The sequence below is a fragment of the Medicago truncatula genome, chromosome 3 (genome assembly GCF_003473485.1).
Source record: "Medicago truncatula cultivar Jemalong A17 chromosome 3, MtrunA17r5.0-ANR, whole genome shotgun sequence".
NCBI classification, from domain to species: domain Eukaryota; kingdom Viridiplantae; phylum Streptophyta; class Magnoliopsida; order Fabales; family Fabaceae; genus Medicago; species Medicago truncatula.
Window position 1 is genome coordinate 19,200,540 of NC_053044.1, and position 72,089 is coordinate 19,272,628.

The 72,089-nt window shown below is 33.6% G+C and overlaps 3 protein-coding genes across 3 annotated transcripts in view; 1 reads left to right on the plus strand and 2 right to left on the minus strand.

The window, feature by feature from the left end:
- LOC25490585 (2-hydroxyisoflavanone dehydratase) overlaps positions 1-1,017 on the plus strand; it is a 1,264-nt gene extending 247 nt beyond the window's left edge. The window contains exon 1 of the mRNA XM_013604191.3: positions 1-1,017. This exon is cut by the window's left edge and continues 247 nt beyond it. Within this exon, the coding sequence (XP_013459645.1) occupies positions 1-804 (804 nt within the window). The 3' untranslated portion in view covers positions 805-1,017.
- Positions 1,018-1,670: 653 nt separating this feature from the next.
- LOC25490586 (coniferyl alcohol acyltransferase) lies at positions 1,671-12,128 on the minus strand. Its single transcript, XM_013604192.3, has 2 exons — positions 11,691-12,128; positions 1,671-2,695 (listed from the first exon to the last, which is right to left on the minus strand). Exons 1-2 carry the CDS (start codon positions 12,126-12,128, stop codon positions 1,709-1,711), a joined length of 1,425 nt encoding a protein of 474 aa, XP_013459646.1. The 3' UTR covers positions 1,671-1,708.
- A 17,526-nt stretch (positions 12,129-29,654) lies between these two features.
- On the minus strand, positions 29,655-34,456 carry LOC25490587 (coniferyl alcohol acyltransferase). The gene is made up of 2 exons (XM_013604193.3): positions 33,964-34,456; positions 29,655-30,817 (listed from the first exon to the last, which is right to left on the minus strand). The coding sequence occupies exons 1-2, from the start codon at positions 34,378-34,380 to the stop codon at positions 29,822-29,824; spliced, it is 1,413 nt and encodes a 470-aa protein (XP_013459647.1). The 5' UTR covers positions 34,381-34,456; the 3' UTR covers positions 29,655-29,821.
- Positions 34,457-72,089: the final 37,633 nt, after the last annotated feature.

A 72,089-nucleotide genomic window follows, 5' to 3' on the forward strand; every position in this document is an offset into this window, starting at 1 on the left:
TCTCGCATATACCTTCTAAAAATCACAAACCCACCTTCAAAATTTCCAATCCTGGTTTATTTTCATGGCGGCGCTTTCATCTTCGAATCCGCATTCTCAAAGTTGTACCATGACCATTTGAAAATCTTTGCATCACAAGCAAATGTGATTGTTGTTTCAATTGAATATAGACTTGCTCCTGAGTATCCTCTCCCTACATGTTACCATGATTGTTGGGCTGCACTCAAATGGGTATCTTCTCATTCCAATCATACCAATGATACCATCAACAATGCAGAACCATGGTTGATTGAACATGGTGATTTTGATAAGGTTTTCATTGGTGGTGATAGTGCTGGTGCTAATATTGCACATAACATTGCAATTCAAGCTGGAATTGAAAAATTACCTTATGATGTTAAAATATTAGGAGCTATTTTAATTCATCCTTATTTTCACAGTTCTAACCCTATTGGGTCAGAACCTATTATTGAGCCTGAAAATAATCTTTTCCATAAGGTTTGGCATTTGGTGTACCCAAATGCACCTTTTGGAATTGATAACCCTAGGGTTAATCCTTTAGGTGAAGGTGCACCTAGCTTGGAAAAACTTGGTTGTTCTAGAATTATTGTTTGTGTTGCTGGACAAGATAGGTTAAGGGATAGAGGAGTTTGGTATTGGGAATGTGTGAAGAATAGTGGGTGGAATGGGAAATTGGAATTCTTTGAAGAGAAAGATGAGAACCATGTTTATCATTTGTTTAAACCAGAATCTGAGTGTGCCAAGATATTGATCCAACGATTGGATAATTTTGTCCAAGAGTGAAGAAGGGTCATGATCAATTTGCTTGATTTGGTATTTTGTACTAGTAGTGTTTGTTTTTAATCAATAATGGTGATTTTCTAAATGCAACAAGACAATAATAATAAATGACCTTTTAGGGGTTTATGTTTGGATGGAAATAATGAAGAGATATTTCTTTAGACCAAAATGAATGGATGTAAAAATTTAGTTTATTACATTTAATTTTCTCTTTCATGATTTGGTATTTAATTCTTATGTTTGCATTCAACAAGGTTTGGCATATTAAAGAACTTCTTTTGCTATGTAAGAATGAATGGTTTAGTTCCATGATTAATTAATGGTATAGAATTCATATAGAGTGTGTTTGGATTGAGGGTTTAGGAGGGAAAGTAATGGAAAAGTTTACTTTTCTTTTTTAAATTACGGACATTATAAAATAATTTTTTAAAAATTGAATTAACAATATGATAAATAATCAAATAATACTTCAAAAACACTTAATTTATTTTTAAAAAATATTTTACATTATTCGTAATTTAAAAAATAAAAGTTAACTCTCCCCTCCCTTCCCCTCCTCAACCCTCAATCCAAACACATCCTTAAAAAAAAACGTACGGCGATCGGATTTCAATTCGAGATGGACAGGGAAGAAGATGAGTATGGGCGTAGGGCCCCCTTGAAGGAATATTACATCAAACTTTCAAACTTGATTTCTATACTTAAAACATATGATTAAAGTAAAACGTAGAATAACCAAACCCACAACCATTATAATTGAACAATGTTGCACACATTACAAACTTAGCAACCACATGTGATGCCACATTGTGATGCAATGACTTAAAATCATGCTTAAAATATGATGTACAAACTTTTAACCACTAGAATGCCATGTCAACATACATGATTAGTAATAGCATATCCATCATTGATTGAGATAATCCCAAGTCAAAGGCTTAAAGACATGATCTGCCTCGGACTCTATGATCTCCAATTGCTCTTTTGAAAGATGCATATAAACAATCCAATCACCATTCCTTAAAGGGCTTGGCATTGGCATCACATAACCAGTTTCACCACCCCATGGAAAATGGTAGGATGCAAACACAACTTTTCCCCATCCAAAATCCACCTTGTCTTCTGGAAATCTTTGCCCGGAAGATACCACAAAAGCCGGCCCTTCATTGGGGTCGCCACAATAAATCTTCGTCAATCCAGGTACAGGTCGGTGTGCTTCCACCCAGTCAATGAGCCCTAAGAAGTGCTCCTCCGTTGTTGCTACCGATACAAACTCACGAACCTTATCAACCACCCACCCTAATGGCTTATCGATCAACTCCTCCACTGATTTCCCGCCAAATGGGATAGAAAGAACATTACCAAAATAGTGGGTCATCATTGCTTCTCTCCCATCCCCATCACTACTATCGTTGCCAAGTCTCCTTCTTCCATCAACCACTATACCCATTTTGGCAATGCCCATTTTACTACCACCCCTTGTAGCTGAATTAGCAACTAACTTCCACAAGTAAGCAGAAAACGATTCAAGCTTCGTGGGCTTAGTGGTACCATTGTTGGTCCAATCCGCGAGTGATTGCAAGCGATAGAGCTCCTCTGAGGTGACGAAGTATATGCGGCTAAGTAACGACTTTGCAGTGGTGGCCGAAGGAGGAGAGAGTTCGGAAATGGGAATGTACATGTCATCAAGGGAAGGATGGATGGAACCTGGATGACGAGGGTTGAGGAGGGAGCGACGAAAACATGGTTCATTAGTCATTGTTATTGATTTGGACTTTGTTGGATGAGCCATCTCGGCCCATGATACTAAGAACATGTTTGTTGAGTAGGCATCTGCTATGCGATGATCAAATGTGCATGCCACTACAATCCCACCACAATTTAATGAAGTTGCCTGCGTAAAAAATAGTCAATTGAAACACGAGCATCGCTATTTATCTAGAGCATTGCTATTATCAATAGTATATATATTAAGATTTTTTATGTCACGTATCACTTTCACGTTTATTCGCAATATTTTTTTATTTTTCTATTTTTTTAAAAACTAATATTTGAATTGACATAAATATCTCAACAAACTTTTGATCTTATATATTAAATATTTTACTTACCTTTTTCATTGAATTCCTAATATTTTATGTAACAGAAATAACACAAATTCCTAAAAGTTAATTTTATTCTATATGTGTTAATATTTTTACTAAATCTAATTAATTTTATCTGTATGTGCATTTATAAATTTTCGAGTATTTATAATATGGTATATTTTATTATATTTGTGTGTATTTATTAAGATATTCATCATATACCAATCCGTGATAAATTTTATTTGCGAATATCATACATATAATTTTTTTTATCTTCTTGAATATGTCTAACCCGGGCAACGCGAGGTAAATACGCTAGTATTTAACTAGAAAGTAGATGTTTGTCACTCTCAGCCGTGTAACAAACTAGATAAGTATATTTATACTTACTTTTTTGTTATCCCAATTATACGCTTAAACAACTTTTTATATAATAAAGATTGTTGTTGATGTGATTAAAAAAAAGGATTTAGATTTTTTTTTTTTTGTTATATTGTTGGTGTCATTGAAATAGATATTCATGTTTAGTTTGGTTTGTTATAATTTGAAAGCAACAAACATTTATATTTTTAGTTTTAATCAACATCAAAATTTTATAAAAAAACACCGTTGATAATTTTCAAACGTCAATGCAATAAAAAGAGCGGAAAGACGTGAACAGGAGTGCCCATCTTTTCAATAATAATAATAAAAAAAATGGACCGAATTCAATTCATCCATTTAATACTAAGGATTATTCGTAGTCCATCCTTTTATTTTATGAAATCAATTGAATCATATTTTTTTTTTCGAGGTTTGAACCCTAGACCTTGCATATATTATATATTGTCCATACCAATCGAGTTAAGCTCACGAGGACAATCAATTCAACCATCTTAAGTAAGAGTCAAGATCCCTTATATTTTTACCCCCCGTTTTTTTTCATTACAAAGTTATGATAATATAAATACAATAAAGTAACATATTTCTTGAAAGGAAGATAACGAAACATTTGGTGTGTCTAATTATTAAACATACACTTCAAAACTATAGAAATGAAGAGGTAAAATAGAGACCGGAAATGGAGAAGATTCTAACTAATCAAATTTTAGTGACATGGGTTGAGTAAAAAAAAACTTATATTTTACACCAAGCTCGAAACAACTAGAGAAATGAATGAATCTCATACGTTCTTTAGATTGAAAGTCAACAGTACAAAGGTTATTTATACAAGTGGTAAACTCTATGCAAAGTCTTGTGAACTAACAGGTAGAGAATCACTACACTAATGGATAACTTGTTGCGCAAGTTATCTTTATACAAGGATGGATATCTATACATGTAATAGTCCCCCTCAAGTTGGAGGTTTGTATGTATCAACGAAATCCAACTTGAACAATAGAGAGTTGAAAGGTTGAGGAAGAAGAGATTTTGTAAAAAAATCTGCAAGTTGATTTTGTGAGGAAATAGGGAGAAGCTTCATGATGTCTGCTGCAAGTTTCTCTCTAACAATGTGGCAATCAATTTTCAGATGCTTGGTTCTTTCATGGAAAACTGGATTGGCTGAGATGTAAACGGAATTTTGATTATCACAGTACAAAACAGGAACTTTATTGCAAGTAATTTGCACTAAAGTTCCTGTTTATAGCAATCATTGAAGTTCACAGGTGGCTTATCCTAGTGCTCTATATTCATCCTCAGAAGAGGATCTAGAAACAGTGAGTTTTTTCTTAGTCCTCCATGATATCAAGGAATTTCGAAGGAAAAAACATTGTCCAGATATGGATCTTTTGGTATCTCTACATCTTGCCCAATCAGCATCTGAGAAGCCTTGAATAGAAGGAAGTGAAGATCTAGGAAAGTAAAGACCTTCGCCATGACAAGTTTTGAGGTATTTGAGCACTCTCAAAGCTGCATTGTAGTGTGTTTGAGTTGGATTAGACAAGAACTAGCTTAATTGGTGAGTGATGAAGGTAATGTCTGGTCTGGTTGCATTCAGGTACAATAATCTTCCAAAAAGTCTTCTGTAAGCAGGAATGTCTTTGTATGGAGGAGAGTCATCATGACATAGTTTGATGGAAGGATATGAAGGGGTGGCCATAGGTTTTGAATCCAAAAAACCTGAGTCAGATAACAAATCCAAACAGTATTTCCTCTGACATAGAGAAATATCCAGTTTTGAATGTGCAACCTCCAAACCCAAAAATATTTGAGTTGTCCCAAGTCTTTAATTTTGAATGAATGATGAAGAATGTTCTTAATAAAAGTGAATTCATCCAAAGAATTACCAGTCAAGATTATGTCATCAATATAAACTAAGAGAGTAGTGAATTGAGCGGCACTGTGTTTGATAAACAAAGAATGATCTTCTGAAGCTTGTTGATAACCATTTGCAATTAACAGAGCAGTTCCTCATACCATTTCCTACTGCTTTTTTCAGGACATATAATGGTTTGAGAAGCTTGCAACATTGATTAGGCTTAGTGGTGGAAACTCCTGGTGGGATTTCCATGTACATATCTTCTTTAAGATCCCCATGCAAGAAAGCATTATTGACATCAAGTTGATGAAGATGCCAGTTATGTAATGAAGCAAGTGCTAACACTAATCTGATGGTGGTATGGTTGGCTACAGGTGAGTAAGTATCAAAGTAATCCAAACCTTCTACCTGATTATAGCCCTTAGCAACAAGTCTAGCCTTGTATCTCTCAATACTGCCATCTGCATGATGCTTAATTTTGTAAATCCACCTAAAACCTATAGGTTTAACATTAGAAGGTAAATCAATTATTTTCCAAGTTCCAATATTCTCAAGAGCAATGAGCTCTATAGTACATATTATTAACAGATGCAGAAGATTTATTGTGACAAATATAATCTTTCAAGTAAGAAGGAGAGAGGTTTTATTTCTAGAAGAATGTCTAAGGACAGGAGGTGATGTAGGAGGGATAGGAAGAGTAGTAGTGGTAGGGTGATCATGAGAAACAATATCAGTAATAGGTGAAGAAGAAGGAGGAGTGTCAAAAATAGAAGGAATGATAGAAGAATTTGAAAGAGATGAGAAATACTCTCAATCATGACTCTGGGAGGATGGATTAGATTTATAGGGTAAAACACATTCATGAAAAACAACATGTCTGAAAATATAGATTTTTCTGGTATGTAAATCATACAAAACATAGCCTTTGAAACCTAACTTGTACCCTAAGAAAACAGACTTTTTGGCTCTTGATTCAAATTTAATTCTGTGACTTTGAATGGATGAAGCATAGCAAAGACAACCAAAAACCTGGAAATTAGTGACATCTGGTGGATTTTCATATAGTAAATGATAAGGAGATTGATTTTGAAGGACATGTGTAGGTACTCTATTAATGAGAAAGACAACATGTAAAAAGGCATATGACCAGCAGGATAAAGGTAATTTGGATTGGTAAAGTAAAGCTCTTCCTATGTTTAATATGTGTTGATGCTTTCTTTCTACTCTCCCATTTTGTTGGGGGGTTTCAACATAAGACCTTTGATGCAAAAAACCTTTAGAGGTATAAAAATCATGAAGGAGAAATTCAGGACCATTATTAGTTCTTATGATTTTGGGTGTGGTACGAAACTGGTTTTCTATCATAATAATGAAATTTTTAATATGAACGGGTACTTCTGCTTTAGATTTAAGCAAAATGATCAACAAAAATCTGGTATGATCATCAATTATGGTGAGAAAGTATTTGTGTCCATGAATGAATTAATAGCAAGTGGTCCCCAAATATCAAAATGAAGTAATTGAAATTTACTATTAGCATGAGAAGAACTACGAGGAAAAGGAAATTTCTTATGGCTAGCAAGTGACAAACATCACATGCTGGTTTATTATCAACAATAATAGATGGATACAAATGACACATAGAAGATAGTCTTTGATTGGACAAATGACCAAGCCTGAAATGCCACAAGGTCGATTCAGGTATCCTAGAACTGTTAAAAACAACTTGAGACTTGGTAAAACTAAAATCAAAAATATTACAAGCACTGTGTGCTACTTTATTAGGTAAAGACTGAAAACTATTGAATTTGCAACTTCTGATTGTGGGACTGTGATGAGTCAATAATTGGTCGTTTTAGTATAATATTTAGTTTCTTCTTAATTAGATTTAAGTTTATTTTATTTTAATATTATTTCCTTTTAGAGCTATTTTACTTCAATTGCATATTATTATATTTCAGGAATGAATATTTGATGGATTGAGTCTTGGAGCAAAGGAAAGGGGTTTTGGAGCTTATTCGGAGCAAAAATACTAAGATTCGGAGACAAAAATATGTCTCCTCCAAGTCAGAAGCTTGGCACAGCCCGTGCTAACATTGGCACAGCCGTGCCACCTCCCAGGACAGCCTTTTGCTGCTTTTGCTTAGATTTTAAGCTACTCTATTTTAGTTTTACCAAAAATCCCGTGGTTGCTTGTGCAACATTCTAGTGATGTAATTGCTTAGATTCTAAGTCGAATGTAAACTATAAATAGAGTAGCTAGCCATCACAAACATTCATCTTTTATTCTTGGAATTCAATAAGTGACAATTGTCTTTCTTAATAAAAGTTCTTTTCTTTTCCTTTACTTTCTTATTATTTACTTTTATGCTTTTCCTCTTCTTCTCCATGTCTACGATGAACATGAGTGAGTAGACTTCTCTTGTCTTAGGATTGTTGGATAAGTCCAATGACATAATCCTAATCAAACCAAGCTTTAAACCCTAATCTTATGTAACCCTAATTTCTAATCTAAATTCACCGTTTTAACATGAATTAACCATTATCAAACTGTGGAAACGAAAGTGGAGGGTTTAAAAATTGTTAATCAATCATCTCAAATATCAATTCATAAAACGAAAGTGGAGCTTTGATATTCGAACAAGTGAATTTAGACAAAGATTGTAAAGGCAGTGAAATAGTCTTTACAATCTTTGAGACATATAAGTTTCGAACTTTAAGGATTCTAATAGTGATCAAGTTAGCGAAATATGCTTGGTTGCTAAAGGGACCAAAATCTAATAGTGATCAAGTCAGCGAAATAGGCTTGATTGCTAGAGGAACAAAAGAGAAACTGTCTTTAGAAGTTAGGTCTAACATAAAGTTCTAGGTTTAATAGTTCAGTTTGTGAAGGATTTGTCGTTAAGATGAACTAATGATCCCAAGGCTCTTTTTATTATATTATCTTCTAACCGTTTGAAAACCCCAACTTTGCATCTTGATTCTCTTCTAATCATCAATTAAAGTTAATTGAATCAAACAACACCCTGTCGGAACATTACTCTTATTTTACTACTTCGATAGAACCGTACACTTGCGGTTTTATTCAATCAGACTGCATAAACATTTTGTAGATACCATCTGACTGATCACCCAAACCAATCATCCTCCGTGATGTCACATCCTGTATAATGCACTTCTTAGAGATAAAATTAAACTACAGGATAATGACTCACACATTTTGGAGACATATATCAAATTGAATTTGAATTCAGGAGACTAACAAATTTGGAGCGAAATATACATTGCCAACATAATGCACATGTATAAAATTACCATTAGGAAGACTAACAAGAACATGTTTGATTTTATGAAATGAAGTGAAATGAGATTTAGAGAAACAAACATGATCATTAGCTCTTGAATCTATGATCCAAATTGGTAAAGAACTAACATGAAAGGAAGAAGAGAAAACACTTTGTATACCTGACTGATTTGTAGCATGAGGAATGGATTGAGATGCAGTGAGTTGATTTGAGGTAGAAACAGAAGGAGACACTGTTGAGGGTAAAAAGGTTTCTTGTTGAACCAAGTTCACAAGGTGCTGATATGTGTCCTGAGAAATACTGAAACCTGATTCACCATTCCAATGCTCAGTGTTACCTCCATTACCAAATTCGACTGTAACACTATTAGTGGATTCATGAGTGAAAGCATTGGAATTTCATGATTTGTTAGAGTTAGGGAGTCCATGCTTCTGATAACAAGTGTCAATAATGTGGTTTGTACGATTGCAGAAATTTCAATATTTGGATGAATTCTTCTGATTTCCATAATATCCTATACCAAGACCATAAGACTTCTTTGAATCAGTGGCATTAGCCAAAATGTTGGACTCATCAGTAGCAAGAGAGAGTATAGGTGCATGATTACTCTCCTCTTGAATCACTAAGGAATACATTTTATTCAAAGAAGGAAGAGGATCCATAAGCAAAATTTGAGTCTTGACCACTGAAAATTGGTCTTTCAGGCCTATGAGAAATTGCATGATTTGATCTTCAACATGATACACATGAGCAAGAGTTGAAGCTTCACAACGACATTGATGAATACATGAACAATTAGGAAGAGGCCTGTGTGAATTTAATTCTTCCCAAAGAGAGCACATTTCAGTGAAATACTCTGAAACCGTTTTTCCTCCTTGCTTGAGGTTGTTGATAGAAGAACGAAGAGTAAAAATTCAAATTTTGTTAGCTTTAGAAAACCTCTCTTTCAGATCTTCCCAAACATCTGAAGCATAATCATGAAAGACAATGGTTTGAGCTATAGATTCCGAAACCGAATTGATAATCCAAGAGTGTATCAAGTGGTTTGCACCGTTCCCACGCTGCTCTGTTCAAATCCAAAATGTAAGGTTGTTGAACCGCGCCATTGATGAACGCAAGTTTGTTCTTTGCTCTCAAAGAACGCTTCCTAGAACAACTCCAAGCTAAGTAATTGGAGCCATTGAGCTTGGGAATGATAGAAACTGAGTTCGGACCTTCGCTTGGATGAACGTAGAAAACCGATTTAACATCTGGTTGTGGTGGAGCTTGAATGATGATAGGTGCTTGACGAGGAGGCATGATGCAAAGGAAGAAGAACCAATGATGAACAACGTGTAAAAACGCAGAAATTGAAGAAGAACAAAGGAAAGAAAAAGAGGAAAAATCACCGATTGAAACAAAAGGAGAAAGCACAGAATCACAAAGAAAAGCTTCTACAAGTATCAATGGTGAAAAAGGAGAAGAAAATCAGAGGTTGAAAATGAAGATTGGAGCGGAAGCAACCGTAATAGAAAACAGTTAGGATCAAAACTTCTCTCACGGGAGAGAGAAATCTAATACCATATTATCACTAGAGAGATTCCCATACGTTCATTAGATTGAAAGTTAACAGTACAAAGGTTATTTATACAAGTGGTGAACTCTACGCTAAGTCCTCTGAACTAACAAATAGAGAATCATTACACTAATGGATAACTTGCTGCGCAAGTTATCTCTATACAAGGATGATATACATGTAATAACAACCGAATCCGGTGATGAAAATGTTGGTTTGGGTCAGGTTATTAGATCCATGAGAAATAACTTTTTAAAAAAATCCCCAATATAATTAAATGCCATTATTTTTCATTTGAACTAAATTATTTCGTTTAAAATTTTAACATTTGTATTAAATTAAAACGCTTTTAAATCAACATATAATGGTAACAATATTAAAATAAATACTTTTTTTAAGGGCTTGAGTTACCGAGTTACATATTTAAACTTATAAGATATTACATGAACTAAACCATTTCAACTTTTAATAAATTGGTTTAGATTGAACCCAAATTTAAATAATTTGGCTTAATTGCACTTTTGGACCCCTATCTTTTCAAAAGTTGTGGTTATGGACCCCTAACTAATTTAAATACAAAACAGCCCCCTATGTTTTGATTCTTAAGCAGTTTTGGACCCCCAAGGCAAAAAAAAAAAAAATTGACACGTGGCACCTCACTTAGGGTGCCACGTCAGTGTTGACCGAGTCAATAATGAACTGGGGGTCCAAAACTGCCAAAGAATCAAAACATAGGGGGCTGTTTTGTATTTAAATTAGTTAGGGATCCATAACCGCAACTTTTGAAAAGATAGGGGTCCAAAAGTGCAATTAAGCCAAATAATTTAGTTAATTTGGGTCATCAGATTGAATGTGTCACCCAACTTGTGAACACCACCCGGCCCTTAGACCCAAATAAAATTCTATATTCATTAAAAAAAATATTAACCAATAAAATACATTAAATAATAGTATTTACTCAACATATTAGATAAAGGATTTTTTTTATAAGAAGATAAAGGATTTAAATAAATCATACTTGTATAATGTTTTATTATTAATTTTTTATTTTTATGAATCAATAGAGCGATGAAGGTATAGAAAACAACTAGACATCCCAACTAAGTTTGCACCCCATAATTATTGCTCCCATCCTTTACCACATGCTCTAAAATTTTATTAAAAAAGAAAAACTATACAAGAGAGGGGACTGTATCAAAATCCTCCAAAATTAAAATAAAACAAAGGACATACTAAGGAAAACGAATATTCGGAAGACCATGTTTATCTGTGAAAAAATCCTACCTAAGGAAACTAGGTAAGGTATCCCACCAAACATGCATGGTTCTTATTACCATGCCTCCTGGCTTATCTGCACAAGCATTCCTTTTTCTATAGATTTGAATACTATGCCAATACCATCCAGGACCAATTGAAAAAATGTTTTATTATTAGTTAATATTAATGTAACTTTTTTTTAGAGGTCACTCTGTAACTTATTTATTAATAAATATTTCGAATTTATATAATAATTAACATGATTTTTTAACTTATAAAGATTCCGATCAATCCATTGAAAATTGTTATTGGATAATCAATGAATTTAATTTTATATTTGAGCTTTCAAAAATTAAAAATGAATTAATGAATTATTTTGATTAATCTATTACTGTCCGAAAAAAATATATTCAACCCATCCATTTTGTCACCCCTTAGTTTTATACCTGGATTGCGAGCACGCCATGCTTCTTCTTAGGAACAAACTTTCCTTCAACAGATTCATCAGGGTTATAAAAATTGAGGCATTGAAGCTCAACATCAGCAACAGCTTCAACAAAATCAACACCACGGTTATTACAAAGAATCTCAGGTTCACCCACAGAATTGGACACAACTTCACCTGCAAATGCATAGTATGAGACCAAAACCTTAGCTAATGCCTTCTTGAGAGACACAACCATAGAATCAAAGGTTAATAACGTTGTTGAAGTGGACAATAACATTGGATTCTTGTAACAAAAGAACACACCAACATCCAATGCAGGTAGAAGTAAGTCAAGATTAGAGAGTGGGAGGCAATGTTCTTTTATTGGTAACACTGCTGTCACTACCTCTTCATTTGTTACACTCACAATGAAATTATCTCCATTTCCAATACCCATTGCTGTTAGATATAACTAAGGATATTGAAGGGTTTTGTTTAATTGATTGTAGTTTGGCGAAGTAGTTGTGCTGTGTGTGTGTGTGTATATAGTAGAAATGGAGCGTGATGAAGAGGTTTGATTTTGGTCAATGTTGATAATAGTACTGGTAGTTACAAAAATCACATCATACAAATGCCAGCAAATTATCCAAACTTGTTATGCACCGGTTAGAAGAACAATCACACGACAACACGTGGCATAACTTACGTCATCTTAAGACTCCGCATCTGAAGGAGCACGCCAGCTTAAATGTATCGTGCCACACAGAAGCGCGCCCCAGCACGAGGATCGCCCTACACGTGTCATCTTTCGTCACTAATCACACGCAGCATAACCCGGAGACGATTATGACCAACGCGCGCCTATACACGTGATTTTGCTTCACCCTCAAGGTACTATTCATTTTACACAACATTCTCTACACACTCCTTCTCAATTCCATTACTGACTTGAGCGTTGGGGTGCTAATGTGCCCACAGACACCTTTCGTTCCACCGCGAAGACTCAACAGCTCCGTATCATAAGCTGTTACCGTCACACTGGAGCATTATCCGCCGCCGTTGCCACTCATCCGTTCTCACCGGACAGATCAAAACTTATTTCTAATAGATGTCAGAATAAAGTTTTTTAAATTGTCCCTATTTTAATAACTAAAAATCTAATATATATCTAACTCTTTTTTTGAAAATGTTCACACTATTTAAAGCAATTTTATTGATATGTCGAACATTAAATATGAATACTTCTTTCAATTGAAAATTAAATATTGAATCATCATACTGTGAAAGTCCAAACTTTTCGATGAGATTAAAAACTCGTTGGTTAATATCAACGATATTATTTAAGAAAATACTAACATTCAACGTAAATTATCAAACTAGCCAAACTTAATTAACTACACATAAGCAACATTAGAGATAATTCTGTCAAAATAATTTAATTATAGCTAAACGTCTTGTTTTTGTTCCATAAAATCTTATTCTTATTTGAATTCTTGAAGCTTCTTGCAACAAACATCTTTTATTTTTTTCTCCTCTAAGATCTGTTGGACCATATCCTATTATTTTTGTCTATCGAATCACTCATCATTTATATTCAAGCATCAAACTTAATAGTGTTTGGCATTAGGGAGTAGGTTAAAAATTCTAGCATTAGATGATAGATGGTCTGAAAAAGTGTTTATAAGTAAAGTCAATCCTCACATCATAAGTTGATTTTATGTGATTGTGTTAGACCTAACAATAATTTCTAATAGAAAGTGAATCACAAAAACATATTTTCTGATTTTACTTCTTTATGAATAAGGTTTAAATATGTTTATGTAGTTTTGTGAGTTATGCTTTTGATTTATTCAAATAAATTATTGGCATTCTGAAAGCTAGATAATTCATAGATAAAGGGTTGTTACCTTTGGCATTGTTAAAACTATATATAAAATTACAAAGGCAATATGAAAGGTAAATATTTTCAGACAATATAATGCTTCAAAGTGGAAAATTGTTTGAATATCGTTATGACACTACCAAATAATACGAACTTCATAGTTTATCTTCTTTTTTTGGACAAGAATCATATAGTTTACCTTTTAACGCTTAAGTTACAAATGTATATAATGAGTTATGACTGAGTTTTCAAGTTGGCACCTAACTTTAATGGGTGGCAGAAAAGAATGTGACACGCAGCAGGAACTTCAAGCTTTTTATTTGCCAACAATAGAACTTTCTTATAAACATGGTTTCTTTCTTTTGTTTTCTCTTAATAGGGTATGCATTGTACATAAAACTAGATATAAACCCGTGCTTCGTGTAACACCCCGTTTTCCCAACTTATAAATTTTATAAACATTTATCAGAGTAAACCACATATAACGGGATATCACACTTCATAAAACTTCATAAAAATCATAAAACAGATAATTAACTAATTATCCTTCAACATAAATCATTAACGTAATAGCAGCGGAATTATTTCAACATCATAAAAGTCTTGGCACGCAGGCCTCATAAAAGTCATCTCATAAATTCAGTTAAACAACATAATCATAGCATATACGCAAAGGAAAGAGAAATATCCACTAAAGATCCCCTCCCGTTACGTATCAGAGCAACCTAAGACTCAGTGAGGGATAACCACTCACGACAGCAACTCCAGCTACTTAAACTTGATCACCTGCAAGTTACTCATACGAAGAGCAACATTTTCAAGCAGAAGGAGTGAGATTTCACAAAACAATAATATTAAGCATATAATTCAACAATTATAATTAACAACGTAAAAACATGTTATTACTCATCATTGATAATAATATATCATAAATCACTTCGTTCATAATAATCACAACTTCACAACTTATCATTTTCGACTCAACAAATGCAACTATGCAACTTATACCTCTTATATGCATGTGGTACCAATACAGGGCATCAAGCCCCCATCGCTATTTGAGTATTAATATACTTCCAGGGCATCAAGCCCCCATCGCTAATTGAGCTAAAGCTCCAACGTGTTGAGTACAAAGCTCCAGGGCATCAAGCCCCCAACAATGAAATGTTAATGCATGGACTCGACCTCTTAAACATCTTAATTCGACAACCTCTTATATAATCCAATAATTTGGAACATCATCATCTTCATCAACTTAGACCGACTCATGCAGCTTAGTTAAATAACAACAGCAAAATAGACAGTATACAAAAACAGCATGACATAATAATATCAATTGCAATTCATCAACATCTTAAATATTCAAATATTCTTCAAGTAATGCATATAACATTATATCACATCAAAATCAACATCAACACATCTTAAACAGATTCACAGATTATAATTAACATCATCATTAAGTCTTAATGCTATCCCAAGGTTCAACTCTCGACAACTCGTGCAACAAAGGTCGCAAAATCTAACAAGGCACTCTGTTTTCTAGGTCACTCGCGAGGCGAGAGCCTCTGCTCGCCGTGGCGATTTCAGGTCAGAATCCTACAAGTTTCATTCTACAATCTTTCCAGGTTCAATCTCATCCTACATTCTTTCCTAATCATTATTAGACATGTTCAGGCACTCAAAGGCATCTAAGGATCATCTCAAAAGTCAAATTCACGAAATCTTGCATGCTCTCTAGTCAAGCTTGCTAGGCGAGTTCATCTTCTCGCTATGGCGAGCTGCGACGTGCAACTCGCGAGGCGGGGAAAGGTTGCGCGCGAGGCGAGCGATGAAGTTCATCACTCGCCGTGGCGAGGATCATGGCTCGGGAGGCGAGTGATGAATGTCGCTACGGGCAGAGGTGCAGTTTTTATGAAAAATCATCAACTCTCATGGTTTTAAGCCCAATCTCGGTTCCAGAATTCATCGTAATCATTATCTAAGGTCTAGGGACAGTTTCTACATCAATCTAACAACTTTTCACCGTTTAATCATCAAATCTACCAATTTGACCTAGTTTCCGATTCCTCTTAAACTCATCCTAATTAATGTTAAACCTAACCATTGAATCACAGACTTAATAGAATTGCAAAGTTAGTCTCACCCTTACCTTATAGATGAAAATCGCAGCCTCTAGGTCTTCTCCCTCTCCTCTTGGCTTTTTCTCCCTTTTCTCCAAAATTGATCGTACGTACGTTATGTTTTTCTATTCTAAACTAGGTTTCCCTATTTATATCTCCTCCAACTATCTTATCTTATTTCTCTTTTTCCCCCAAAACTCTCTAAAATCTAAAAACAACCCCTAAACTCAATATTTATTTTATTTTCAAATCTTATTTTATTAAACAATGAAATAAGTCACAACTCCTCATAAAATCATATAAAACCACCTCAATCATATAAACCTCTTAAATCACACATATATCATATAAATATAATATAAACTGATCTAAATAACTTCTAGACTCAATTAAATAATTAAATAATTAAATAATTCGAAACGGGCTTTACAACTCTCCCCAACTTATAAGATTGTCGTCGTCGAAAATTTACCTCAAGCAAACAACTCTGGATAAGATTCCAACATCTTACTCTCTAGCTCCCACGTTAAGCTTTCACCAGTCGCTCTGTCCCAAACGACTCTCACAAGAGGTATCTCCTTGCCTCTCAACGTCTTCACTTTTCGATCATCAATCCTTACCGGTAAAGTCTCAACCGTAAGGTTATCTCTAACTTGCACATCATCACTTTGGATCACATGGGATGGATCCGGTACATACTTCCGAAGTTGCGACACATGAAACACATCGTGCAAATTCGAAAGGTGCGGTGGTAATCCCACTCGATACGCCACCGTTCCAACTCTTTCCGATATCTGATACGGACCAATAAATCTCAGAGTCAACTTCTTTGACTTCAAGGCTCGTCCAACACCAGTCACAGGAGTGACTCTCAAAAACACGTGGTCTCCTTCTTGAAACTCAAGATCTTTCCTACGCTTATCATGGTAACTCTTTTGTCGACTCTGCGACACTTTCATCTTCTCTTGAATCATCTTAACCTTCTCAGTAGTTTGCTGAACAATCTCTGGTCCTAAGACCACTCTTTCCCCTGACTCAAACCAACACAACGGAGTTCTGCATCTCCGACCATACAAAGCCTCATAAGGTGCCATTCCAATACTAGAATGATAACTATTATTATACGTGAACTCTATCAATGGAAGATGACTATCCCAAGTTCCTCCTTGCTCAAGTACACAAACTCTCAACAGATCTTCTAACGACTGAATCATCCTCTCCGACTGACCATCTGTCTGCGGATGATACGCCGAACTCAACCTCAACTTAGAACCTAAAGCCTCTTGCAAACTTTTCCAAAATCTAGAAGTAAATCTTGGGTCTCTATCGGACACAATGCTCGAAGGAACACCATGCAACTTCACAATATCTCGAATATAGATCTCCGCCAACTGAGAAACAGGAAAACTAATATTAATCGGAAGAAAATGAGCCGACTTCGTCAATCTATCAATAATCACCCAAATTGCGTCATTCCCTTTAAGAGTATTCGGCAAACTCGACACAAAATCCATGGATATGCTATCTCATTTCCACTCTGGCACATCTAAAGACACCATCATACCAGCAGGTTTCTGATGCTCAACCTTCGATTTCTGACAAATCAAACAAGAATACACAAACTAAGCAACGTCGCGTTTCAATCCGGACCACCAAAACAACTTCTTTAGATCATGATACATCTTCGTAGCTCCCGGATGAATACTCAAGTTACTTCTATGACTCTCTTCAAGAATCATTTTCTTCATCTCATCATCGTCTGGAATACAAATCCTACCTCGAAACCTCAACACACCTTGATCAACGATTTTAAAATCATTGTCTTCAGTCTGATCACTAGCAACCAACAAGTCCACAAACTTAACATCAACTTTTTGCGCTTCTTTAATACTCTTCAGAAATTCATTATCAATCTTCAACATTCTTAGCTTCACACATTCATATGACATTTCACAAACTAAGCTCAAATCTCTGAACTGTTCAAGCAACTCGAACTTCTTTACCATCATAGCAGACATATGCAAGGTCTTCCTACTCAAAGCATCTGCAACAACATTAGCTTTACCCGGATGATAGCTCAACTCAAAATCATAATCTTTTAGCAATTCAAGCCATCTACGCTGCCTCATATTCAATTCCTTCTGATCGAACAGATACTTCAAACTCTTATGATCACTAAACACCTCAAATCTCGAACCATACAAATAATGTCTCCATATTTTCAATACAAAGACTACAGCAGCCAACTCTAAATCGTGCGTAGGGTAATTCTTCTCATGAATTCTCAACTGTCTCGAAGCATAAGCTACTACTTTTCCATCTTGCATAAGTACACCACCTAAACCCAGCTTGGACGCATCACAATATACCACAAAAGGTTCATCTGACTTTGGCAAAATCAAAACCGGAGCTGTCGTCAACCGCTTCTTCAATTCACTGAAACTGTTCTCACATTGAACATCCCACACAAAGGCTTTACCTTTACAAGTCAACTGCGTTAGCGGAAGTGCTAACTTGGAAAATCCTTCTATAAATCTCCTGTAATAACCATCCAATCCCAAAAAGCTTCTAATCTCAGTAACCGACTTAGGAGTCTCCCATTGCGATACTACATCAACTTTAGACGGATCTACTGCAATACCACTACCTGAAATAACATGTCCAAGAAAGCTCACTTCTTTCAACCAGAATTCACACTTAGACAATTTCGCATAAAGCTTCTTCTCTTTCAACACTTGCAAAACCAGCTTCAAATGCTCAGCATGTTCTTCTTCAGACTTGGAGTAAATTAAAATATCATCAATAAAAACAACCACGAACCGATCCAAAAATGAATGAAAGATGCGATTCATGTACTTCATAAATACTCCAGGTGCATTTGTAACACTGAAAGGCATAACTTTGTACTCATAATGTCCATAACGCGTTCTGAAAGCTGTTTTCTGCATATCTTCATCTTTCACTTTAATCTGGTGATAACCCGATCTCAAATCTATCTTGCTGAAAACACTTGCACCCACTAACTGATCCATCAAATAATCAATTCTCGGAAGTGGATACCTATTCTTTATTGTCACCTTGTTCAACTGTCGATAGTCAATACACAATCTCATGCTACCATCTTTCTTCTTCACTAGCAAAACCGGCGCTCCCCAAGGCGAAAAACTTGGTCTAACAAACTTTTTCTCAAGTAAATCTTCTAATTGTTTCTTCAACTCGGCCAACTCAGAAGCTGACATACGATAAGGTGTCATAGACACAGGCTTCGTTCCAGGAACAAGATCAATCGAAAAATTCAACTTCCCTCTTTGGAGGCACATCAGGAATTTCATCAGGAAATACTTCTGGAAAATCGCATACCACTTGTAGTTTATCAATCACTGCTTGATTCTCAATAGATAAGGAAGCCATCAAAGAAAACATCAAAATACCATCACGTTCTAACTGCTTCAGCTGCTTAGTAGACAAAAACTCCGCGCCACTTTCCTCTTCAGCAGAAGAGAAATACACAGATTTACTAAAACAATTAATGTGAACATGGTTGTACTCTAACCAGTTCATACCAAGAATTACATCCATACCACTCAAAGGTAGACAAACCAAATCAATCTCAAAATCACGATCAAACATAAACAAGGGACATCTTAAACACACAAGAGAAGTAGTCACCGAACTCTTCGCTGGAGTTTCGACAACCATCTCTCCATTCATATCAGACATAACAAGACCCAACTTAGTAGCACAATCATCTTTTCCCTTATCATCTTTACCTTCTCCGTAGTCTGATGAACCAAATCCGGTCCCAACACAACACTCTCTCCTGACTCAAACCAGCTTAAAGGAGTCCTGCACCTCCGACCATACAAAGCTTCGATCGGTGCCATACCAATATTCGAATGATAACTATTGTTGTATGTGAACTCTATCAACGGTAGGTGACTATCCCAAGATCCACCTTGCTCAAGTACACACACTCTCAGCAAATCCTCTAATGATTGGATCGTCCTCTCCGACTGACCATCTGTCTGTGGATGATAAGCCGAACTCAACCTCAAGTTCGACCCCAAGGCATCTTGCAAACTCTTCCAAAATCTAGAAGTGAACCTCGGATCTCTATCCGAAACAACACACAACGGAACACCATGCAACTTCACAATGTTATGAATGTAGATCTCCGCCAACTGAGCTACCGGATAATTGATATTAATTGGAATAAAATGCGCCGACTTCGTCAATCTATCGACAATAACCCATATGGCATCATGCCCTCTTGGAGTGTTCGGTAAACTCGTCACAAAATCCATAGAAATGCTATCCCACTTCGACTCTGGTACATCCAACGGTGTCAACAACCCTGCAGGCTTCTGATGTTCAACCTTAGATTTCTGACAAGTCAAACATGCATACAAAAATTGAGCGACGTCACGCTTCAAACCGGACCACCAAAACAGCTTCTTCAAATCATGATACATTTTCGTAGCTCCTGAATGAATACTTAAGCTACTCTTGTGACTTTCCTCTAAAATCAACTTTTTCAACTCGTCATTATCAGGAATACAAATTCTTCCTCTAAACCTCAACACACCCTGATCATCAACCTTTAAGTCACTATCTTCAGTGTCACTACCAGCAACCATCAAATCAACAAACTTGACATCCACTTGCTGTGCTTCTCGGATACTATTCAAGAAATCACTATTAATCTTCAGCATCCCCAAATGTACACTCTGAGGTGTCAATTCACAGACACGACTCAAGTCTCTAAACTGTTCTAGCAAATCAAATTCTCTCACCATCATAGCAGACATATGCAACGTCTTCCTCCTCAAGGCATCTGCAACCACGTTGGCTTTACCCGGATGGTAACTCAAACCAAAATCATAATCCTTCAACAGCTTTAACCATCTTCTCTGCCTCATAGTACCATCCTTCTTCTTAACCAACAATATCGGCGCTCCCCAAGGTGAAACACTTGGTCTTACAAACTTCTTATCAAGCAAGTCCTCCAACTGTTTCTTCAATTCAGCTAACTCGGAAGCTGACATACGGTAAGGTGCCATCGACACCGGCTTCGTTCCTGGAACAAGGTCAATTGAAAATTCAACCTCCCTCTCTTGTGGCACATCTGGAATCTCATCAGGAAAAACCTCAGGAAACTCATTCACAACTGGCAACCTGTCAATCACAGCTTGATTCTCTAGCGACAAATATGCCATCAAAGAAAACATTAAAATGCCATCACACTCCAACTGCTTCAACTGTTTCGTAGTTAGGAATTCTGCCCCACTCTCTTCTTCAGCAGAAGAAAAATCCACCGTCTTGCTAAAGCAATTGATATGAACTCGGTTATACTCTAACCAGTTCATCCCAAAAATAACATGCATACCCGTCAACGGTAAACAAACTAAGTCGACTTCAAAGTCTCTACCAAACATAGACAACGGACATCTTAGACAAACAAGAGAATTAGTTACTGAACCCTTAGCTGGAGTTTTCAACAACCATTTCTCCTTTCATATCAGATACAACCAGACCCAATTTATAAGCACATTCAATAGCAATGAAACAATGAGTAGCACCAGTGTCTATAATAGCAATTAAAGGAGTACTATTAAAGAAACAAGTACCTCTGATAAGCATGTCCTCACTAATGGTTTGCGTACCAGTCAGAGCAAACACTTTACCACCGGTCCTAACCTTCTTCGGTTGAGTACACTGCGAACTAATATGACCTTCCTCGTTGCAGTTATAGCAAACAATGTCTCCACACTTACAGTCAGCTAGTGTGTGTCCTTTCTGACCACACCTGAGCACTTCTTCTCATCTCTATCACAAACATTACTCTTGTGGCCTTTTTCACCACATTTGAAGCAAACAATCTCAGTATGAGCATCTCTCCTCTTGGGCCTCCTCTCATCATTTAACCTCTGCTTACCCTTCTCAGCCAGCAGGAGCACTATATGGCTTCGAACGACTTTGTTGTCCCTTGGCTCTGCGCTCACTCATCACCTTGTAATGAGCTTTGGTATCCTCCTCATAGATTCTACAGCTGCTTACCAACTCAGAAAAGTTTCTTATCTTCTGATAACCAATGGCTCTCTTGATATCAGCTCTCAAACCATTCTCAAACTTAATACATTTGGAGAACTCAGCTGTCTCCGCAGTATAGTGGGGGTAGAACTTAGCAAGTTCCACAAACTTTGCAGCATACTCTGTAACAGACATATCCCCCTATTTCAGCTCTAGAAACTCAATTTCTTTCTTTCCTCGGACATCCTCCGGAAAGTACCTATTCAGGAATTCTCTCCTGAACACAGCCCAAGTCACCACAGCTTCGTCCTGTTCCAGCACAGGTAACAAACTTACCCACCAGTCATCAGCTTCCTTAGCTAACATGTGCGTCCCAAACCGTACCTTTTGCACCTCTGAACACTGCATGACCCTGAAAATCCTTTCAACTTCCTTAAGCCACTTCTGGGCGCCATCAGGATCATACCTTCCTTTGAAAGTTGGTGGATGATTCCTCAAAAAGGTCTCCAACAACCTCACTCCATCGTTACCAGCACCAGCATTTTGTTGCTGTCCTATAGCTTGAGCAACAGTCTCAAGTGCAGCAGCAATAGCAGCGTCATTTCTACCAGCCATCTCAAAGTTCTACATAAGAAACAACAATTCAGAACAACAACAAAGACAACATTAGAGTTGACACTCTATCCTAGATGGCTCAACACGACTCTACTACTCGGCCGGACAGACCAACCTGCTCTTATACCAATTGTAACACCCCGTTATCCCAAAACAATTAATTAATAAATAATCATATCAGAGTATATCCCAAACGGGCATGTCACACTACATTTTCAAAATTTCTTAAATAGATTATAAAAACTATTTAATTAAACATCTTTCATAAACTTCAATAGTTTGCAGCGGAAATAATTCTCAACATTAACTTCAACATCAACATCAAATCCTGGCACAAAGGCCTCAACATAAATTCATCAACATTGTTCACTTAATAATAAAAGGCTACATCAGCAAGTTCCAAAAATTGATACATAGGAATGAAAATAAGCAATTAAATCCCATCCCGTACGTATCAGAGCCCTAGACATTGAGCCACCACCAACTACTCAGGATCACCTGCAAGTTACCCATAGGAAGGGCAACATTTTCAAGCAGAAGGGGTGAGATTCACAACAATAAATACAGATACAAAATTCATCAATTGAATCTAACACCCTAACACAATGATAATTCATCAATATTCAAATATATCATCATTAACAACATCAACAATAAATGGTAATTATAACTAACAACATCGACTCATGCAACTACTCAACGACTCCACTAAGACTCCTCAACAATGCACATGCATGTGGTACCATATTCAGGGCCGAAGCCCTCACCGCTAATTGAATGGTTAAAGCATTCATCAGAATATAAGTCCTCACCACTTTGAACAACAAGGTGTTCCAAGACATGAATCCTCCCGCTTTGAACGACGAGGCGTTCCAGGGCCAGAGCCCTCCCGCTTTTATGCTTATGCAACTGACTCCACTTGTGTATATCTACATACAACTCGACAATGCATATATGTATATATGACTTTCAACTCCAACTTAACAACATGTATGATTTAATTAAATAAAAGCATACATCACAGTCAACAACAGATCAGTATAATTCAATCCAACAATTCCAGAAAAATGCACAATTAATCGTAATCATGCTTAAACATCAAGATCATTCATTCAACATCATTCAATTAAATAACAAGCAGTTCAGATACTGGGCAACTCGCCTCGCGAGTGCATCTGCTCACTATGGCGAGCTCAGGAAAAAGGCTGCTCGCCGTGGTGAACTCAAGGCGAATGAGAAAAAGGGTGCTCTCGGGAGTTTTGACATTTTTCTCACTAAATCTTCATTTTTAAGCTCCCTATTCATCTTTTTAATCTGAAAATTGTCCCAGTCCTCTCTATTACAGCTTATAATAACAATCCATATTTTTCAACAATCCATCTTTCCCTATTCATTTTTTGACTTAAAACTATCCATATTACAGCTTATAATAACAATTCAAAAATCATGTTTTTCTCACAGGTACTCACCATGGCGAGTTGGCTTGCTCGCGGGGAGAGCTATGAACATTGCTCCCTCGCAAGGCGGGAAAGTCCACTCGCCTAGGCGAGCGATGAATGTCAGCACGACCAAAATGCAGGTTTTTTTTCCAAAAATCCAATTTTCTCACTTTCACTCCCCAAATTGGTTTACAGATGTGAAATAACTTACTGTATGCACTCAGAACCTATTTCTGTCATCAGAACAACAATCTCTACACTCAAATCACCCAAAAACCTAGAATTCGACATAAACCCCAAAATTCCCAATTCTAACATAAACCTGTTAAAATCAAAATCAAAATTCAACAACTATATTACTGAAGCAAACCTCACCCTTACCTTAATTCAGAAAGACAAATGCACAGCAATTCGGATTCCTTGGCTCTACTTGCTCTTCTCTCCCTTTTCTCCCAAAACTGACTGCTTTCACGTAAAAACGTTTCTGACTTCTCTTTCTCTTAACTCCCAAAATAATAACTCCCCTTTATTTCATTTACTCCTCCCTTAATTCTATTAATTCTAATTAACTCCCCAACCTCCAAAATAATATTAATTTCCCACTTATTCTAATTATTAATAAAATAAACTATATAATAAAATAATACACACCACATAAATCACAAATATTATTTAAAATCATATAAAAGACTCTAAATAAATCAAAAATAAATAAAATAACGACTAGGGCGTTACACATGACCCTTCTTTCCACAGTGAAAACATCTCTTGGTATCCCCAGGACAAGCATTACTCTTGTGGCCTTTCTCACCACAAGTAAAACAGACAATCTCTGCAGGAGCATCCTTCTTCTTAGGCTATCTATCTTCGACCATCTTCTGTTTGCCCTTATCAGCAAGGGTACTGTAAGGCTTAGGGCGACTCTGCTGACCCTTAGTCTTCCGCTCATTCACAATCTTGTAATGAGCCTTGGTATCCTCCTCCTAGATCCTGCAACTGCTCACCAGCTTAGAGAAAACTCGAATCTTCTAGTAACCAATTGCTCTCTTTATCTCAGCACGCAAACCGTTCTCAAATTTGATACACTTTAAAAACTCGGCAGTCTCTGGAGTGTAGTGTGGATAAAACTTTGCCAATTCCACAAACTTGGCAGCATACTTAGTCACGAACATGTTTCCTTGCTTCAGCTCAAGGAACTCGATCTCTTTCTTCCCGCGAACATCTTCCGGAAAGTATCTGTTTAGGAACTCTCTCCTAAACACAGCCCAGGTAACCACAGCACCGTCTTGCTCTAAGGTAGGTAGCAGACTCACCCACCGATCATCAGCTTCCTCGGCTAGCATATGCGTTCCAAAACGCACCTTCTGGACCTCTGAACACTGCATCACGCAGAAAACCTTCTAAATCTCCTTGAGCCACGTCTGGGCTCCATCAGGGTCATATCTTCCCTTGAAAGTAGGAGGATGATCCCTCAGAAAGGTCTCTAGCATCCTCCCTTCAACACTTCCACCAGCATTCGCATTAGGCTGTCGTCCCACAACTTGAGCTACGGCTTGTAGTGCAGCAGCTAACGCAGTGTCGTTTCTTCCAGCCATTCTTAATCTCTACAACAAGCAACAATAACATAAGATAGTAATATAACTATTACTAAAACTCGACACGACTCTTCTAATTGGCCGGACGGACCGACCTGCTCTGATACCAATTGTAACACCCCGTTTTCCCAACTTATAAATTTCATAAACATCTATCAGAGTAAACCACATATAACGGGATATCACACTTCATAAAAATCATAAAACAGATAATTAACTAATTATCCTTCAACATAAATCATTAACGTAATAGTAGCGGAATTATTTCAACATCATAAAAGTCTTGGCACGCAGACCTCATAAAAGTCATCTCATAAATTCAGTTAAACAACATAATCATAGCATATATGCAAAGGAAAGAGAAATAGCCACTAAAGATCCCCTCCCATTACGTATGAGAGCAACCTAAGACTCAGTGAGGGATAACCACTCATGACAGCAACTCCAGCTACTTAAACTTGATCACCTGCAAGTTACTCATACGAAGAGCAACATTTCCAAGCAGAAGGAGTGAGATTTCACAAAACAATAATATTAAGCATATAATTCAACAATTATAATTAACAACGTAAAAACATGTTATTACTCATCATTGATAATAATATATCATAAATCACTTCGTTCATAATAATCACAACTTCACAACTTATCATTTTCGACTCAACAAATGCAACTATGCAACTTATACCTCTTATATGCATGTGGTACCAATACAGGGCATCAAGCCCCCATCGCTATTTGAGTATTAATATACTTCCAGGGCATCAAGCCCCCATCGCTAATTGAGCTAAAGCTCCAACGTGTTGAGTACAAAGCTCCAGGGCATCAAGCCCCCAACAATGAAATGTTAATGCATGGACTCGACCTCTTAAACATCTTAATTCGACAACCTCTTATATAATCCAATAATTTGGAACATCATCATCTTCATCAACTTAGACCGACTCATGCAGCTTAGTTAAATAACAACAGCAAAATAGGCAGTATACAAAAACAGCATGACATAATAATATCAATTGCAATTCATCAACATCTTAAATATTCAAATATTCTTCAAGTAATGCATATAACATTATATCACATCAAAATCAACATCAACACATCTTAAACAGATTCACAGATTATAATTAACATCATCATTAAGTCTTAATGCTATCCCAAGGTTCAACTCTCGACAACTCGTGCAACAAAGGTCGCAAAATCTAACAAGGCACTCTGTTTTCTGGGTCACTTGTGAGGCGAGAGCCTCTGCTCCCCGTGGCGAGTTCAGGTCAGAATCCCACAAGTTTCATTCTACAATCTTTCCAGGTTCAATCTCATCCTACATTCTTTCCTAATCATTATTAGACATGTTCAGGCACTCAAAGGCATCTAAGGATCATCTCAAAAGTCAAAATCATGAAATCTTGCATTCTCTCTAGTCAAGCTCGCTAGGCGAGTTCATCTGCTCGCTATGGCGAGCTGCGACGTGCAACTCGTGAGGCGGGGAAAGGTTGCGCGCGAGGCGAGCGATGAAGTTCATCACTCGCCGTGGCGAGGATCATGGCTCGGGAGGCGAGCGATGAATGTGCTACGGGCAGAGGTGCAGTTTTTATGAAAAATCATCAACTCTCATGGTTTTAAGCTCAATCTCGATTCCAGAATTCATCGTAATCATTATCTAAGGTCTAGGGACAGTTTCTACATCAATCTAACAACTTTTCACCGTTTAATCATCAAATCTACCAATTTGACCTAGTTTCCGATTCCTCTTAAACTCATCCTAATTCATGTTAAACCTAACCATTGAATCACAGACTTAATAGAATTGCAAAGTTAGTCTCACCCTTACCTTATAGATGAAAATCGCAGCCTCTAGGTCTTCTCCCTCTCCTCTTGGTTTTTTCTCCCTTTTCTCCAAAATTGATCGTACATACGTTATGTTTTTCTAAACTAGGTTTCCATATTTATATCTCCTCCAACTATCTTATCTTATTTCTCTTTCTCCCCCAAAACTCTCTAAAATCTCAAAACAACCCCTAAACTCAATATTTATTTTATTTTCAAATCTTATTTTATTAAACAATGAAATAAGTCACAACTCCTCATAAAATCATATAAAACCACCTCAATCATATAAACCTCTTAAATCACACATATATCATATAAATATAATATAAACTCATCTAAATAACTTCTAGACTCAATTAAATAATTAAATAATTCGAAACGGACGTTACACTTCGCACGGGTTGAATTATGTGTTCTTCAAAAAAAAAATATCTAAAGAATAATTGTCGAAAACATGGAACATTGTTGTTCTTCGCACATTTCAATACATGTTAATTTGTAAATTACCAAACTAAGGTAATTTGTAATTTGTAGACTAAGGTAATACATGGTAAGTAACATAGCAACTATTGTCATTGTAGACTAAGGTAATACACATTTCAAATAAATGATTGCTATGAACTTAAAGGTATTAGATTCATCAAGACTAAGGTATTAAAATACCATTGATTCATCCAGAAGTCCTAACTCAACTGGAAAAATGCCGAAATTGTTAGGCCGGATGCCATGACCGGGGTTCGAACCCCGATACCTCCACTTGTGTGTGTGAGTTTATAATGGCTTTGCCATTTCGTCTATCTATAAAAATAAAAAAAAATGCCATTTGAACACATTATGCGAATATGATGATCAATTTTCTTTTTACATATCCAAGAAAAAAAATTCGCAACCTTTAATAACATTCCGAATCACGCGTTTTGCATTAATAGAAAAGGTCATTAGTTTTAACCTAATATCTAGGGAGTTCAATGTTAGATGTAGTTGGCCGATTATAAGAATAACGAAATGCAAAAAGACATCTAGATAATTACATGCAACTTATTTAACCATTGAAGTTCGTTGTAGCAAGTTGTCATGTTAAACTTAATATATTACAAATAACCAAAAGAAGCCTTCTCTGTTGCAATAAAGAGAGGACAAAATAATGTACTCCCTCCGTATTAAAATATAAGTAAAATTGATTTTTTAGCTTCATTTAATTAATGAAGTATGTGGTTCATATTATAGACCACATACATCATTAATTGAATGAATCAAAAAAGTCAATTTTGCTTATATTTAAAAACGAAAGGGAGGGAGTATAAGCAAGTAGATTTGCAATCCTGACACCAAAGAAACACACTCCTTTCAAGACCTAATGATGACACCCAAGAAATATGTTTCTCACAGAACCTAATGCCATTAAGTATAAAGCTATCGCAACATACATTATATTAAAGAAATTGAACCTAATCCAACTTTGATAACACTGCATCACCACCACGCATCACCACCACCACTGTATCACTACGCTGCCAAACATCCTCACCAAAAAATAGGAAGCAACACAAATATAGATCTAGAGGAAGACGAAATCTAACAACAAAACACGGACAATGACGTCAGTTTGAAGCGGAAACACAACCTAGATCGTAAAAACCAGCGCAGTTGTTCTAATATTGTTTTTTATTGTGGAGACGATGTAGTTGTTCTTGTTGTTATGGATGTATACAGGAATCAAACGATGAATGAAAGCTCATAGGGTGTACTAAACATGATGAACGTTTCATAGGCTAAAACCAGCGCTAACAATACAAGAAAACAGTTACAAAATCTAACATCAAATTTACAAAATTAACCTTTAATTAATATTAGTTAAAAATAATATAAAATTGTTTTGTGGTAAAAAGCAAATGGATGTAGATTTTGCTAACTTAATCTTTCATGTTTTTAGGTGGAGGTCTAAAACTATTCTGTAGTGTTTATTCTGTTCACATAATTATGTATCTCCCTTAGAGGTACACCCTTCACTATATAAACATTATTTATGTGTGTGATCTATTTAATGTGGGACATTGTGATTAGTCTTTTAACTTTCAATTTTCATACATGTTCCAACAATATATACATGATCGAGGTCTTAAAAAAGTTGAATTTTTAGACACTAACCTACTTGATAAAAATAAAAAGTTGGATTCTTTTAAACATATATAATAAGAAAATTGAAGTTAAATTCATTAGTTTTGTTTGCATTCAACAAGGTTTGGCATAATAAGAACTTCTTTTGCTTATGTAAAAATGAATGGTTCAGTTCCATTATTAATTAATGGTTTAGAATTTCAATTCATTTAAGGAAAACGTCCCCTTGAAGGAATATTACATCAAACTTTCAAGTCAACAACTCCTTAATAATTTGTTTTCAGCAACATTCATATGAATAGGGACTTTGATTTCTTTACTTAAACCGTATGATTAAAGTAAAACGTAGAATAACCAAATCCACAACCATTATAAATTAACAATGTTGCATAGATTACAAGCTTGCTACCATATGTGATGTCACACTTTTGTTGCAATACTCATGTATAAATACGATGTCCAAACTTTTAACCACTAAAACGCCAAGTCAACATGCATGATTAGTAATAACATATCCATCATTGATTGAGATAATCCCAAGTCAAAGGCATAAAGACATGATCTGCCTCAGACTCTATGATGTCCAATTGCTCTTTCAAAAGATGCATGTAAACAACCCAATCACCATTCCTTAGAGGGCTTGGCATTGGCATCACATAACCAGCTTCACCTCCCCAAGGAAAATGGTAGGATGCAAACACAACTTTTCCCCATCCAAAATCCACCTTGTCTTCCGGAAATCTTTGCCCGGAAGATACCACAAAAGCCGGCCCTTCATTGGTGCCACCACTATAAATCTTCGCCAATCCAGGAACAGGTCGATGTGCTTCCACCCAATCAATGAGCCCTAGGAAATGTTCCTCAGTTGTTGCTACTGACACAAACTCGCGAACCTCGTCAACCACCCACCCTAATGGCTTATCGACCAACTCCTCCACTGATTTCCCGCCAAATGGGATAGAAAGAACATTACCAAAATAGTGTGTCATCAATGCTTCTCCCCGGTCCTCATCGCTACTATTGTTGGCAATTCTCCTTCTTCCATCAACCACTATGCCCATTTTGGCAATGACCATTTTACTACCGTCCCTTGTGACTGCTTTAGCAACCAACTTCCACAAGTAGGCGGAAAAAGACTCAAGCTTCGAAGGCTTAGTGGTGCCATTTTTAGCCGAAGCACCGAGTGATTGCAAGCGGTGGAGCTCCTCTGCGGTGACGTAGTATATTCGGCTAAGTAACGGCTTTGTAGCAGTGGCCGAAGGAGGAGGGAGTTTGGAAATGGGAATGTACATATCGTCAAGGGAAGGGTGGATGAAACTTGGATGACGAGGGCTGAGGAGGGAGCGACGAAAACATGGTTTATTAGTGATTGTTATTGTTGTGGGCTTGATGGGCTTTACTGGGTGGGCCATCTCGGCCCATGATACTAGGAACATGTTTGTTGAATATGCATCTGCTATGCGATGATCAAATGTGCATGCCACTACTATCCCACCACACTTTAATGAAGTTGCCTGCATAGAAAATAAAGTCAATTAAAACATTAAATTTCAGTTACTATACTTCCAATAATACACAAAATGGTTTTACTTTGCAAGATTTTAAAACAAAATTTTGAAAATAATCAGACATAATATAAAAAATTGACTACCATAAAATAATAAATATTTGAATAGTTCTGCTTCATTTGGCTTTCTTGGGTGGCAAAATTGATCATTATTCCGTATCCAATCCATTCTTATTTAGAGAAAAAAGAAATAATGGATCGAATTCAGTTCATCCATTCATTTTATAATCGATTGGATCATCTTAAATATGAGTTTAGATCCTTTTATTTTTTATCCTCTTCATTTTTTTCATTACCGTATGAGAATACAAATGCAATAATGTGACATTTGACATGTCCAATTATTAAATATACACTTTAAAACTCTTTTAAACTTTTCACGTATTTAAGAGAATGTAATTGTTATTCCAAAAGAATTGCTCAAGAAATTTATTGAAGAAAATTATAACTTATAGTTTTAGTTTTTGATTCTGTGTTGTGGTTGTGTCGTGTCATCTGTGGCTGACTGTAATTCCACTCGAGCGTCGTCGTGTAGTCAATGACCAATTGTAATTCCACCCACCTATATGTGGCCGATTTAATTCTACATGTTTGTCATCGCGTAATCTGTGATTGATTGTAATTCCACCCACATGTTTGTAACCAACGTTAATTCTACCCGTGCATCGCACAGGCAACACACTAGTTAAATATACACTTTAAAACTCTTTAAAACTTAAGAAAGAGGTGGCATTTAAATGTAACTCGGATGGTAAGCTCTATGAACATTAATGATATGCATGGATCGAGATTCGAACCTCGAATTCTCCACACTTAAAATGTGTGAGTCTAACTATTAGACTTCTTAACTAAAAAAATGAAGAGATAAAGTAAAGAGAGAAAATGACAGGCATCATAACTCCTCAAATAGGGGTTCAGGTTGGATCAATTTTGGCTAACTCCATTATCCAACCCAATCAAATTTCAATGACGTCGAGTAAAAAATAATCGTATCTTTAAAAAAAATTGCTCTTTACACATTGGTTTTTGCTTATTGAAACCTCAAAATACACAAATACCCCCAACGACAGTTAACTGTCGCTATGTTGCAAAAATTAAATGAAAATAAAAAAACCAACGGCACTTGAGAACCGTTGTAGCCTATCTCACAAAACCAACATGATAAATGTGCACTTAAGTGCTTATCAATGGCCTATATCACAGTTATATCCCTTTCAAATGTCCAATACCATTCCTTTTTTGCCTTTTGCATCTACCATCCCCTTGTCGGTTAACAAGGTGCATTGTAGACCACTATTCAAGTAGTGACTATTCCATCATTCTTATATGAGCTTAAGGTGGGTCATTTAAATGGATTTACGTGCCTTGTATCCAATACACGGTGGAATAATCTCAAGAAAATTGCTCTTCTTACAACATTTTTTGTTCATTCCAAACAACAAATACTTCTGCGTGAGTTAACTTACGCTGAGAATACTCATGTATAAGTTAATTCTCGCTAAGCTATTTTGTTGGGAATGAGTAAAAAATATTGTGAGAATAGTAGGGGTACCCTAATCTCAATTTCACTACATAGTACACTTGATTGTTGGATTTTACATGTCTTTTACCCATGGTTGTAACCTGTATGATGGATGTCACAACACGCTTGCATGTTGGTTTTAAGAGATAGGCTACAATGGCACTTAAGTGTTGTTGGGTGTTTTTTTTCCAATTTTTGAAAGGTAATGCCAGTTAACTATTATTGGTAGCAGCAGTTAACTACAGTATAGGATATTAGTATATTTTTAAGGTGCAAATGAGCAAAAATTAAAGTGAAAAGAGCAATTTCTATCTTTTAAACCATAAAGAATCAACCCAATTTGACGATTAAAGTGTTGTTTTGGGTTAGATCATTGGTAGTAAATTGAAATCCCGAATATAATTAAATCCCACTATTTTTTTTTTTTGAACTAAATTCTGTCATTTAAAATTTTAACTTTTGTCGTAAATTGAAACATTTTTGTATCAACGTATAAGAGTTTTAAATTATATTAAAACAATTTAAATTTTTTGAACGGCTTTTGAGTTAGAGAGTTCACATATTTGAAATTATAACTTTTACCCGTATCAAACCATTTCAACTTTGAATGAATTGGATCTAATCTTAAAATAGTTTGGATAAAGTATGGGTTGCCCTAATTTAGGTCATCGGTTGAATGTTTCACCTAACTCCTGAACATCACTCCTAACCTCAAGTAAACTTATAACATTTGTTAAAAAAAATTAATCAATAAAATAAATTAAATAATAGTTTTTTATTCATAATATTAGATAAAGGATTTTTTTTATATGCAGATAAGGGATTTAAAAATAATATATGTAATGTTTTATTATTAGTTGATATTAATCATATTTTACTAAAGTAATTATAACCTAATTTGGATCATCCTTCAAAAAAAAAAAAAAAAACTAATTTGGATCATCAGGTTGAATGTGTCACCCAACTCCTGATCACCACTCCTCACCTCAAATAAAATTATAACATTCGTTAAAAAATATTAATCAATAAAATACACTAAATAATAGATTTTTATTTAGAACGTGAGATAAAGGATTTTGCATAAGCAAATAAAGGATTTAAAAAATAATACATGTAATGTTTTTTTATTAGTTGATATTAATCATATTTTACTGAAATAATTATAAATTTGATTCCTAATAGAATAATATTTGATCAAGTTTTGCTTACCTTTCAATAGAACTCTCGATGACAAAAGTTTTGTTCCTCTAGGAATCAGAGGTTAACACACAACAAAAAAGTAAATCAATGTACTAGGGTGGAAGTTGTGGTGCTGGTTGACGACAGAGCTTGTAAAATTTTACAAGGGTATTTGTTGACGGCGGTCAAGGGACTTGGATAATGAATGAATTTGATTTTATTTTTGAGCTTTTGAAAATTTAAAATGAATTAATGAATTGTTTAAATCCATCTATTACAGATAAAAAAAAAATTATTTATATATTTCACTTTTACTTCTTAAAAAAAGAAACTATTACTGTCCGAATAAAACATATTCAATCCATCCATTTTGTCACCCCATAGTTTTATACCTGGATTGCGAGCACGCCATGCTTCTTCTTAGGAACAAACTTTCCTTCAACAGATTCATCAGGGTTATAAAAATTGAGGCATTGAAGTTCAACATCAGCAACAGCTTCAACAAAATCAACACCACGATTATTACAAAGAAGCTCAGGTTCACCCACAGAATTGGACACAACTTCACCTGCAAAGGCATAGTATGAGACCAAAACCTTAGCCAATGCCTTCTTGAGAGACACAACCATAGATTCAAAGGTTAATATCATGGGATTCTTGTAACAAAAGAACACACCAACATCCACTGCAGGTAGAAGTAAATCAAGGTTAGAGAGTGGTAGCCAATGTTCTTGTATTGGTAACACTGCTGCCACTACCTCTTCATTTGTCACACTCACAATGAAATTATCTCCATTTCCAATACCCATATTCTTAGATATAATTAAGTAAGGATATTGATGGGTGTTGTTAAATTGATTGTAGTTTGGCAAAGTGGTTGTGTTGTGTATATATATATATATAGAAAGGGAGAGTGATGAAGTGGTTAGATTTTGGTCAATGTTGGTTCATCTAGTGTTGGTAGTTTCAAAACAACATCGTACATATGACAGCAAATCATCCAAACTTATTTCCAATAATTTTTTTTTAGAATGTCCATATTTTTTGGGTGGTGGCCCGGGTTCGAATCCCGAACCTTGCATATATTATGCATTGTCAATATCAACTGAGCTAATTTCACGAGGACTTTAAGATGTCCATATTTTAGTTGGTATAAGGCCCCTTAATTGAAAAAAAAAAAATAGAATATACCTATTTTAATAACAAAAGATATAAAATATTTTACTTTTTTCTATAGATTTCATCCGTAATTTTATTCGATGTGTGTCAGACATTAAAAATAAATATTTTTTTCCAGCCGAAAATTGAATATTGACTACTTATAATTGTACTTTTTTTAAGTATTCTAATTGCTAGAAATTCACTCTTTAAAGTGAATAAGTAGATATCAGAAATTTGAATGTGCGTAATATCTCTACCAATTAAATTAGGTTCGGAAAGATGATTTTTAATTGTGGTTAATATTCAACAAAAAAACATCTTGATTAAAATTATTTTAAAAAAATAAGGAAATGTTAACCAATACTCAGGAAACACTTCGTAAGACCTTTAAATAAAGAAATATTATTTTAGAATCCTTGTAGAGAAGTGTTCTAATGACACTCGTTAACAACATCAAAAAATATATTATAACCATATGTCACTCTGATTAAAATCGTGGTTCAACTCCCGGGAAAACAAAATCAATACAAATGAGAAGTAGCACTAAGGGAGTATGACTTTCCCACCGAATTTCATTTTTATAATAATTTAGTAAGAAAAAAATATTATAATCAATTAATTTGATTAAAAAATTGTGAATACTCTTCCTCTTTTTTATAAAAAAATGTGAATACTCTTATACCCTTTAAATACGTCGGTTATATAAGTGTGTTAAATAATTATTCTAATGAGAGAATGTTTGGTGATAATCATATGATCACTTAACTTTCCGAATATATTAAAACTTTAGAAAGGAAAAATAAGTATCTGCGTAATTCAGATAGGTCTTGATTTTTGTAGTTTAAAAAATCATGTCTACATTATTTGTGAGAGTGCTTGTTTGGAAGCAGTTGACTTGATTATTGATGGTCGTGATCATACGTTGCATACTTATGCTACTGACATCCTTCATATTAGAGATGTTTTACATGAAAACGGTAATACAACATTGGTGCATGTTCTTAGGGAACAAAATATGTTTGCATATTTTATAGTTTAGGAAGGATCACATGCAAGGTGCTCTGCTTACTGGAACTGTCCTCCATCTAGCATGGACTCTCTCATTCTGATAGATAAGCTTGGATCTTGGTTATTCTTCTCCCTCTTTTTTTTTTTTTTGCCTCATTACTTTGTAACACTACCAAAAAAAAATACTCAAAAAGTCAATATGAAGTATTGTTGAGTTCATTCCATCTAGATCTAGCAAAAATCCTACTCACTAATAAGTTGTTTGCTCAATAAACTCAATACTGAATGGTCCAATTCCTTAAGTCAATTTATTTGGACCAAGTTTATTGGGAAGGAGGCAATATATGCCGGCAAAAAGGTCTTGACATTTTACAATGTTATTTTTTTAGGCTTTATAGAACCTTTGGCTCTTGACCAAAGAAGGTTATTTGGTTCATCTGAAATGGTAAACAATTTTTTAGAAAAATGTCAATGTTCTTGTTTCTCTGTCGACCTTTTACCTCCCTCCCGTAAAAAAGACCTTTTTTGTTTGGACCGTAAAAAGATTCTTAATAAAGATGTATTTTTTATTCGTTCAATACTTCAAAAAAATGGATTAAATTTTAAGTATGATTTAAATATAGTACCCTTTTGAGTTTTTTATTTATCTCTTTGGCTTAATTGTTCTTTTCGTCCCTTAAGTTATTATTTGGTATCGCTTTGGTCCCTTCAGTAAAAACAAAATTGTTTGGGTACTTTATCTTTATCTCCGTTACATGTTTTAGTCTCTTCCGTTAATTTTAATATAAAAAAACGTTAACTGCTATCCACGTGTCATTTTGACATCGGCTGAAAAACTTAATTTATTTTTTTCATCTTCTTCCCCCATTTTCTGAAAAATAAGAACAACACCAACAACACTTTCTTGAAAAAGAAAAAGAAAAAAATAACAACAACAACAACAAGAACAAACAATAACAACAAGCAGCAACAACAACAATGAAAAAAAAACAAATCTACAAACAAAATCAAATCATCTTCAACACCTTCATTCATATTCAAACATAAAATATAAAACATTTAAAAACTCAAATTCATCATCTCAAAAACACCAACAACACTCAATCTACCTCAGAAAAAATTGGAAATTGGTGTCGTTCTTCAACCTTGGATTCAATTGGGTGTTGTGCTAGTTATCCCAATTGGATTTAGCACCAAAGTCGCCTTCTTGATAATTAATTTCAGGTGTGTTCACGTGTGTCTCTCGTTCTTAGCACCAATGTTGATGTTTTTCAAAATTGCACCACTTTGTGTATTTTTTCCACCGACCCATTGGAATTGAAGCGTGATATGGTGAATGGGTTAAGAAACCCATGTGTGTGGTGAAGAGAATCCCAATGTTGTGACAGTGTGATGCGTGAAAAGAAAAAGGAATTGCAGTGGTAAGTGTGAACAAGAGACACACTGTGAGAGCGAGAGACAGATACTGTAACACCCCGTTATCCCAAAAATTATAATAATAATAAATAATATTTAATTACTTGAAAAATTTCCGTTATTTTGTCAAGTTGGAAATTTTTCATTATTGATATTTGATTATGAGTTATTAAATGGTAAAGTGAATAAAAATTTCCAACTTGACGGGCTATTCCTAAAGGACCTAATGAATTATTATTATTAATTGGAATTTTAGGATTTTTTTTTTATCCCGTTGTGATATTTAACATTACTGAATGGTCTTATTTGAAAACAATTAGATGATGACAAAATTATCCAAGATCGGCATTACTTAGATCGGGTTTAAAAAATTTATCATTTTCGTCCATTAAATAATATTTAATTACTTGAAAAATTTCCGTTATTTTGTCAAGTTGGAAATTTTTCATTATTGATATTTGATTATGAGTTATTAAATGGTAAAGTGAATAAAAATTTCCAACTTGACGGGCTATTCCTAAAGGACCTAATGAATTATTATTATTAATTGGAATTTTAGGATTTTTTTTTTATCCCATTGTGATATTTAACATTGTTGAATGGTCTTATTTGAAAACAATTAGATGATGACAAAATTATCCAAGATCGGCATTCCTTATTTCTATTCAACAACATATGAATAGTTCCGTGATTTTGGCTAAGTGATTTTTTAATTTTTGCCTTGTAATGAATGGAAAAAAAATGGATTGATATTGATCCGATCCGATTCATTATCCGCGATCAATCCTAAACCAGATGGGTCATTTCTTTTTCTGATATATGCAGTATTTGATTTTACTAAGTCAATTCTTAGAAAATACTCAATCAAACCGTTTGTACTTACTTCAACAAAGGAAGAGGGGGCCTCCTCAATAGAAGGACTTTTTTTGCCTTGATCCCAATTCAAGACTAAACAAGTCCGAACTAATTGAATCCTTGTGTCGGAAATTCCCCGAATGGATTTTCCATTTCCATAAAGAATATAATTGACAACTTTGAGTTCCAGATTATCCCTTTCCTGGAATAGATCTTGGGGAAAAAGTTTTATAAAATCGATACTGTGCGGTATTTCATATAAAATTACAGGTCGAACCAAAACAAAATACTTTTTCTTGGTAGTTGCGATCCATTGGACATAGATCCAATTATTAATTTTTTTTGATTTCTTACGTTTTTTTTTTACCGTTCCGGGTGGTATCAAGATAGAACTGTGTCGGGATATCTTATCCCTCTCTCCGGGAAAATGGATATTTCCAGAAAATAATTTTAATTCGATTTTTTTTTTCTTTTCTAATCGGACCAATCCGCCTACTCGACTTCTTATATTGAAAGTGATTGGTGTTCCTATTCCAACGAGACTATTATTCCGTACCATTATGGAAGAAGATTCGGGTAAAATATGCACTTCTTCGGGAATAAAAAAAAATCGATCTACTTTGATTTGGTATTTTGGCTTTAATTCTTTGATTCCTCGATACTCAATGAAATCTTCTTTTTGAAAAACGGAATGAATTCCTATAGTTCTATATTTAGTAATTCCTGAATTCTGTCTTCTGTATTGAGGATCATCGAAATAAGCAAAAATACTATTTCTATGAAAAATACCATTGATAGGTATTTCAATGGAAACACCAAAAGGGCGCATTAGTTCGTTCTTTCGTTCTTGAATCGATTGGAATGGAATAAGAAATCGATTTCTTCGTCTTTTGGCCAATAAATAAAAAGTATCGTGAAAAATAGCAGGATACATTAAATGAGAATGATCCGTACATATCATTTGATTCAATATTGAATAATTGCTAATCCCCTTTTCTTTTGTACCAAAGGTCTTCAAACTTAATAATTTGAGTTTTACTTCATCATTACTTACTAAAAGATTAGAAATATTTCTTTTTCCAGTAGAAAGAGAATCAATGTTAATTTGATCTTGATCCTTGCGAAGTAAAAAATGGATTGTATCAGACCTGCACGACTTTTCTGATAAGATCCATAAATGACTTGTTTTTGGTAAGATATGTACATTACTATACAAAAATTCGGATGCATGGTACACATCGGTACTCCAATGCATTTCCCCTTCTGAGTCAGAATAAATATGTTTTCGAACCCTTTCTTTCAAATTAAAAGTAGATGTTCCCGCGCGGATCTCAGCAATCACTTGTTCTGATTTTACATATTGATCATTTTGAACTAATAGAAAACTTTTTGGTGGAATAATCACGTTATGTATAATATCGTCACTTTCAATAGTTACATACAAGTCTATATTACATATAAAAGCAGGATATCCATGAAGGGGTGTTTAACTCTGCACGTTACCCACGGTCGAGACAACATTCAAACAGAAGGGGTGAGATTCACAATCAACAATAATAGACATAAAATTCATCAATTGAATCTAACACCCTATTATAATCAACATTTCAATATTTAAATATATTTCGTGTTCACATCAAATTCATCATAATCAACTTCAACCAATTACGTAGAAAGTATCATTCAATCACCGACAATGACTTATGCAATGACATGACAACACCACTAAGACTCCTCGACAAATGCAACTAGACACATGTATGTGGTCCTACCATATTCAGGGCCGAAGCCCTCACCGCTGTTTGAATGGTTAAAGCATTCATCAGGACCTAGGTCCTCACCGCTTTGAACAACAAGGTGTTCTAGGACATAAGTCCTCCCGCTTTGAACGACAAGGCGTTCCAGGGCAAAATCCCTCCCGCTTTTATATGCTTATGCAATGGACTCCACTTGTGTATATCTACATACAACTCAACAATGCATATATATGTATATGACTTACAACTCCACAATTCAACAACATGTATGATTTTAATTAAATATAACATACATCCCAGTCAACAACAAATCATCATAATCAACCAATAATCTCAAAAAAATGCATAATTAATTATAACCATGCTCATACATCAAGATCGTTTAACACAATGCAATTAAATAACAACAGCTTCAGGAACTGAGCAACTCGCCTCGCAAGTACTTCTACTCACTATGGCGAACTCAAGAAATGGGTTAAATACTCTCAAACACCTTAATTGAACTCATAGCACTTCTAGTTTGGAGGTTTGGAATTATTCTATAAGTTTTGGATTAACTTAGAAATGGTTATGCTGAATTTTCCTACGATTTCACTAAGACCTCCTTGGAGTATTTTCATCATATCTCAAAAACTAAAAATCATTTTCAAGTCAAACCAACTCCATTAGAAAGCTAACAAAATTATCTACAACTTTCATGTTTACACCAAGACCCAAATCAAAACGGAAAGGGGTGAAAATAGTGAAATAAGAAGGATCTGATTCACAGAAATCGTGTCACGATTGTAGAAAATCGTGCCACGTTTTTGTGCCCAGAACCATTGAATTTTCGGCCAACAAAATCGTGCCACGCTTGCCAAATCGTGACACGTTTTAACAGCATCAGGTCCAGAAATCTGCTTCTCAAAAAGTGCGATTTTCACCATTTCGCGCGTAAAATTCCAACCGTTAATCGGATTTTGGTGCCGTTTTCGCCTACACGCTCCTGACACTTGGCTCTATCTTAATTTACAGCAATTTCAAGTCTTAACCCTCCCAAGTATCATTTTCCCCAAAACTCACATAGTCTCTTATTTGCAAAACGTTTAGACACCGACTTTTCAAGGGAAAATCCCAATTTTCATTAACCCAACCCCAAAATTGATTGGAGCATTAGACTATGAATAATCTAAAATCGAAACACCATCCGTACACAAATTCTATGGATTTTCTATTCAATTAATAACTAATTGCAATTCTCAAAACTTAATCCCAATTATTCAACCTAAGAACAACAACACGTTAATTCTCAAATTCAGAATTATACACTATGATTACTGAGTGTTAGTCTCACCCTTACCTTAGATTGATGAACAAAGCTCTACCCGATCTTCTCTTGGATACTCTTGGCTCCCTCTTGGTTTTTCTCCCAAAAACTGCTTCCACGTGAAAATGTTTCTGACTGACAGTTTCCCCAACTTCTCCCCTATTCTTAACTTCCCCAATTATAACACTTAACTCCTACTTAATTCCTTTAATTAAAATATAACCCCCAAAACTCCAATTATTCTAAATTCCCACTTATTCTATTAAATAGTAACATAACTTATTTAATAAAATATAACACACCACATAATAATATAAAATCACACACATATATATATATATATATATATATATATATATATATATATAAGACTTTAAATCGACCAATAATAATTAAATAAAATTGGGGCGTTACAGGTACCGTGATAAAAGTGAAGGGTTTGTTTATGGGTTTTTATTGCTAAATTTTTCAACTGTTAGTTGTAGTTGTTGTTGATGTTTTGAAGATTTTGGTTGATTTTCCCATTGTTATTGAATCTGGAAAAAAATAAATTAGGAAATAGATATGAAGATTTTGGTTGATTTGCTTTAGGGAGATTGAGAAATTGTGTTGTTTAGATTGAAAGAGATGTTTATGAATGGAAAAATTGGTTATTGATTAAGTTTATAGATTTATTGAAGATGATGAAAAGGAAAAACAAAATATGGGTTGGGTGTTGTTGATGATGAAGATCACGAAAAAGAGGATGGAAGGAGAAGGAAGAAGATCAATAATACAAACTCTAACGTTTTTTTGAATTTTTTAACGGAAGGGACCAAAACAGGTAATGGAGATAAAGATAAAGTACTCAAACAATCTTTTCTTAAGTTAAGGGACCAAAGTGGTACCAAATAAATAGTTAAGGGACCAAAAACGCATTTAAGCCTATCTCTTTTTATAAGACCTTTATCAATTTTTAAATGCACCCATTTTTCTTTACTAAATTATTTACTTCTTTAACACATACTCTTAATTATGTTACATTTTTACGCAGTTTGTAATAAATACTCGGTTAAAATATTAATTAATTCTCTTTCTTAAAGGATAAACTTCTAAAACAACACCAATTGTCAACGAATTTAGAGTAAAATCAGTTTTGATCCCTATAAATATCCTCCGTTGTTTGAGTTTTTGATCCCCACTAATTGATTGTATTAAAAAGAGTCATTCGACTTTGAAAAGTATAAACTTGTCTTTCGGCGCTTCTGAAATATGTCATGCCGTGTCTTCAAATCTACATTCTTTCTTTATATATAGGAACATTTTGTGGATTCATAGGATTCAGAAATTTAATATGTCGTTGTTTGAAAAGTGGTATAGGAGGATGTGTGTGGATCAAGGGAGTTTCTAGTACAATGTTGGCTCTATAAAAGAAACAACGCGTTTGATGATTTGTTTGCAGGCATAATTTTTGTTCGTTTAGGTTTAGACTAATACCTCAAATTCTTCCTTGAATTTTTAAAAATTGGCCAAATTCATCGCTGAATTTTGCGAAATATCTATTTAGTCCCTGAATTTTACAAACGTCCATCAAAATGGTCCCTCTGTCCAAAATCACCGTTAGTGGTGATGATGTGTCCTTTTGCATGTTGTGTTGTCTTGTACACTTGTCAATAAGGCAGCCACGTGTACAAGGACTAAATTGATGGAAATGGTAAAAATTTGAGATTTAACTTTTCAGTGTAATTTTTCCTGTGTTTCCAATTATATCCCTCTATTACATGTGTTGTCCTGGATCGATTTGAGACTTACTGTCATAATTTGAGGACTAATTTGATGGATTTTGTTATAATTTAAGGGCTCATATGATTGATTTTATTTCCAGAGAATGAGTACAAGGAGATATGGCATGAGAGGACCAGTGATTTCAAATGACATGCATAAACAAACACCACTGAGGGGTCCTGCTCCACAAAATCCAACTGCTCCTGGAGTTATTAGAGTTTCAAATCCAAATTCCGGGTCATCCGCTTCTACTCAACCCCAATACATGGAGTTTATCCCAACTCCAAGATTTCCAAAGTATTGATGCATGTTTAAATTATGTTTTTGAACTAGTTTAATTAATGCTTTTTGGACTTGTTTAGTTTATGCTTTTCTGGATATGTAATCACTTAAGAACATCAAATGATTTGATGACTTGATGGCTATGTAATGTTATTTTTTTGGCTATGTAATCACTTATGTACATCAAATATATGACTTATGATGATATGCAAATGTCTGTCTTTTTATAATCAAAGTATCTGTCTTTTACTTTTTACTTTGTTAAGCAAATGTATGCACCAAGGATCACAATGATATCTGTTGTGAAAATTCAAGGACCTATTTGATGGTATTTTTACTAATTTGAGTATCGATATGATGGATATGATATAATTCAAGGACCAATTTGATTGAAATTTTTTGACAGAAAGGTTTGATTCATTCATTGACAACCTCTTTTCATTACAACATTACATGGAATTGGCACAATACAATAGCATTTTAAACAACTCAATCAAACAAAATACTTCTATCAATATCTTAATCAACCTAAGCTCACTTCCTACACAATCAACTTTATCCATCAACCTTGCCCTCCAAACCTCTTCTCTCCCCCATCCTTTGGCTTCTCCATCAACCTTGCATTTCTTCCATGACCAACACCATTGTTTTTAAAATAGCCTAGTTCTTCAGCTTCAACAATGACCACTGATTTTTGAATTTCGAATTGAATCAAAAAAATTAGGGTTTTAAGTTTTTTGAATTAGGGAAGAACATTGACATCAATTCATGGAAGAAATTTGGAGGATTTTGAACTCTAGGTTACAAATTATAACATTAGAGTTCCAAATTTATATATTTGGGGAAGAAAGAGTCGTTAATGAGGAAGAGGAGAAAGAGCCGTTAATGAGACAGAGGAGAAAGAGCCATTGGCAATTTTCTGAAAATCCATCAATTTGGTCCTTGACAATTTTCTGTAAATCAATCAATTTGGTCCCTGCTTGCGTGGCATCTGACGTGGTAAGCCTTGTAAGAGGTTAACGTTACACGTCACCTCCGTTAATAGACCAACTTAACGGAGGGACTGATTTGATTGACATTTTGTAAATTCAAGGACAAAATAACTATTTCGCAAAATTCATGAACGAATTTGACCGATTTTTGAAAATTCAAGGACGAATTTGAAGAATAAATCTTTAGGTTTATGATGCTTGATGGGTGGTGTGACTTAGCTTTGAGACACTTATTGAATAGTTCTACTTTTGTTGGCTTACTAGGGTGGCAAAATTGATCATTTGTCCATATCCACTTCATTCTTATTTAGATCAAAAAGAAATAATGGATTGAATTCTATTTATGCATTCTCATATTGGTACATAAAAATTCACTTTTATAGATATAAACAAAAAATATACAACAAGGTGGTTGCAAATATTTAACGGTTCTTTGTATATAAAACAAAAAATATATTCAATAGACACATTATATGTTAATGTTCATATTTTAAAAATATTTAAAAATATTTAAAATTCTATCATATTTACTTTCTCATATCAATACATTAAAATTTTCTTCCACATATATAAGCAAATAAAATTCACAACACGCACGGTACAATATTCAACGGATTTTTCCATATAAAAGAAAATTTTAGGGTCTTGTTAACGAGTGCTCCCGGGGCACTCTTTAAACATTCCTAATAAAGAAATAATTCTTTAAAAAAAGGTAAAAACTTTAATTTCCAATGCAATAAATGCACAAACTTTCATACAATCTTACCACTTTGGGTGCTTAATGAGTGCCCCGGAGGCACTCGTTAACATTTCCCAATATTTAATAGAAACATTGCATTAATGTTGATAATTTTCATTTGATATCTTTAAACATTTTACTATATTACACACGAAATTATTTCTTATATAATTATTGCAATATGTTATGAGATTCACAAGAATGCACAAAACTTTTATGATAGTGTTGATTTGTGCCCTAAGGACACAAGTTAAGAATCTAAAATTGAAATTAAATCATAAATTATATCTTGAAAAGATAAGAATTTAAATTTTTAGAATATTGAATGCACAATTTCTAACAAAATATTTCTATCTTTGATTTCTTAACTTGTACCTTGAAGGCACAAGTTAACATTTCTCATCTTTTATTAGTATATATATTTATCATTAAAAAAAGAGGACCACTCTGTATTAGAGCTGTCAAAACGGGCGGCCCGGCCCTACACGGGCCGCGGACTAAACGGGCCGGCCCGTATTAAAAATTATATTTTTTTTTTAATTTTAAAAAAGTACTATAAAACACTGCTATAATTTTTTTATAAATAATATTTTTAATATTTTTAAATAATGTCTAGCACAAAAGTAAATTGTAATCATTTTCGTACAAACGTCGTAAACTAAAACGACGAGGAAAATGATTTTAAATAAATTAGATATGTTATGGTTATAGATATTTATATATTCGATCTTTAAAACTATAAATAACGAAATGAATAAATATAATTTTATATTACATTTATATTTGTGTTAATTCATTGAATTTTCACTTTTGTTTTTTACTTTGATAATCAACTAAGTAAATAATTATTTGAAAAATATATATAATTTATAGAATTTTTTTGTTATGTGGGCTAACGGGCTACCCGCGGCCCATTCGGGCTAGCCCTGACGGATACCGGGCTTTTAAGAGCCGGGCTAAAAAGCCCTATTAAAATTCGGGCTCAATATTTTAGACCCAAGCCCTATATTTATTCGGCTAAACGGGCCGGTCCATACGGGCCGGCACGTTTTGACAGCTCTACTCTGTATGTTGTTTATTCGAAGCTGATGTCTATCTTTTTAAAGGATTAGGTGTATATGAACGTCCAAAAGAAAAAGGATTAGGTTCTATACATTTACTCCAAAATAGAAGTTAAATATGATTTCAATCCTATTGAAATTTTAAATTTTGTTTTGGAATCCGATAAACAAATTTCTTCGACTTTTAAAAGTCAAAAGAAAATTTTATAAAAGGGAGGGCTGAAATCCAAAAAAATAATATTACATCCTAATCAAACACGAAAAGAACATTCTGCTTGATCAACAACTAACAAGTAACTTATTTTAACCCGACACGACTTAGAACATCATTTTGTTCCCTATTTTACACTCAATATTAGCTAATGCATATGTGCACCTATTGGCTTCACGATAAGAATGTTGGACCTTCACTTCCCACTTCATTTAAAGAAGTTGCCTAATTTTTTTAACATGGATCCTAGCAACTCGCATTACTCTCCCGACCACTCATAATAATTATCAAAATATTTTGCATCAACATACATACTTTATCCCCAAATGCAATCACGGATGGTGTAAATGGTTCCTCTCATGAGATGAGATGACAAATACCACTTAGACTTTCATTAGGCACACATGTAAGGATTTAGTCGTTTAGACTAATGATATATTTGGATTGAGGGTTTTAGAAGGAAGTAAGAGGAAGTTTCTCTTTTAAATTATAAAAACAGTATAATATTTTTAAAATCAATTAAGTGTGACCAAAATATGTTAATTTTTTTATTAAAGTATTATAAACTTAACCCTGTAAAATCATCTAAAATCTCCTCTCACACGAATCCTTCAAATGTTGATGAAAATATTTTGATAACTAAATTTTGAAGACAAATTTAAAAATAAAATTTAATGTAAAGAAAATACTAAAAGTGAAATTTAATTTTCTTTTTAAGAATTAAAAACCTATTTAAATAGAAGAAGTTCTTATTAGTTATGTGTTGAACTAACCAACCGTGGATTCCTCTAACCTGAACTACTTACCAAAACCTCCTAATGTTGGTACGAAGAAGATTTGCTTGAACACAAATACAAACAAAAAAGATTTAGGCACACTCACATAAATAGAGAAAAATAAATATATCATTCAATTATTTTTTCTTTAATTTTGTTCAATTATATGTGTGTGTCTAAACACTTTTTAATTATGTTTGTGACCAAGAAAAAACTTCTCATGTTGGTACATCTTCTGAGGTACGTCATTCGCATATTTGGCTTATTAAAATGCTATGTACGGTACTTACTTAAAAAAAAATGCTATGTACGGTACTAAAATAAATGTATCACTTTTACAAATAAAATAAGTTGCTTCATGTCCTAAGAACACACATCATCGTAGATAGCTACAAAGTCAATGTTACATGAGGATGGATTCAAACTTTGAACTCCACATTTCTTGACATTTAAAATTATGTGAACCACAAGTATTATACTATTGGGTTAAATATATTTTTTGTCATTATAAATATATCAACTTTTCATTTTAGTCTTTCTAAATTTTTCCTTCAACTTTTAGTCCTATAAAATTTTAGCTTAAATATGATATTAGTCCCTGTAATTTGGGTCGATTTTGAATTTCGTCCCTATAAAAAAAAACTTTGAATTACATCCCTGTAAAATTTTTTTTGTTTGAAAAAGGTCCCTGGCCCCACATTTTTTATGATGTGGCATGGTTTTTGCCACCTGGCAGTTGCTGACTGTGCAACTTATGCCACGTGGCATGCCACATAATATTAAATTTTTAAAAAATAATTTTTAAATTCTAAAAATTGTTTTTAAAATATAAAAAAAATTAAAAAAATTTCTGAAATTATTTTTATCATATAATTTTGAAATTAAATTATAAAGTCTGAAATTTCTGAAAAAAAAATGAAATGATTTTTTTAAAATATGAAGAAAAAATATAATTTTCAAATTAAAAAAAATTAATGGTCGAAAATTTAATTTTAACAGTTTTTTTTCAATTTTTTTAAATGATTTTTGAATTTATTTTCATATTTTTTTAATTTAAAAAAATAATTTTCAAAACTTTAAAAAATTTAATTTTTTAATTACGTGGCAAAAGTTGCACAGTCAGCAACTGCCACGTGGCAAAACCCATGCCAGATCATAAAAAATGTGGGGCCAGGGACCTTTTTCAAACAAAAAAAATTTTACAGGATGTTTTTCAAACTTTTTTTTTTACAGGGACGAAAATGATATTTAAGCTTAAAATTTTCAATTACTATTTTTTGTCCCTATTTTTAAGTAAATTTTTGTATTTTTTTAATGAAAATGTGCTGAAATGTATAGAATATTGTAAAAATCAATCCAAAAAATTAGATTTTTTTTATCAAAACATGAATTAAATGTGAATTTTTTACCGCCAAAAATTTAAAAATTCATGTTTTGGTAAAAAAAAAAATCTTTTTTTTTTGGAGAGATCCTTATAATATTATACATTTTTCTACAAAATTTTATTTAAAAATATGAATTCAACATACGAGTTTACTTTAAAGGAGAGATCAAAAATGAAGATGAAAATATTTTAAAGGACGAAAAGTTGAAGATAATTTTTAGAAAGACTAAAACGAAAAATTGACATATTTATAGAGACCAAAAACATATTTACTCATGTACTATTTGACCAAAAAAAATTGCATCATTTTTTTAAAAGAAAGTTGTATCATGTTGTCTTTACTTGAAATGTAGTATTACTCAATTTTATCCCAAAAAAAAACAAAAAGGATTCCGCAATGATTGATATTTGAATAGGGATTATTTTTTGTTGGAACATGGATGTGTGTTTTTTTTTTTTAATAGGGATGTTTTTTCTTCCGAAGTTCCCGGTATAAGATGGTTGCTAAAGTTTTGGATTTAAAGTTGGCTTTGATGATTGATAAAATCATCTCGTCCAACTAGTCAGTTTTCTTTAAAGTTAGCCAAGTGGTGGATGGAGTGTTGGTAGTCAATGAGGTTGTGGATCTAGCCAAAAACTAGTAAGCTTTCTTTAAAGGTAGCCAAGTAGGTGATAGATTTTTGGCAAGTGTACCAAATACTATCAAAGTAGTAAAAATATCGTTCCCACAAGGACTGGTTTTAATCTCAATAATACAATTACGTTATAAATTAGGATGTATAAAGGTTCTTTTAATTTGCCACTAGGCAGTTGATTGGTTTGTTTGCATAAGCAATGACAGAAAATAAAGATTGGTTTTAAGAATAAGAGAGAGATGAGGTTAGGTCGTTCGAATCATCTATGTTCCCCTAATTGATATACTGCACATATTCTTGTGAATGAGTCCCTAGTTTTACGATAGTTAATAAAATAGTCCTAATCAATCCCTTGAGTTAGGACCCTCTTCTAGGGTTACAACCACTAATTCCTTAGGTGGTTTAATAACCGTTGAAGGTTTAAGCACATTAACCTAATATCACTAATAAAGGATTATTCCTAGACTAACCATGTTTATTAGAACAATTCAATTAGGTCTAAGTCGAAAGCTAGAGTCAATAGTCATTCGTTATCACTAAATCATGTTTATATTTGATCAAAATATAAAAAGTATTAAGAACAATTGAATTGAATAAAAACTAAATTGACATTCACAATAAATAGAGTTTCACAGCAGCATGGTTCGTTACAAAGAATCATCACAAACCTAATCAAAGAAAATTAGGTAGACATAATTAAAGCAATAAACAACATAGTAAAGCAAGTAAACCGAAAGAGTTACATCGTTGTCGGCGTTGCTCCTCAAGTTTCTTCTTAATCGCTACTGTTGAGATGCTTTTCCATATCCATGTGCCTTTTTTTCCTCTCGAGATGCGTGAACTCCTATCTCTTCTTTTCCAAAAACGAGATTGCCGTCATGCTCCAAAAACGTGAATTGCTCTTGTACCAAAACAGGAATCCCCTCATGTTGTTCAGCTTGCTTTCTTTATATAAGTGTGTAACCTAATTCCTTTCTTTCTTCACGATCATGTCATGTGACATGGGCCATGCATATCTCATCCTTTTTATATTCACACCACCTATAAATTACAACTTCTCCATGTTTTAGTTCACAAGCAAGCTTAAACAGCAAAGAAAACAAGAAAAGAACTATTTATTGGAAAGAACTATTAGTCAAATAAAGCAGTAAAGGACCAGAAAACTCTGGATATATATAACTGAAATAAATAAAGCGATAAAGGACCAGAGAACTCTGGAGATATTGAGAATAAAATAAATAGGACCAGAAAGTTCTGGATAATTATTAAGTAGTAGGTTAATTATTTAATTTTAGTTTAAGGACCAGAGCACTCTCTGGAAAATTAATATAGTTAGTTATAGGTTATATGTGACGGCCAGAAATTAAGAGATGAGAGAAGAGAGAGAACACAAGAGAATTTATCCTGGTTCGCCTAACCGGCTACGTCCAGTCCCCACACTACGTGTGAGATTATCCACTATAGTATCCTACTATCAGAAACTTCTGAATAGCACTATAATATGTTGATCACACCAGATCAGTCTGTTACACTCTATATTATCAACCTCAGCAGGCTTCTACGATTCTTGATCACACAAGAAAAGTTCTATCTCAAACTATTAAGCCCAATAGACTTGAGATCTAAATACACTTTGTGTTTGTAAGAGAGTTTATGTTGTGGATCCTATTTTCTCAACACTTGTTTGAGATTATGATAAAACAAACTTAAAAGATTATGATCCAAATCTAGTGAAAGAGTAGAAGTTTGTTTGTTTGTTGTAGCTGAAGAGCTTGTGAATAAATCTAATGGATATTCACGTAAGAGAGAGATGTAGATTTAGCTTTGAGAGAGTATGTATTCTTATTGTAAGCTCTTGAGAATTAACAAGGGTGTGTGCTTGTATTTATAGAAGCCTTTGTCTTGAAGCTTGACAGACAAATACAGTTGTGTTGTCCTTTCCAAAAACAGCCCATGTGCTTATGTTTTTGTAGCTTGGCGCACAAGGATACTCAAAAAGGAAACCTTTGTGAGTTGCAGAACGTTCTTCAGACATTCTTGAGTTCCAGCTGTTTGGGAAAGAGTACATATGCGTGACTGTAGGCCAGCTGTGATATGGTGGCATTAGGATGACATCCTTATCTTGTTGTACCTTTAACAGAACATTCTTGAGAACGTTCTTCTTGTGTAGGCTTTAGATTTGTGAAGCTCACTTGAAATATACATGAACATACAGCTGTGAAGCTTGTACGGAAAAAAAAAAAAAAAAACAGCCCATGTGCACTTGCTTTTTGTTGCTTGATGCACAAGTGTTGCAAAAAATGTGTTATTCCAAGTGAAGAATGTTCTGAAGAACATTCTCTGCTTTCTAGCCTTTTGAAACAGCCCACGTGAGGTTGTAATTGGCTGTGATAGAAATGACATCATCCTTATCCATTTGTAGCTTTACCAGAATGTTCTCAAGAACATTCTTTCTTTGTAAAACAATTTTGTTCTTCTTTCTTTAAGGCACGTGCTTTTCCAATTCCTTTTTAAATGCAAAGGCCTTTATGTAATCATATGATATTCTTTCCATTTATGTCATATATCCAAAGTATTTTCTTTTGGTGAGACATAGAGAATATTTTGTTTCTTGAATTTGTTCCAAAAAGTCCATTTATGTCCTTTTGCTTATTTGCTTTGATAAAGACTTTTTTCAACTTGTCTTGTGAGCAAAGAACCTTCTTCTTATGTTAAGAACATTCTCATGAAACATTTCTCACAAAATTCATTAGTAGATAACAAGTTAAAAAAAATTTCCTCAACATAGTACAATGAGAAGAAAACAAAGAGCATAAATCATTTTTTAAAAAAAATATATACACAAAAATATAAATGAGAGAAATCCTAAATAAAAACAAAATTGCCAAATTGAAATGACTCAACAGTCCCCGGCAGCTGCGCCAAAAACTTGATAGATCTTTGGTAAGTGTACCAAATACTATCGAAGTAGTAAAAATATCGTTCCCACAAGGACTGGTTTTAATCTCAATAATTCAATTACGTTATAAATTAGGATGTATAAAGGTTCTTTTAATATGCCACTAGGCAGTTGATTGGTTTGTTTGCATAAGCAATGACAGAAAATAAAGATTGGTTTTAAGAATAAGAGAGAGATGAGTTTAGGTCGTTCGAATCATCTATGTTCCTCTAATTGGTATACTGCACCTATTCTTGTGAATGAGTCCCTAGTTTTACGATAGTTAACAAAATAGTCCTAATCAATCCCTTGAGTTAGGACCCTCTTCTAGGGTTACAACCCCTAATTCCTTAGGTGGTCTAATAACCGTTGAAGGTTTAAACACGTTAACCTAATATCACTAATAAAGATTATCCATTCCTAGACTAACCATGTTTATTAATTCAATTAGGTCTAAGTCGAAAGCTATGGTCAGTAGTCATTCGTTCTCACTAAATTATGTTTATATTTGATCAGATATAAAAAAGCATTAAGAACAATTGAATTGACATTCACAATAAATTGAGTTTTACAACAACATAGTTCAATTAGGATTACAAAGAATCATCACAGACCTAATCAAAGAAAATTAGCTAGACATGATTAAAGCAATAAGCAACATAGTAAAGAAAATAAAGCGAAAGAGTTCCGTCGTTGTCGGCATTGCTCCTCAAGTTTCTTCTTAATCGCTACTGTTGAGATGCTTTTCCATATCCATGTGCCTTTTTTTCCTCTCGAGATGCGTGAACTCCTATCTCTTCTTTTCCAAAAACGAGATTGCCGTCATGCTCCAAAAACGTGAATTGCTCTTGTACCAAAACAGGAATCCCCTCATGTTGTGCAGCTTGCTTTCTTTATATAAGTTTGTAACCTAATTCCTTTCTTTCTTAACGATCATGTCATGTGACATGGGCCCATGCATATCTCATCCTTTTTCTATTCACACCACCTATCAATTACAACTTCTCCTTGTTTTATGTGGCTCTCTTTTATCAATCATATTTTCTCTTGCTTTCATTTCTTTCCTTGTGCCACATGTTCCTAAAATCGTGTCACGAAATAGTCATCGTGACACGTTTTAACCAATATCGAATGAACCTCATCCTGTGCTCAAAATCTTCTTTTTTTCTTGTTTTCTTTGTTGTTTAAGCTTGCTTGTGAACTCAAAATATCATGAAAATGACACTAAAAACAGTGAATGACTGACTGTAATCAGCAGGATTGCCTCATTTTCAAAGTGAACTTTGAGAAAGATTGTGATTCGATGAGCTAGATTTTTTCTTGGAATATTTGTTGAAAATATTTGGCTTTGATGATAAGTGGTGTGCTTGGATGTGATCATGTATTTTTGCAGGTAATCTCTCAGTGCTTATGAATGGGTGTCCAACCCAAGAAATTAATATTGAACGAGGACTTAAACAGGGTGATCCTCTAGCTCATTTCCTTTTTCTTCTAGTTGCCGAGGCGTTAAGTATGTATGTTATCAGGAAGGCAGAGGCGTTGGGTATGTTTACATGTTTTAATCTTAGGAGATTGGTTTGTTCGTGACGCACATTCAATATGTGATAATGGATCGTTAATGGGTGAGGAATATATTCTGTCGTGATGTTGTTATAGGGTTGAGTTAAATATTGTAAATGATGTTCAATTATGATGAGATAATGCTCGTTTACGACAATGATGTTTTGACGAGATAATACTTGATTACAATGATGATATTTTGATGAGATCATTTCTTATTTATGTTGATGAATTTTGATGAGATTACTTCTTATTTTGTAACGCCCTATTTTATTATTTATTTATTTTATTGAGTTTATATGTCTTTTTATAATTTAGTCGATTTATTTTGATGAGTGATATTTTGTTATGTTGGTATTTATTAGTATAATATATATGTTATTTGGAGTAGAAATATATGTTATTTGGTGTAGAAATATATGTTATCTGGTGTAGAAATATATTTCTTATTTGGTGTAAAAATATATATGTTATAGAAATATATTTGTTATAGAGATATATTTATTATTTGTTCTAGAAATATTTTATATTATATATATTTATATATTAGAATAGAATATTGAGACCTTGGAGGGCAGATTTGGAAATAAGGGAAAATAAGTAGGTTAAGGATTTATATAAAAGGGAGAGTTATAATTAGAAAATAAGGTTTACGTGAAACCTGCTTTTGGGAGAAAAGGGAGAAAGTGAGAAGTCAAGAGAAGAGAAGAATCATAGAAGAGAAAGCGGTAGAATCTTCTAGAGTCCGATCATCTAATCTAAGGCAAGGGTGGGACTAACTTTCTCTAATTCTAAGTTGTATAATTCTGAAATTGACTTTAGAATGTTGTAGGTTGTAGTTATGGGAATTTGGGAATTAGGTTTTGAAGTTGTAATTGGTTGTTAATAGAGTAGAAAATCCGTTGAATTTGTGTAGAATTGATGTTCAGATCATGGGTTATTTTTAGTGCAATGTTTTATATGGTTTTGAGTGCCTTAATATGTATAGAAATGATTAGACAAGTTTTTGGATCAAATTTGGGCATAGGGAAGTTAAAATTGGGATTTTGGGGTGAAAAGTGGGTTTTTCCCGAGTTGCTCTCTGACAACACGTCATGTTTCATGTTCTTGCGTCTTTTTCACACGTTTCTGTTTTGAATTGGCCTTTGGTGTAAACATGAAAGTTGTAGGTAATTGACTTAGCTTTCCAGTGGCTTTGGTTTGACGTGAAAATGATTTTTGGATCTTGAGATGTGATGAAAATACTCCAAGGAGGTCTTAGTGAAATCTTATGAAAATTCAGCATAACCGTTCCTAAGTTAATCCAAAACTTAAGGAATAATTTCAAACCTCAAAACTAGAAGTACTATGAGTTCAACTAGGGTGTTTAAGAGTATTTAACATATGTTGTGATGGATCTAATTTGGTTTGACGTGAATATCTTTGTTGGATAATTTGAAATACATATATTATGTGAATGTTGTTGTTGAATAATTTGAGTTACATATATTTATGTGAAAAATGTATGATATAGAAAATAATGTGGTCATACCATTCAAGTTGTTATTATTAATGATGTTATATTGTGAAGTTGTTGTATGTTGCTGTCTCTGCTGTATTGATTTATTAAATCATTAAGTTGCATATGTTGGTGAAGTTGTTAAAGTTGTAAGTTGTTTTCAATGTCGTTAAAGTTGTAAGATGTTGATCCAAATTATTGGAGTCATATGAGATGTCTAAGTTGTTTAAGTTATAAGATGTTGATCCAAATTATTGGAGTCATATGAGATGTCTAAGTTGTTTAAGTTGTAAGACGTTGAGTCCATGCATACTCATTTAAGTTGAGGGCTTGATGCCCTGTAATGTATATTTATACATATTATGTTGAGGGCTTGATGCCCTGTAAGTTGAGGGTTTGATGCCCTGTGAGCCTATTTACGCTCAATACGTTGGGGGCTTGATGCCCTGGTTGGTACCACATGCATGATTAAGAGGTTGTAGTTGCACTTTGTCTAGTTGGTTTAAGATGTGTAAGATGTCTAAATTGCATTGTCGAGTTGAAGTCGTGTCGTTGTTGTTAAGTTGTTATTTACCCATATGTCGTTAATGAAGTGCTTATGGTGTTGATTATGATGTTGTTATGTTCTTTATGATGTTCTTTATGATGTGATTATGTTGTTATATGATGATATTTATGATGTGAAGTATATGATGTTATAAGATGATGTTTATGATGTGAAGTATATGATGTTATAAAATAATGTTTATGATGAGATGTTTATGTTGTTGTATGGCGTTGTGTATAATGTAATGAATATGAAGTTAATGATGATTACTGGTTGATTGAGTTATTAATGAAGTATTATAAGAAGAGTAATGTTATTAATTGATGAAGTATAAGTTGTTAAATACTTTTGATGAATTATATGCTTATTATTATTGAATGTGAAATTTCACCCCTTCTGCTTGGAAATGTTTCTCTTTGTATGAGTAACTTGCAGGTGATCGAGTTTAAGTTGTTGTTAGATTGTTGTCGTGAGTGGACTATCTCTCACGTGTGTCTTTAAGTGCTCTGATACGTAACGGGATGGGAACTTTGTTGCATGCTTTTCTATTCCTTATGTATTACTTTATGAAGTTTATGACTATGTTTTTAGACTGGATTTCTATGAGATATTTATGATGAGGCCTTTGTGTCAAAGATTATTTAGATGTTGAAATAAATTCCGCTGTCAAGCATTGAATATTTTGTTATTAAATTTTTGATGAATAATTAGTTAATTATTTCGTTTATGATTTTTAAGAAAAGAAGTGTAGCATTCTGTTTATGTGGAAAACTCTGATTATTTTTATGAATTTTTTTATGTTGGGAAAATGGGGTGTTACAAGTTTCCTCATGCATCATATCATTATTAGGAATTGATGAGATTGACGAGTGAATTTTCAGTAACACAACTCTGACATACAAAAATTGATGAGTAGAATTGATACCACGTGCATATAGGTAATAGGAATGAAGTGTGTCTTTGAATAAAAATGTGATGTTTGTAAATGGTGGTGTTGTGCATGATACGTGGATTGTTGATGTTTGTAAATGGTGACATTGTGTCGATGTGTGAATTATTAATATTTGAAATTGATGAGCCATTTGAATCCTATGTATAAATGATGATGATGTAAATGTCAACTATTAAATGATATTGTTTTAGATGTTCCATATATATTTTTAACAGACGTATTCTCACCTCTGTTTGTTGTTGTGTATTGTGGTGTTTGTACTCGTGGGAGTACATATACTCAGGTTGAGGAGCTCTAGCTACAAGGTAGTAGGAAGGGTGACGCTGGAAGTTGCTTCCATTTTTATTTTATTTTATTTGTGAGAAACTATGTAGATGTTTTATGTGCACTGATCTATAACACTAGGGTTAGGGTATCAGTTGTCCATTATGTTTTTATTCGGATTTTGATGTTGATTCTCATAAATTTTGTCTTGCATGAATTATGAGACGTTATTTTACTTTATTTGTAGTTGATGGATGTTTCCACTGCCTAAATTATGATTTTTAAGAAAAGGTGAATTGTTGAGTAAATGTAGCACATGTATGATTAATATTAAGTCGGGGGGTCTGCATGCTTGGGTTCTTGTATTTCTTGTATGCTAATTTTCAGGGGAGCTAAGGCCAACATCATCAACAATGTGTTGACATCATGAAAAAGGGGGAGAATGAAGTTGCCCTTAATATAGCTCTTGTTTTTATGATGTTTGATTGGGTTGTTAGATAAATTGATGATGTCTATTGTTTCTTCTATATTGTTTAGCACATGTTAAAAGACTTAGCAATCCATGATCTTAGGGTTTCTCAAAGTGTCTTGTGTGTCAAGTTTTCTTTTGTATGGCAAAATTTTATTTCTAAAGGGCCTGATTCGATTCAAATTATCTGGAATTGTATCATTCTTATTCTCTGGTCTTGGCCTTGTAAGTTCATGTCATTCTGATTCAATTCATAATTTTTAAATTCGTATCTTGGCTGATGATGACTGTAACAGCCCGATTTTTCGCTAGATTTATTTTAATTACTTTTATTATGTGTTTTATGTGCTTGTGTGTTATTATTCATCATTGGGTGCCTTTTCATGGATTTCCGTGTTAGAAGGGTACTTTAGTCATTTTGGATTTAGGGGTATTTTGGTCATTTTGTGAGAACGGGTAAATTATAAGTGTTGGTGAGAATTATTTTTAGTATTTAGTGAGAACCGTCGTTTTTACTAAGTTACTAGGTTAGAAATTAATATTTTACCGTTAAGTGACCGTTGGTAGAATTTTACCGTTATTTGACCGTTCTTAGTGATTTGCCGTTATGTGTGTAAAAACATTTTAGATTTGAGTTAGAATGGGTTAAGTCCATTAAGCTTTAGGGTTAGGCCCATTTAGGGGACATCCTATAAAAACCTTGTCTTAGAGGAAATTTCCTCACACTTTCATTTCATAAGATATTTTTGAGAAAGTTAGAGAGAGAAAGTTGGAGCAAGGAGAAAAGGGTTAGAGAGAAGGGAGAACTTGAAGAATCAAGGATTGGGGGAGAGCTAGGAGCAAAATTGAAGCCTAAGCTAGGGAGATTAATTTAACTAAGGTAAGGGGGTTAGAATTCATCATAATCATTATTGCAATTTTTCAATTATTGTATGAGAAGTGCTTATTTGGGTGAATTGATTATTTGTTCATAAATGATGAACTTCGTGCTCTAATTATGATGACAGTTTTGGATGTATGAAGATGTGGATAATTGAATTGTTGTTAGTTGAATTACATGTTCAAAGTATAACAAAATGGTATATGTTGAAAATATGCTCAATTGGTGAATTATGCTATGTTATTGATGAATTGTGATAAGTTTCATGACCAATTGATGTTGTTGTTGCTAAGTCAATTTTGTTGATGATAATTCATGGCTTGGGTTTGCATGATTTATGATTTGTGTTGAGAAATGAGATGTTGTTGGTGTTTTGGTGAAAATGGGTGAATCAGTCCAAATGTCAACTAACAATGGGTAAACTTTTGTCGTTTGCCTTAACTTGGAAGTTTTTGGGAATTCTAAACTTTTGTCAAAACCAAACTTTTGCAAACGATGGGACTTACAAGTTGAACCTACAGCTCATATAGACTTAGGTAAGACTTGTAAGAGTAGTCAAACATCTTAATCAAGTCAAAAGAGATATTTCGGGTGGGAGTGTGAAAGACTGTGAAATTGGGTTTTTCGTACGAACTTAATTTGTTCTTGGATTAATGTCTAATGACCCGGAGGCGGCTTAAGCTCATGACTGCATGAATGATTAAGGTTGTTTGAGAATCTTCAACTTATCTAGGTTGTTTTGTCTTGGGATTTATCAATGTTGGCCGTTTGCCACTTGATATGGTTTTTGGTCGGAAATGCTTCTTGAGTCAATTGTCTTATGATTTATCGTGACTATTCTTATATGACTAATGACGTTGCATGAATGAATGATTGTATTTTGGATATGATGTTTATCATGAGATAGTTAATGTTGAATGACATTATTGATTATTGATGATCATGATTTGGTGATGATGAGTAGTATGAATTAATTGTGTATGGACATGATTTCTTGATAATGCACATGTTGCGGAGATGATCAATATAATTGGGAGTTGTCCTATATATTGGGGTGAAAACCGTGGATTGTTGTCGCATTATCGAGTCTTTGTACATGTCCATGCATCATAGTCGTGTTGAGATTTGATATGATGTTTTGTTGAATCAATGGGCTACGGCCTAGCAGAGATCATTTAGTGATCTAGTTTTGTGGAATTCGGTTGTAACGCCCACTTTTAATTAATTAGTTATTTAATTGAGTCTAGACGAGTTATATTATATTTATATAATATATGTGTGATTTATGATGGTTTAGATGATTTACGATGATTTAGATGATTTACGATGATTTAGATGATTTTTATGAAGAGATGAGACTTATTTTGTTGTTTAATAAAATAAGATTTGAAAATAAAATAAAATATTTAGTTAGGGGCTGTTTTGAGATTTTAGAGAGTTTTGGGGGAGAAAGAGAGATAAGATAAGATATTTGGAGGAGTTATAAAAAGGAAATAGAAAAGTTAGTACGTACGACTGTTTTTGGAGAAAAGGGAGAAAAAGCCATAGAAGGGAGAAGACTAGAAGAGAGCTGCGATTTTCATCAACTAAGGTAAGGGTGAGACTAACGATTCAGTTTTATTAATCCTTGTAATTCTGATAGTCAAATTAAACAAGTTAGGATTGAATTAAGAAATTTATGAAATTAGGGTTAATAGGTGAAATTGATGATCCAATGATGATAAGTTGTTAGATTGATGTATAAACCGTCCTTTGACCTTAGATTATGATTAGGATGAATTCTGGAATGGAAATTAGGCTTAAAACCATGAGAGTAGATGGATTTTCGTAAAAACTGCACTTCTGCACGAGCCTATATTCATCGCTCGCCCTCGCGAACGATGATCCTCGCCTCGCGAGTGATGAAGTTCATCGCTCGCCACGCGAGCCATTTTCCCTCGCCTCGCGAGTTGCACGTCGCAGCTCGCCACAGCGAACAACTGAACTCGCCATAGCGAGCATGACTAGAGAGCATGTAGAATTCAGTATTTTTGACTTTTGAGTTGAACCTTAGATGTTTTTGAGTGCCTAAAGGTGGTTATTAAAGATTAAATGATAAATTAGAATGAGATTGAACCTGGTTTAGTTTAAAACAACATTAGTAGGGAATCTGGCTTGTACTTGCCTCGCGAGCACTTCCAAAACTGAGTGCAAGTGAGGATATTGCGATCTGTGTCGCATAATTTGATTAGAGATGGACCCTTGGGTAGTAATGTGACCTATATAAGAAGTTAACTGCAATCTGTGAAGCTGTTATGAAATGTTAATGTTGAATATGATGTGAGATGACGTTTAATTGCATTACTTGAATTATGAATGAATGATTGAGATGATGCATACTTTTATTTGATATCGTTATGTGATGTCATACTGTTGTTGCACTCTGCCTATGCTGCTATTGTTATTTAACTATGTTGCATGAGTCGATATAAGATGATCAAAATGATGTTGAACCTCCAAATTATTGGATACATAAGAGATGGTGATTAAGATGTTTTAAGAGATCGAGTTCATGCATTAGCATACATATGTTGGGGGCTCATGCCCTGGAGCTTAGTACTCAACACGAAGGAGCATTAGCTCAAATTAGCGATGGGGGCTTATGCCCTGGAAGTATATTAATACTCAAATAGCGATGGGCGCTCATACCCTGAATTGGTACCGCATGCATATAAGAGGTCTAAGTTGCATAGTCGCATAGTCGAGTCAATGATGAATGATGTTAAGATGCTATGATGTTTAAGATGTTTATGTTGAAGATTTATGTTGTTAATTACGATTGTTGAATTATATTGATTAATATTATTGTTTTGTGAAATCTCACCCCCTTCTGCTTGGAAATGTTGCTCTTCCTATAAGTAACTTGCAGGTGATCGAGCTTAGAGTGATGTGTTGCTGTCGTGAGTGACGTGTTCTTCACTGAGTCGATTAGGTTGCTCTGATACGTAACGGGATGGGGTTTATGATTGCATGCTTCATTTCCTTTACGTATTTGACTATGATATTATGATTTAAGTTGTTTAACTGAGATATTATGATGAGGCCTGCGTGCCAAACTTATTGATGATTGATGACATAATTCCGCTGCGATGATTGAAGTATTTTGTTGAAAGTTAAATTGTTATTTGACTATTTATGATTATGTGAAATGTGATATCCCGTTTATGATGTTTACTCTGATATTTGTTAAAAAAAATTTATGTTGGGAAAAACGGGGTGTTACAATCTTGTAGAGATCCTTAGTGATCTAGACTTGTGGGCTTCGGCCTTGCAGAGACCTTTGACAGTCTAGATATAGGTGACGACCTTGAGGTGATATGGTACCACATGCATATATGTGTCGGTCTAGGTACACATCATGCATGAGTCTTATTGGTGAATTGTGATTGGTATTGGTGCGTGAATAAATGTGATTTGATACTTGTTCATGACAGATGTGATCGGTGATTAATTGATGTGAGTTATTGAGATCATGGTATATGTGTGTATATATATATATATATATATATATATATATATATATATATATATATATATGAATATTATTATTGATCAAGTGCATGAAGTTTAAATTGAAATATTCATGTTAAATGTTATGTGGATTATGATGATGTAATACTTACCCCCCAGTGGTTTTGACTGCCTACCTGTCTGTATGGATGGGTAGACATTGTGCAGGATTAGTTGCTTGGTGAGTTCTTGTGCTTGGTAGATATCGGAAGCTATCTCCGGTATCGGTGTTTATAGAGTCTAGGTTGGCAATGATCTAGGAGTCGGTTGTCGGTCTAGACTATCTTTTGTTTTTGATTGTAGATTCACCTGTGTGTTGGGGTTTTGAGTTTCATCTATGTTGATGTAATAATTGATTTATGACATGTATATTAGGAGTACCCTGGTTTATATTCCGCTGCGATTGTTGAGATTTATATGCATGCATGTTGAGTTTGAATTTTGAATGATGACGTAACCTCTATTTCTTGAATAAATGTATTATTCGCATGTATAATTGCTTTAATAGAAATAGGAGTGTTACAATGACACCTTGTCATCATATAATTTTTTATGTAATTTCATCACATTTTGAGTTCACAAAGCAACTTAAGCAGCAAGAAAAGGATAAAAAAAACCGAAGAAAATGAAGAAGATGAAATCATGACACAATTGCTGAAAAATGTGTCACGATTTGGAGCTCTCAAGAAACATGCATTCGATATTGATGAAAACGTGTCACGGTTACCATTTCGTGACACGATTTGAGAAACCCTAATTCAAGTAGTTTGTTACACAAGGTGTAATCGTGACACGATTTGTAACGCCCCGGATTTTGTTCCAAGACATTACGCCTAAATCATTTTTTTTTTCTGAAAAAAAAAACACTACTATTTATTTATTTCATCAATAATATATATTCTAGCAAAACCTATACAAAATTCTTAACATAAATTTCCTTCAACATAAACATACAGCAACATAAACATCACATCATAAACATCATTTTATAACATCATATACTTCACATCATAAACATCATCATATAACAACATAATTACATCATAAACAACATCATAAGCACTTCATTAACGACACATGTGTAAATAACAACTTAACAACAACGACACGACTTCAACTCGACAATGCAACTTAGACATCTTACACATCTTGAACCATCTTAGACAAAATGCAAATATGACCTCTTAATCATGCATGTGGTACCAACCAGGGCATCAAGCCCCCAACGTATTGAGCGTAAATAGGCTCACAGGGCATCAAGCCCTCAACATAATATGTATAAATATACATTACAGGGCATCAAGCCCTCAACTTAAATGAGTATGCATGGAGTCAACGTCTTACAACTTAAACAACTTAGACATCTCATATGACTCCAATAATTTGGATCAACATCTTTCAACTTAAACAACTTAGACCAACATTAGCATCCTAATCACGACAGCAAGGCAGCACCATTAAATAATATGCAGCAAGTCAACATCAACAATAATCATCCAATATAATCAATACAACTTCATATCAACATCTTTCACAACATAGCTTCATTAATAATAACAACTTTAATGGTATAACAACATTATTTTCTATATCATACCTTTTCCACATAAATATATGTAACTCAAATTATTCAACAACAACATTCACATAATATATGTATTTCAAATTATCCAACAAAGATATTCACGTCAAACCAAATTAGATCCATCACAACATAGGTTAAATACTCTTAAACACCCTAGTTGAACTCATAGTACTTCTAGTTTTGAGGTTTCGAATTATTCCTTAAGTTTTGGATTAACTTAGAAAAGGTTATGCTGAATTTTCATAAGATTTCACTAAGACCTCCTTGGAGTATTTTCATCATATCTCAAGAACCAAAAATCATTTGCACGTCAAACCAAAGAATTGGAAAGCTAACTCATTTATCTACAACTTTCATGTTTACACCAAAGGCCAATTCAAAACAGAAACGTGTGAAAAAGACGCAATAACATGAAACAGGACGTGTTGTCAGAGAGCAACTCGGGAAAAACTCACTTTTCACCCCAAAATCCCAATTTTAACTTCCCTATGCCCAAATTTGATCCAAAAACTTGTCTAACCATTTTTATACATGTTAAAGCACTCAAAACCATATAAAACATTGCACTAAAAATAACCCATGATCTCAACATCAATTCTACACAAATTCAACAGATTTTCTACTCTATTAACAACCAATTACATCTTCAAAACCTAATTTCCAAATTCCCATAACTACAACCTACAACATGATAAAATCAATTTCAGAATTATACAACTTAGAATTAGATAAAGTTAGTCTCACCCTTACCTTAAATTAGATGATCGGATTCTACAAGATTACTCCTCTTCTCACAAGATTCTTCTCTTCTCTTGGTATATTCTATTCTAATATATATATATATATATATATATATATATATATATATATATATATATATATAATATTTCTATAACAAATAACAAATATATCTCTATAACAAATATAATTTTATAACATATATATTTCTACACCAAATAACAAATATATTTCTACACCAGATAACATATATATTTCTACACCAAATAACATAATATTTCCACACCAAATAACATATATATTTCTATACCAAATAACATATATATTTCTACACCAAATAACATAATATTTCCACTTATTCCACTAAACTCTTCTAATTTCCAAAACAGCCCCCACAACTTAATCTTATTTTATTTTCAAATCTTATTCTATTAAATAATAAAATAAGCCACTTAATAAATCAACAACACATCACAAAAATCATATAAATCACATAAGTCATAAAAATAGACTCTAAACTCAACAAAATAAATAAATATTAAAATAGGGCGTTACAACTCTACCCCTCTTAAAAGAATTTCGTCCTCGAAATTCAAAGCACAAGAAAAAAAATGAATTTAGTTATCGCTTAAATATCTTAAACTATATAACGAAATGGAAACTTCAACAACACACAAAAATCACTTTAAAGTTAGTCAGTCAAACATGATGATATAATAAAACATAACCATTAATTAGAAAAACACAACGACAGTATTCAACTGTCACACGACACAACGACTCAACTCCTTGGCCGGACGGACCGACATGCTCTGATACCAATTGTAACATCCTGTTTTCCGAACGTGAAAATTTTATAAAAATAATCAGAGTAATTCACATAAACGGAATGTCACAGATCTTTTCTTAGAATCATAAACGGAATAATTAACTAATTATCTTTCAAAATTCAATAACATAATAATTAAAACTTCGCAGCGGAATTTATTCAACATCTAAAAATAGTAGTCTTTGGCACAAAGGCCTCATCATAACATCTCATAAAATCCAATCTAAAACATAGTCATGTAAAATCAAAAGCAGTACGTAAGGAATAGAAAAACATGCAACAAAGTCCCATCCCGTTACGTATCAGAGCACCTAAAGACACACGTGAGAGAATCCACTCACGACCTCAACTATTCTTGGTTACCTGCAAGTTGCCCAATTATGAGGGCAACATTTCCAAGCAGAAGGGGTGAGATTTCACATTCAATAATAATAAGCATATAATTCATTAAAAACATTTAACAACTTATACTTCATCAATTAATAACATTACTCTTCTTATAATACTTCATTAATAACTCAATCAACTTCTAATCATCATTAACTTCATATTCATTACATTATACACAACGTCATACAACAACATAAACATCACATCATAAACATCATTTTATAACATCATATACTTCACATCATAAACATCATCATATAACAACATAATCACATCATAAACAACATCAAAAGCACTTCATTAACGACACATGGGTAAATAACAACTTAACAACAACGACACGACTTCAACTCGACAATGCAACTTAGACATCTTACACATCTTGAACCATCTTAGACAAAATGCAACTACGACCTCTTAATCATGCATGTGGTACCAACCAGGGCATCAAGCCCCCAACGTATTGAGCGTAAATAGGCTCACAGGGCATCAAGCCCTCAACATAATATGTATATATATACATTACAGGGCATCAAGCCCTCAACTTAAATGAGTATGCATGGAGTCAACGTCTTACAACTTAAACAACTTAGACATCTCATATGACTCAAATAATTTGGATCAACATCTTATAACTTAAACAACTTAGACCAACATTAGCATCCTAATCACGACAGCAAGGCAACACCATTAAATAATATGCAGCAAGTCAACATCAACAATAATCATCCAATATAATCATTACAATTTCATATCAATATCTTTCACAACATAGCTTCATTAATAATAATAACTTTAATGGTATAACAACATTATTTTCTATATCATACATTTTCCACATAAATATATGTAACTCAAATTATTCAACAACAACATTCACATAATATATGTATTTCAAATTATCCAACAAAGATATTCACGTCAAACCAAATTAGATCCATCACAACATAGGTTAAATACTCTTAAACACCCTAGTTGAACTCATAGTACTTCTAGTTTTGAGGTTTGGAATTATTCCTTAAGTTTTGGATTAACTTAGAATTGGTTATGCTGAATTTTCATAAGATTTCACTAAGACATCCTTGGAGTATTTTCATCATATCTCAAGAACCAAAAATCATTTTCACGTCAAACCAAAGCCACTAGAAAGCTAACTCAATTATCTACAACTTTCATGTTTACAACAAAGGCCAATTCAAAAGAGAAACGTGTGAAAAAGACGCAAGAATAACCCATGATCTGAACATCAATTCTACACAAATTCAACGGATTTTCTACTTTATTAACAACCAATTACAACTTCAAAACCTAATTTCCGAATTCCCATAACTACAACCTACAACATGCTAAACTCAATTTCAGAATTATACAACTTAGAATTAGAGAAAGTTAGTCCCACCCTTACCTTAAATTAGATGATCGGACTCTACAAGATTGCTCCTCTTCTCACAAGATTCTTCTCTTCTCTGACTTCTCTCTTCTCTTGGTTTTCTCCCTTTTTCTCCAAAAACAGGTTTCACGTAATCCTTGTTTTCTAATTCTAACTCTTCCCTTTTATATAAATCCTTAACCTACTTATTTTATCTTATTTCCAAATCTGCCCTCCAAGTCTCAATATTCTATTCTAATATATATATATATATATATAAAATATTTCTATAACAAATAACAAATATATCTCTATAACAAATATATTTCTATAACATATATATTTTTACACCAAATAACATATATATTTCCACACCAAATAACATATATATTTTTACACCAAATAACGTAATATTTCTACACCAAATAACATATATATTTCTACACCAAATAACATAATATTTCCACTTATTCCACTAAACTCTTCTAATTTCCAAAACAGCCCCAAAACTTAATCTTATTTTATTTTCAAATCTTATTCTATTAAATAATAAAATAAGTCACTTAATAAATCAACAACACATCACAAAAATCATATAAATCACATAAGTATAAAAATAGACTCTAAACTCAATAAAATAAATAAATATTAAAATAGGGCGTTACACAATTTCCTTATCCAAATTAGTTCATACTCAAAGCACCATAAACAATGTCATAAAATAGATAATATCAAAACTTACCAATCAAAAAGAATTAAGAAAAATACATTCAAGTCACATGCTTCAAAGTAAGGTTCACACCCAACTTATTTGCAATAAAATAGTTTTATGTCAATCATCAATCACATGTATACAACAGACTCAATGCAGTTATGCATAAGATGCATGCTCTTATAACTGTATGATCCGGATATAATCCGCCACACAGGCACCACACAGAAATAACCCGCCACACAGGCACCACACAGATACATATGCGATGCATGATCACGAAAATAAATGCAATATGATATTAACCCGCCACTAAGGCACCACACAGAATATAATAGTAACCCGCCACTTAGACACAACAATGCAATATGATATTTACCTGCCACAAAGGCACCACACAGAAAATAATTATATATCTAACATCACCATGAACATGATCAAAAACAATCTTTTCAATAAGACTCACATTTTCATCTCTTTTCATTTTCCTTAATTAATCAAAATCTAACATGTCCTTCTCAGTATCACAAAAACATATAAACATAATAAAATAAAATACAATTAACATTCCACATCACATCATACACAACTATCATATAAAACTCAATTAAAATAACCACTCTTAGAAAATATTAGATTTTACCACGTAAGAAAATATTTTAATTGTTTTTCTTTTCAAGAGACAAGAATTGCTACCACTATTTAATAACACAGTCCTAAAACTTAGTAAGAACGTATGGGGAAAAGGCCTTACCTTATGGTGCTTTTCCATTCCTAATAGCAAAGGTTAGTCCCACTAATTGCTCGCACACCGAACGGTTCAAAAACTTCAAGGGAACAAGTTCTTATATAAGGATCAAAACAAAAATAAGAATAAAGAGAATAGAAAAGAGGCTGGTTTGAGTCCTGCACAGAATAATAACCTTCGTAGGAAATAGCTTATAAGTAGGGCCTTGATTTAAATGCCAAGTGAAGAATAAATATAAAATCTTACCTCTCACACAAAAATGGAATGAATATGGATGAACAAGAGGGTAGGACAAAGATAGTGGCGTGAGTATATGATGATGATCATAATGTTGGAGTGCAGAAGAAGGGATTGTATTCATATGTTAAAGGAAAGAGACGACGTTCATGCACAAAACATGAGAAAGGTTCATTCTTCTATTCATATCATGGTATGGGGTTAAGGCAATAAAGTGAAATTGTTGTTGATGATTCTTTGAAGACAAAGATGTATGGTTATTGAATAACATTCAAGGGTACAGGAAGAGAGAAGAAAGTAATTCTTTTCCTTAAATGAGAGAAAAAATCAGATTCTGTTTGGAAGCATTAAAGAAGGATTATGCAGACCTAAGGAGAGAAAGTGGCGTGATAGTTAATGTGTGATAGCTTATGTTTCAACATGTGAATTTTGGGAATTTGATAGTGGAGGTTGAGATAAAAAGGGAACCGTGGACAAAGAGTGTGAGTATCTACTTGACTTGCTAGCATGTTGATAAGAATAAGTGAGGTGTTCCTCCTTTTAAGGAGTGTATGCATACATATGGGAAACGTGGAGGAGAAAAATTGATTTAATCTAAGAATAATGGTACATGAACACATACTTAGCTTCTACTCTTCCTTTACTTCTTATTTCTCTAGTTTCATTCCTTCACCGTAGACATATACACAACTCTCTTAATAATAATAACTAGGTCATAAAAAAACGACTTTATTTTATTTTTAGAATTTTTTCGTTTTTTTATGACCTATTAGGGGTATTTCAAAAAAAAAAAATTACAGGGGGTAAATCAAAAAAAATATTTTACAGGGGAAAACAAAAAATAACCTATATTACAAGGGGTAAAGCACCATTAATCCTAATAACTATTAAGATAACTTCTAGAAAACTATTAGAAAAGGTTTATTTATTAAATATGAAATAGACTCGTCAATAAAAATAACTCATCAAAATAATTAAATATCAAGAACAATTATAATTATTTTATCATTGTCACACCAAATTCATTAATTAAATAGAGAAAATCAAGAGAATTATAAAAACAACATGTAGAAAATATTAGGATGTTACACGATTTACTTAAATCGTGACACGATTGGGCGATTTTCTGTACCTATTTATTCTGAAGCTTATTTCGAAAATAAGGAGGGCGATTTTTTCAACCTTTTACCAGTTCATGTATGTTTTAATTTCTATATTGATTATGCTATTTGTAAACTTGATTATGAGTAGTTAAATCTCTTAGAAATTAGGTCTGAGATGATTCTGTGTAACCCTAATTGAAACATGTTGTTGTGAAACTCTATTTATTGTGAATGACAATCTAGTTTTATTCAATTCAATTGATCTTAATGTTTTTTATATCCTGATCAAATATAAACATGAATTCGTGAGAATGAATGACTACTAATGATACAAAATTAGCAAGTGTACTAATTTATATCGAAGTAATAATTTAATTTGTATCCACAAGGACTGTTCCAATCTCTACTTGACAATTTCATCAATATTCAGGATGTATGTAAATGGGGGTTGCCTTAGGCAAATTGGTTTTGGTTGCAATGATAAATAAATAAATGAAAAATGAAACTTGGTTTTGAAATATGATTAGAGAAAGGACTAGGTCTTTTGAATCATCTATTCATCACTCATTAGTAATCTGCATCTAAATTATATGACTGTTATTCAGTTTACGACAATTAACCAAAATAGCTCAGGTCAATCCCTTGACTTAGAGCCCTCTTTTCTAATTATAATTCCCTAATTCCTTAAGTGAACCTATAATCATCAAAGGTTTTAAGTCCGTTAATTTTAGAATCACAACATAACAACTTTCCATCTCTAGATTGTCAGTTAAATTGAACAGGATAAATAAGTCTGAGTTATAAGCTGGTGTCAACAGTCCTATAATCTCTAAAATCAATTATATTGGGTCATAATCATAAAAGCATTACACACAATTTATACTGAATAACTAGAATAACTTTCATAATAATTCAGAGCTACAGATTAAATGGTTAAGAGCTAGAACAGAATCATATATGACCTAATCAATGGAAATTAGCCACTCATAATAAAAGAATTTAAGCAACAAGGTTAAAAGAAATTACAAAGAGATGTTTTGCTCATCAGAATTTCTTCAATCTGTGGTGCCTACTGTCTTCTATCTCTCTATACGTGTGTGTGTTTTGCTTCTGGCATCCTTTCTTTCCATTCCGTGCTCTCTCCCCCAAAACCGTCCTTTCACCGAAAATCCGATTCTCCCCTTATGTGTTGTGCAGCTGGCTTTATATATATCCCCTTCTATATTCTAAAGTGTCGTTTTCCTTTTATTCTAACTTGTGGCCTCGGGTCAACCATATCACCCTTGGGTCAAAGCCCAATTGCCTTGTTTCTTACCTCACGTGCTTCCCTTTTGTTACAATTTGTAATCCTTTTCCTTGGTCCACATTGATTCACAAACCATGTTTTTGTTTATTCTCTACTAACCATACTAATTTACCAATAGAACATTACTTGACTCATTAAATTATAATAACAACAATTTATTTACTAGGACTCTGATTTAAGTACTAAACTAACAAAAATTGACTAAAAACTTAATTAAAAGTGACTCTAAAAATAGTGTATGATTGACTGTCATCAACTAACCATAGTTTTCAACTTAGACCTAATTGAATTATTCAAATAAACAGGGTTAGTCTAGGAATGGATAATCGTTTATTTATGATACTAGGTTAACGTGCTTAAAACCTTCAAAGAATATTAGCTCACCTAAGGAATTAGGGATTGTAATCTGAGAAGAGGGTCATAAGTCAAGGGATTGATTAGGGCTATTTTAGTTAACCATCGTGAAACTAGAGAATCATTCATAAGAAATAGGTGCAGTATACCAATTAGGGGAACCAGAAGATTCGAAAGATCTGATCTCATCTCTCTCCATATTTTCTAATCAAATATTTATTTTCTATTATTTAGTTTTATGCAATCAAACTAAATCTACTGTCTAGGGCAAACAAAATAACTTTTACGCATCCTATTTAATAACTCTATTGTTTTATTGAAGTTAACATGGTCCTTGTGGAAACGAACTTTTGATTTATTACTTCGATAGAATTAGTACATTTGATAAAAAGTCTATCAGCTGAGTTGATTCACAAACAGGTGAATCATATCAAGTTTTCTATATGGTCTTGTATTTTACCTTATTGAATCGTATCAATGTTCTTTGATTCGTATCAATCTTCATCTGGGCTACTTTGATTCGATTCACATATTGTCGAAATCTTATCTACCTTCATATCTTCATATCTATCCATTTGCACATGTTTGAATCGAATTACACATTACCTGAATCAAATCATAATGTTGTTTTTACCTAAAATGTTGCACTTATGACCCCTGCCTATATATAGCTATAACCATACCACTTCCAAACTACTAAATCAATTGCAAGTAACATTCTAGAGTCTCCAAACCTCTCTATCCATTTGTTCTTCAGATTAAACACTTTTTCTAAGATTCTTTTTGTGCACTAATTTGAAAAGTCAAACGTTTTCAATTCACGCTTTTGCAAACTCTTCTAAAATTTGAAAAACACTATTCACCCCGTCTAGCGCACCTTCTTGTTAGCCATACAAACCAATAAAAAAGACTTTAAAATAGGATGAAGTAGCACCTCCAAACCATCAAATTCCACTGTAAACGAAGGAAAATTATGCCAACACCTAAGAAGAGTGGATTTCACCATAAGTTGGGGGAACATCGAAAATCGACATTCTTTCTTTGTACAAAGTATAGATTAGTCATGGGTAGCACTTGGGTGACATAACATTTGGTGATATTGGCCAACCATAATGTCACAAGTGGCTTTCTCTCTCAAAGTTT

Coding starts and splice junctions, on each gene's coding strand:
- LOC25490586 (XM_013604192.3), bottom strand. CDS start 12,128: ATGGGTATTGGAAATGGAGATAATTTCATTGTGAGTGTAACAAATGAA. Junction 2,696..11,690: donor ATGGCGTGCTCGCAATCCAG/GTATAAAACTAA, acceptor TTTTTTACGCAG/GCAACTTCATTAAATTGTGG.
- LOC25490587 (XM_013604193.3), bottom strand. CDS start 34,380: ATGGGTATTGGAAATGGAGATAATTTCATTGTGAGTGTGACAAATGAA. Junction 30,818..33,963: donor ATGGCGTGCTCGCAATCCAG/GTATAAAACTAT, acceptor TTTTCTATGCAG/GCAACTTCATTAAAGTGTGG.